The following is a 71,921-nucleotide window of genomic DNA, read 5'->3' on the forward strand; positions in this document are numbered from 1 at the left end:
ATAAGACTTGAAATTCTTCCTGAGGGCATTATCTCTCATCTGTTGGGTTAATCGGTTGGTCCAACGGGTCATGGGTCGGATCTAGTTCATGATCCAGGAGTGTTTGATTGAGTCATGCTGAAATAAAGGGATTATACCCATGTTCTAGAAGGTGCACAACAGAAAATGGTCAAGTTGACCAAGTTTATAGGAGATATGAGATTAGCATGTGCATGTTTGTTTTTTTATTTATAAATAGGTGTTATTTTCCTTTTGTATTTTCACCTTTTTTCCATCAGAATAGTGAAGCTTCTGCATATTCTATTTGTTGTAACTACGTGAGAGTGTGTGTTGTGTGTGTGTTTTCAAGGGCCTGTGCCAACAATTGGTATCAGAGACTGGTTTAAAAAGAGGGCCGGTTTGAGAGTCGACTTTCGAAGGGGAGGAGCCTTCGGGTGCAAGGTTGCCATCACAGCGGAAAGAGGTGTTTGGCAGTGGTTGCTCGACTGGAGGTTCCAGTTGATACAGATGGCAGAATATTGGTTGTTGTGTGTAGCAGGTGGCTGCGGTTTATTGTGGTGATTTTCCTATTGAAACAAGATGCGATGCTGGTGAAGTAAGTCGCAGAGGGTGACTGTAGTTATTCGTATGACAGCAGATGGGTGTTGAGGATGCATTCATAGTAGACGCGTGAATAGGGTCAAGACTGCAAAGGTGAAATCTCCATCCTTGATCAGAATGTTCCAGGTCTAAGAGTGCCTAACCAGAAGCGGAGAAGAGAAGCGGAAAGAAATCAAAAATAGGTGTGTTTTGATTTGGCTTTTTTTTCCAAAGCTGGTAAATGAAAACAGAAGAAGCATGAGCTTGGTTTTCGTAAATGGTGGAAGAGGACTCTAGATAGGAACGGGTTAGATCGGAAAAGGTTGGGACTATCACAAACAAGACAAGGTGATGATTCCGGCGGTAGGTTGTGGGTATGTCACGGAAAATGGAGAGATTTACTGGAGATGCATAAGAAAACGAAAAAAGACTCGTCAAAGCAGGTGGATTTGAGTTTGTTTCGTTTTTACAGGTGAAAGAAGACGGGAAAAGCGGGTTGCTTTGTTTTCTTGATCGGTGGAAGACGGCTCTCGTTTCACAAAAGTGTTAGGAGAAAACGGATTCTGTGTGGTAACAAACAACAGTCGGGTATGGAGGACTTTTGACGTGACCGAGGTGAAGGTCGGGTGTCTGGGAAAAGTCAGGATTGTATTGAGGACTTTGGACGTGACCGAGATGAAGGTCGGGTGTCCGGGAAAAGTTGGGATTGGGTGAAGACTTTGGATGTGGCAGAGGTGAAAGTCGGGTGTCCGGGAAAGGTCTTGAATCGAGATGAAAGGAGGGTGATTAAAGGCTGTTGTGAACAAATTGTGTGAACAACCGATTAAGGGGGTGATTGTTGGGTTAATCGGTTGGTTCAACGGGTCATGGTTCGGATCTAGTTCATGATCCAGGAGTGTTTGATTGAGTCATGCTGAAATAAAGGGATTATACCCATGTTCTAGAAGGTGCACAACAAAAAATGGTCAAGTTGACCAAGTTTATAGGAGATACGAGATTAGCATGTGCATGTTTGTTTTTTTATTTATAAATAGGTGTTATTTTCCTTTTGTATTTTCACCTTTATACCATCAGAATAGTGAAGCTTCTGCATATTCTATTAGTTGTAACTACGTGAGAGTGTGTGTTGTGTGTGTGTGTTTTCAAGGGCCTGTGCCAACATCATCTACCAAAGAAGTCATGTGTGGCTTGTAAAGCTAAAAACAGAAACCACGGTCTTTAAAGGGAAGCAAATATCAAAGAAGGACCATAAAAAAAAAAGTAAAATCTATACGATCACAATAGTAAATCACAACTAAATCAAAGTGGAGAAACCAAAACTCAAAAGAAAATCAAACAGTTGCAGGAGTATAATGTTGAATAAAGCACACAAAAGGAAAATACAAAGAATGAACAAACATTGAACAACAAAAACGGGGCATAATACTGCATCGTTTGCGAATTTCCCAAGACCCATGAAGATGGTGTAGCTTGCAGTCAGCCTTTGAAGCAGAAACACAAAAATTAATAAATAAATAAATAAATCAGATAGCATACAAACATTTCAAAAGATTCATACACTACTAGAAACTTGAGTTTCAGCTATGGATTTTGCTACGGATTTGTTCTCTAGCAAAATTTAGACTTATAGCTAGGGAATTGCGACGGATCTACCATGTTTTTGATAGTTATTTTATTTGTTTAACATGTGGAATATTAGTGAGGATTTACCGAGGGATCAGCTATGGATCTCGCAAGTATTTATCAATGCACCACTATCCCTCGCTAATCAGTCGAAAAATGAAGGGCCTTAGCTAGGGTTCAATGACGGATAAAAAAATTGCACCAGCTGGTACACGTTTAGCAAGAGAACATCGACGGAAACTAGACTGTGGGTACACGCGTTTTGTTTTGTCTATCACCAATCTCTAGCTGAAATTGGCACAACCCAGTTCCATCTTCACGAAATGCATTGGAATTTCTGGTACGCGTTTCCTTCCCTCCAACACTCCTCACCCACTTCCATCTTTGAATGTTCTTTTAAAACACTCTGGACTCTGGACATGAATTTTGAACAGATGACGGCATAGAAGTTCCCTTCAATCTGTTAACCCACTTCCATCTCACAATCTCTGTTTGAACAGATGACGATGACGGCACTACTCACCCGATTCCGACAACCTCCGCATTTTTAAGCTGAAAGTATTCTTTGTTAACTTTCGGATTCAGGTAAATCTCATCCGTATTAGGTTTAGTTTTAGTTCAATTGCACAATATACTTTGTTAGGGTTTAATTTCTCATTTTTTCTTTTTCAATCGATGTCCCTCTTATCTCTCAGCATTATATACATGAATAACCCTGAAAGTTAGAATTAGAACTTGATTTAGGGCTTGATTCATCATAGTTTGTCATCCAATTTATGAGAATTTAAGGATTCAGGAACACCAGTTGTAAGGACTACTAGCAGGGATAAAACACTGCCCAACATGTTGAGTTGTAGGTTAGTTACAATCGCAATACCAACTCCCATGAGAAGAACAGTAAGTGAGAAACGGATCTTCTTGCTGTAAAAAGTGATAAGTCACCTCAAATATGATTCATGAGGGTAAAATTGTCTGAATGGACAAGAAATTTCCGAAAAGTAAATCTTGAAGAGAAAATGGTAAGAAAAAGAAAGGTTAAAAAAGGTTAACCTGAATTGTTTGCTGAAGAAAAATATGAAGCAATAGATGTCAAACAACAACAAATTGATGCAAAATATGAAGCAATGGAGAAGATGTATGCAGCCTTGCAAAATATGATGAGAAATTGAAAATTAGAGGTAATATGATGTTAACCATTAGTATTTGATGTTTTTGAATGACTTGTTAACCTTTTGTATTTGATACTTTTGATTGTTTTGAATAATGTTTTATAGGAATGTGAACCGAAGATGATTGGATGGACATGAAATGAAGAGAGCATCTAAAATGTTATTTTGAAATTATGTTTTGTGAAAACTCATTTCCCGATGCATACTTTGGATTTCTTGGTGTTAAAATGTTATTTTGAAGTTAAACCTTTGGGAGTTTGATGTTATATGGATAGTTTTGGTTTTGGATGTTTTTTAAATGATACTTTGGTAAACTTTGATAGTTTTGGTATTGTAATGTTTGGTTACATTGTTATTTGATGTTTTTTAGTATAAAAATTTGATGATTGTAGTATTTTTTTTCTTTTAGAATGATAATAAAAAAAATGATATTACAAGTTCGCATCGGATTGGTGAGAATAAAAAAAGTATTTTAATGCATCAATTTTGAAAAAATATCATGTCTAAAGTTTGCGACGGATCAGCGGCGGAACAAAAAAAAATTAATGTATAAATTTTGCAAGGGATTAGCTATGGAAAAAAACCATGTCTAAAGTTTGCGACAGATTAGTGACGAAAAAAAAGAGAAATCAATATATGAATTTTGCAAGGGATTTGCTACGGAAAAAAACTGATCACTGAAATTTTGTGACAGAAAAGCGACGGAATGACTTTATCAAATTTTGTCGCTAATGCTCTGAGTAAATGTGTTGAGTGACATTTAGTGACGGATATTCTGTCGCTAAATTTGTCGCAAGGAAAAACCTCTCCGTCGCTAAAACCCTCGCTGAGAAATTAGCCACTTCTTAATTACCTATGGAGCGAGTCCGTCGCTGATCCATTGCAAACAACATTTAGTGACGGAATAGCGACGGATACTTCCGTCTCTAAAACCCATGTTTCTAGTAGTGATACTTCACCATATATTAGAACCTCATGTATCATTTGTAAATAGAAAAATAGAAATCTTATTGACCCATGTTCAAATCCTGGCACCACTCAGCCCTTGTGGCCATGGAGGTTCGTCTGCAGTGACTCCAGGGCATGAAGCAAAGCTTTATGTTTGCAGCGGGGGATTAGTCGGTGCGCGAAAGCTGGCCCGGAAACCCTCATTAGGGAAGATCCCTTTCCAAAAAAAAAAAATAGAAAATAAAAATAATAAAAACATATACCAGGAGAGGGAGGTCATACAAAGCAACGATCGAGCATCCACATGTCAAGCTTGTAGATATGCTTCTTAGATATCTAGTAATGCACCCTATAAATCCACATTTACCCCATCGGTAAAGATTCTTAAATGCCAAACATATGGGTTTCAGATTGTTCCCCTTGCCACATTTTTAAAAGGAAAACGTGCCAAATCAAAAAAAAAATGAGGACTCCAGAATATACACAAACAAAGCCTGTACAATATCCAAAAGTCAGTTTTAGAAATCAACATGAAAGTTCATGAGCAGTTATAACATAATACTAAGCATGGTTCTCTCATTATGTTGGAAAAACCTCATCATAAAATCCATAACAACCTTTAGATGATGATAAATAAAGAAAAAAACGCATACTTTAGGTTAAATCATGAGTTTAGAAACTTATATAACAAATTTTCGAAACCAAACCTTAGGTGACAAAAAGATCTTTCGCAATCGCTTCATCCTCCCGTTCCACCATCCGTTTCCAAGATATGCCTCCTCATCCATCGTTATTATCTCCTTCGATGGTGTTACCGTTGATGAATCGGGTATATGATCAGGCGGGATATGGATATCTTCTTTTGGGGGAGATAATGGACTTTTCCCGCCGATTTTTATGATAGTAGAACGAGAGAAGACAGTGGAAGCAAGTAGATCGAGAGAAGACAGTGGAAGCAATTGTGTAAGCATCATTGGAAAAGAAAGGCGGTGGAAGACGCATTGTAGGTGTAGTAGAACTCGATGAAACCCATTGAACGGCCAAAAAATAAATCATATGAAATTGAAAAGTGTCCAAGACGGACAGAGTAAAAAAACAAAAAAGAAAAAACAATCAACCAATAGGAATAGAAAATTGTTCATTAAGGAACATACTATTAATATAAATATAAGTAACAATAAAATATAAGTGTTGGAAAGTTCGTTTGGTGGTAAAATAGATGTCTAGTTTTTAACTTTTAAATTTTTTTTTTTTAATTTTTAGTGACAATTACATTATTATTTTTCTGTAATGTTTAATTCAAATATACAATGACCATTACTTTTTCCCAACCCGGGCATATAAAAATAGCTAGTGAGTACTAGTGTCCACTCTTTTTGGTCATTAACTCTACAACCACTATAAAATTGGTAAATGACCCTTGTGCTTGCAACATTATCAGCTTCGCGGTTTTGGTCCCAAATAATTTGACTGAACTCCACATGTTTATTTTCTCATTGTCTCACCCCTCCTGTATCCCATGAAATGTAATAGCAATGATGTTCCATTTATTGCTTATTATTGGTCCAATATTATTTGATTTCATGTTCTAAATTATTATCAAATTAGCCTTCTTTGCAAAATTTGGCAATTTACTTATATCATTATATTTTAATTTCATTTTATTAAATTATTGCACGTTTACTGTTTTCATGTCAAAGTATGTTGTTATTTAAGTAATTTCTGTCCCACTATATTTCTAAATAGTAGTGTCCAGATACAAAACAAAAGATAGAAAATATGCATAACTCTACATGTTTATTTGAGTAAATATTAAACAGAATTTATTTATCAGTCAACCCCACCAGATATTTATTACACTAGCTGGTAAATGGGTGAAGTAAGAGGCTAGAGCGAAAGCTTTCCTTTAACAAAGTAATGATCCAATCGAACAGCTTTACACAAGCTTCCTTCAATGCACAGATCACTAATAGATAAAGGGGAATATTATACATCGATTACGAGGGTAATCCTCAAATTTACGCTTATACCATCCTTGTGTTTCCTTTGCTGTATAAACCAGATTTGCCACCTGCAAAATAACAGATCCCGTGAAACATTTTGAACTTCCTGTTGATAAAATAAAAACATACCACAAATACAAAAAGCAACCACAATGAGAGATCCACACCACCACTAGCTATCACAAGACCACCATAAATCACTTTCATCATCAACATCAATTGGTTACGTATATATATATATAGTGTTTTTAAAGCTCCTTTTTTATGTTGAAAAACTGATCAGACTACAGAACACACATGAGATTTAGACTTACAATTTCAGCTGTGTAGTGTGGAGATGACACGTATTCAAACCAATCGCCATACGGAATAACATACTCCTCCGGGTTTTTGGTTTTGTCTCGCAAGGAACCCTAATTATCATAAGGTTAAAACAGCAAGAAGAAGAAAGTATACAACTTTTCATCAAATATAAATAGGAAAAAGCTTACAAGGATTCGATGACAGCAAAGCTGATGTACCCAACCCCATAAGAAAATAACCGCACCTATCCATGCATACCATGGAAGCCTCGAGAAAGGAGTCACAAACATCCATATTTTATCAGATCCAGGCCTTGACATGCCAACTCTTCCGTTGACAGAGTCAAAGACTTGAGGTACAAAATTACAGCATAGGGAGAGTGGAGCCAGTGCATAGTATCTGATTTATTAAAAAAAAAAAAAAAAAAAAAAAAAAAGGTCACTTGAATATATCAGCAAAAAGGATCTTGAGAATCGGGAATAATTAAGATAGTCGCAGATATGAAAAACTTACAATAGACTCAAAAGATAACCAGAGATGTGCATTCGAGCTGAGGGACTGTATTTGAAAACATATATTGTCTCATAGAAACGTCGCAAAAGATGGAGTTCCATTAGCACAAGGAGAAACACAGATATGTTTGCATGGGATTCTCCTCCAGCCACGTGGCTGGTTGTTGCATAAGACCACATTGCAACAAGCAAGAGTGTCGTCCATAAAATGGCCATCGCATAAAAGTGAGAGAAGAATCTTTGAGGCACAGTTAGTTTCTGAAATTAATGTACGCAAAATCAAAAAAGGGGAATTCATTTTCATACCAATTACTATAAACACAAAAACATCGATTAATTACTCACAGAGTTGGATTGCAAAATCTTGCCTCTGTTGCTAAGCGTGAGAATCGTGTGAAGCCAAGCAAGCCCAGGGAATGGGACAAGGCCTACAACAATCGGCAAAGTAATAAGGATCCATGCTGCTCGTAACAATGATACTAAGCTCATCCCCACCTCTTCCATTCAAATTTCCTTTTCAACGGATATATAATTATACAACATTGTTAATTGCTTCCCAAGATTATATATATATATATATACTCATAAAGGAGAGAGGAGGGTATCGAATGGGAGATTTATTGTCACACCCTATTAATACCATTCATCATTATCAATTATGATCCTCATAATTGATTCCCCATAGCATAAGTACTCTGACCCTAATCATTAATTCCCCATAGCACACGTCTTCATGCACGACCGTTTTCATTTGACTCTTTGAGCATATTACTTTTAGTTTATTATTTGTATAAAGTTACTTTTTTTAGAACGCCAGAGATTAAATTAAAAATAAAATAAACCAGCAGAAAAGTGACATGGTTTACAGAATGTAGTTAACCATAGCGAACCGAAACAACCGACAACGATAAATAGTATGACCACATGCACGCTAGGGGAGATAACAGCCGCTGACTTTGAAACAGTTTCATAAAAGGAAAAACATTTAAATTTAAAATCCAGAATAATCTTATACAAATAAATACCACATCCAGTTTTACAAAGTGAATCTCAAAAACTACATACAATAATAAATAAATTAAAAGAAGCATCGTCCTACCATCATTAAATGTACAACTAAATGCAAAATATAACAGCTCGCTACCAGTTTATACTGCATAATTATTATAAAAGACAATGACTTATGTTACCAGATTCACATCAAATTTACTTTGAATCATAGAGATGCTTAGCGTAAAGGTTAGTTGCATCCTAACAATCATTTCCTGCAAAACCTTGATCAACCTCTATCTCCACATAAACCACCCTGAACTCAACTGAAGATCATTTATATTTACAGCACGTCCAAATATCTTTAACCTTTCTCGACATATATAGTAAAAGTGTACCTACATGAAAATCTTTTGACTTTTTCGAGTTCATCATCAAGTATCCTCTTACGAATAAATAAAATATATATATCTAAATCAAATAAGTTGACATAATGAATGTATGAAATAAAAAGGTTCCATCATTGGTAAGATAAATCCTTTGAGTAACCAACAGAACTAATATTAGTTCTGTAATTTGATAAATAGAAACAGTAAACATCAGTTTCACATTAAAATGTGAACCACAATAGGTGTTAGCATTCATGTGAGGAACATCGATAAGCTAACAAATACAATCAATAAACAATTACGAAAAGACATTGCGAAAAGAACCGTTGCATAAAATGTTAGAATTTAACATATTCTAGTAGTGGCCAGAATTTTATATTGTTACGCTAATGATTAGGATTGAGAATTATGAAATGATTGGAAATGTGTTCATTTGATCTATTTCACAAACATGGACGGAAGTAATTAGTTGGTTGCTACCCCTCAATTTTTCCATAGAAATAGTATTTTATATATATAATTACAAAGTTACCAACGGTCATATTACATTTAAAATAGAAGCCTATAGGCCATAGGCCATTAATTTGAATAACTTAGCCCATTTATTAAAAAATATGTCTTTTTGTTTTGTGAGCACCTAAATTACGAAGGATACTACGGAAAAAAAATTGATATATTTTTGTTGTTCATGTGATCGTCCTTTTACTGCCGTTGCCTCCTACTTCACCATAATTTTTCTTGGCAAAGCTTATTCACCCATTTCGCTATTGGCTTACTTACGGAATATGAACCAGTAATATTTAATTTTCCATCTTTAATGTTTTATGATTTAATGTTTAATGATTTAGTTTAATTTATTTGCTTAAATTGAAAACCTAATTAGCCAACTAGTTGCTCACTTGTATTATGTTTAAATATTTAATTGTATTTGTAGGGTTTAATTGGAATTTTTTTTAAAAGGACATTGGATATTGGTAGTAGTAATGAAAGTGGTGGAGGAAAAAGACCTCATCCTCAACCTCAACTACAACATATTCCACCTAGTTTTGATACTAATAATCTTCTTTCGGACCCGACGAATAGACCAAGAATGACATCATATCATCCAAATCAAAGGGATGAAATAAGGAGAGAATATTGGATTAAAGGACCTTCTCAACCAAAAGACTATGATTTTTCATCAATAAAAGTTGGTGGTAAGAACAGACGTTTTGTAAGGGAATGATTTGATGAATTTAATTGGTTAGAGTATAGCACAAAAAAGAACAAAACTTATTGTTTATGTTGTTACTTGTTTGGAGATATTATGGGGAAACAAGGGGGGAGAGATGTATTTGTGACGGGAGGCTTTAACACTTGGAGTAAAAAGAATTCATTGAAAGATCATGAAGGTAAAGTTGATAGTCATCACAACAAAGCAAAACAAAAATGTGAAAATCTAGTAAAGAAAAATCAAATTATTAGTGAAGCTTTTCATAAGAAAATTGAAGTTGAAGCAAGTAACTATCAAATTCGATTACGTGCTACAATTGATACTTGTAGATTTTTATTGAAGAATGTGTTACCATTTCGTGGTCATGACGAGTCGGATGGGTCAATTTCTAAAGGCCTTTTCATTGAAGAATTATCATTCCTTCGGGACCATAATGAAAGTGTTTATAAGGTTACTTTAGAAAATGCTCCAAAAAATGAAAAATTGACGTCTCCAAAGATTTAAAAAGAGATTGTTCAATGCTTTTCCAAAGAGATAATAAAGGCCATTTGTGAAGAAATTGGTAATGATGTGTTATATAAGTAGACGAGTCTAGTGATGTATCCAAAATGGAACAAATGACTATGGTTTTGCGATATGTTAATAGCCTTGGATTAGTGAAAGAAAGATTTGTTGGCATTGTTCACATGAATGATACAAGTTTTTTAACTCTAAAAGAAGTCATTGATTCGGTATTTACCAACAATAACTTGAGTATATCTCAGGTAAGAAATTATGAATTCTTTTTTTTTTATGTATTTTAATCTTTATCTATTTTATTTCTTTTATATATATATATATATATATATATATATATATATATATATATATATATATATATAGGTAAGAGCGCAAGGATACGATGGAGCAAGTAATATGCGGGGTGCATTTAATGGTTTGAAAGCATTGATATTGAAAGATAATCCTTCGGCATATTATATACATTGTTTTGCACACCAACTTCAATTAATGGTTGTGGTTGTAGCAAAAAACCACGATGGTGCTGATGATTTCTTTGAGCAATTAGCTTTGGTGGTTAATGTGGTGTGTGCTTCTTGTAAAAGAAAAGATATAATACGAGATAGCTACAAGGAAAAGGGTTCAAAAAGAAATTGGTAATGGTGAAATTGAGACCGGAAGAGGATTAAATCAGGAGACTTCTCTTGTTCGAGTTGGGGATACAAAATGGAGCTCACATTATAAAACAATAATAAGTTTGAAGAATTTGTTTCCGGAGGTTATCAAGGTTCTTAAATATGTTGAAGATGAGGGGTCTAGTGTAAATAACCAAAATCAAGCATACGGTATTTTGTCGTATTTCAAGAAAGTTAATTTTGTGTTTTATGTACACTTGATGTTGGAGATTTTTGGTCTCACGAATACCTTGTCAAAACATCTTCAAAGAACAGATCAGAATATTTTTGAAGCGGTTTCTTTGGTAAAAGTGATGATGAAAACATTCAAAGCTTTTAGAAATAATAGGTTTCCTTCAATGTTGGAGAAGGTATTTTCCTTTTGTCATAAACGTAAAATTAAAATTGTGGAAATGTCTGAATTTTATGTTACTCCAAGAAACCGTAGGACCAAGGTTACTAATCAACATCACTTTGAAGTTGATATTTTCAACACGGTTTTGGATATGCAAATTCAAGAATTTGGGAACCGTTTTAGTGAAGTTAGCACCGATTTGCTTGAATACATGGCGGCTTTGAGTCTTTGTAATGCTTTTTCTATGTTTGACAAATCAAAGTTGGTGAAGTTAAGCGAGTTCCACAAAACTGATTTTAATGATTCGGAAAGGGTATATCTTGATGGTCAACTTGAAACCTATTATCACTCTTTGATTGATGATGAGAGATTTTCTAATTTGGAGGGAATTGCGGACCTTTCTCGTTTGATGGTGGAAACCGGGAAACATCTTTCTTTTCCTTTAGTTTATCGGTTATTAAAGTTGACTTTGATTTTTTCTGTCGCAACCGCAACCTTTGAAAGATGTTTTTCCGCAATGAAGCTTTTGAAGACCGACTTACGTAACAAAATGGATGATGATTTTTTGAATGATGCTTTAATTTGTAGTGTAGAAAAAGAAGCACTTATGGATGTTAAGATCGAACGAGTGATAGAGCGCTTTCGGAAAATGGGTAATCGTAGAGGACAACTTTAAAAATGTAATTATGTAAGACTTTTGCGCTAGTTTGTTATTTCTAATGAAACCATAATTAAAAAAATATCTTACTATCTTTTATCGGGATTTTTTGTGCTACCCCTTGCAAAATTTTCTGGTTCCGCCACTGTTTCACAAAGTAAGGATCATAGGTAAACATAGTGTGCATGCTTGATGCATGGGACAATTGTTGTTATAATTCAAGTAAAAAGTTGATTACCCAAAACAATAAATAATGAGTAATCAATATGGTGATTAAATAAAATGTTTTATTTATACTCAAAGGTTTGGGGCCATATACGATTAGTATTATTCTTGTGTTTCACTTTGCATGTTTTGACTTCCCGAGTAATAAGATTATTCAAATCCTCCACAGTCGCTCATACTTTGGAAGTAGGTATGAAAGAAGACTGTCATAAATCCGTCTGTAGATTGTCTAAAGTGTTTAGACATAGCACAAGTTTGCTGCAAAGTTCAGGAGTGATGCTATAAGATTAGAGTATTGGATTAAACCCACGCTCACTTGGATCGTTTCATGGATTTTATCACGAGTGATTGGTGAGACGATAATATCTTATATTCTTAAAATTGATATGTGTGAGTTGTATTCTACAAGTCGGTTGCACATTGATAATATGTAAACGTACCAGTAACTTGGTGTTATAAAACATGTTGTTGTGTGTGATTTGATGAGTAGATACAAGCGAGCATTGGAGTCGAAGTTTATCCGTTCCTTTTACCCAAAATGGGATAAAAACGATATATGTGGGCCCCTAGATAATTTAGTGCTGACACCCTAATCGCTTGGCCAAGTCAGGACTAAGTTGATGTGTTCAATTGTAGTCTATTTTCAGTCGTCATAAATTAGAAATCGGGAAACAATAGATGAACAGAGAGTATGATTAAAATCCATGTCTCATTTCATACGATATCTAGAATGGAGGAATATATGATCTCTTATCTGAAGGACAAGTTGTTGATAAGATTAGAGTTTGACAGCGTCTTTGAGAGTTATGTTTGCTAATCGGATTGTACTTGCATTTATAGTTACTAGACTTATCCAAGTGGGAGACTGTTGGATTAGTGTCTAAGTTCGTAACTATATTTGGTAAGCATTTGACCCGGTTGTGCATGGTTATTTTGGGTTGCCTTCACCAAAGCAAATTGATAAGATGATTTATGAGGAAAGAGGACTAATTATGATTTATTAATATATTATATGAATAATATATTAAAGGAGAAATCATATTGTTTAATTAATATTAGTCAAGAATTAGTTTTATGGTTAAAAGAGATTAATATATTAAAGGAGAAATCATATTCTTCAAAATTCCTTTCAATCTTTCAACAATGGCTGATAATCAAAACACCACTACTGAAGAAGTTATTTCCCAACTGATTATGAAGATTCAAAGTACTAACTATCAGGTTGAAGGAGATGTGTCATTGTATCCTGAAGAACTCAAGATGGTGATTGTTGCTCTTCAACATTCAGGTCTTGCAACTGCAATGTTCAATGCTTTTGAGGTTCCGATGTCCTGGTTATCAATTGTTGGTTCTAATGCTTCTTAAAACAAAGGTACAGATGTCATCACATTTAATATGGTGAATGACAAGAGAGTGAGACTCACGAAGAAGTTGTTTACTCAAATCTTGGTGATTCCAAATTCATCACCATTCTTTCAATTTACCAGTGCTCAGATAATGTACATGTTCAACGAGATGGGTCATTAGCCACTACTTGTCAAAATCAGTACATTCAAGAAGTCTGGTCTTCCTTGCATATGGAATTTCTTGTTTGGGATATATATTCGTTGCTTAACTGGGCGAAGTGTAGGGCTTGACAAGGGGCGAATAGAAGTTTATGCAATGGTAGCAGGCTTTTACTATGATCTAAATGTTGATTATGCCACTCAAACTTGGAAAGATTTCATCAAGAGCCTAGAAAAAATGAATGTGGTTAAAGGAATTTCACGTGCACGTTACTAGAGTCTGATTCTTCAATCCGTTTATCAGAAAGAGGGTATTCTGATTGCAGGTGATGAGGCTAAGGCAAAATTCATGAAGTATCATTTTCCAAAGACAGTTGAAGATGATTCAGATATATTTCCCAATGTTGCTCGAATTCCTGATGGAATGCTGAAGAAAGTTGATCCCACAAATTCAATACTGGCGGAATACTTGAAGCATGTTAATCCTTCAGTTGAAACTGGGATTTTGTTGCAAAAGAGTGATGTTGGTTCTTCTAATAAAGTTAAGAAGATGCCAAAGGAAACTGATGATGTTGTACATGAAAGCCCAAAGAAACAAGTTAATTCAAAGTCTCCTAAGAAGATTAGAACTGAAATTGAGAAGACTAAGGAGAAGGTTGTTGATGACTCTTCAAAGGAAGTAATCTCTTCAAAATCGGGTTTGTTAAAAAGGATGAGGAAATTGTCTCATAAGAAGCGAACTTCATCCGAAGATCAATCTCCAATTATTCACAAATCTCAGTTGAATAGGCAAGGAGTGAAAGTTCGTGAGCTTCTTGATCCCGTTTCACCTTCCACAAAGAAGCGAAGGGCTAAGGATTTGGCGAAGAAAATCATCAAGAAGAGCAAGAAAGGAAAACCGGTGGTTCGTGATGAGTCATCAGACAGTGAGATTATTCTAGAGATACCTTTAGGTTCGCATTCTCCAACACACTCATCCCCACTAATCATTACATTTGTTTCAATGCCAACTACCATAATTCCACTCGAAATTGTTGTAACTAAATCAGTTTCTCAGGAGGTTCCAATTTCAAACATTCTTGCAAACATATCTGATATTGGTGTACATGTTTATATGAGTGGTGTTCAATCATCTCAAAGTATTCCTATTACAGTTTCTTCTGAACCTATTTTAAGTACTCTTGTTTCTTTAGCACCGTTTATAATTCCTACACCTCAAATCTCATCTTCACCAACATTTACACAAATTCTCAATCAACCTATCATTTCTTTGTTTTCTTCCCAATCTACTGATCTACCAAAATCTCTTGATGATTCTGAATATGATGATGGAGGGTTTGGAGGCACTTTTGATGAGCTTAAGTTTGATCCAGAAGAAGAATATATTCCTGATCACATGTTGATGTCAGGAAAACAATGTAAGATTTTGAACAAAAAGCTCAATTCTATCATTCAATCTCAAACCAGTGTAGGGGGAAATAGTTCTTTATCCAGTATTGAAGTGGATATCATGCTAAAAGCCCAGGAAGCTCATTTGTTAAATAAGTGTTCTACTCTGTTTGGTGCTTCTGAATCTCGAATCCTTCAGAAGGTGGATAGTAATGACAAGAACAACGAGCTTTGAATCAAATCTCAATCTTCAACATTTAATGAAGAAGTTAGAGATTTAAGGAGTGTTGCTAAAGAAAGACACGTTTTGTTTGTGCAAGATGTGAAGAACATAAGGGAAGATGTTAATTCGAAACTTCAAGAATTGAGAGATGACATGTCCAAGGAGATTGTTGTTGCACAACAAGACTATGTGTCTCTTAATCAGAAGATAAATATTATAGCAGATGTGGTTACGAAGTTTGTCAAATTGTATGAAGCTTTAAGTCCTTAAATCACTTAACTATCTTCTGATGATAGTAAAAGCTTCATGGAGGTCACCACTTTGCTAAATGAATTAAAAGCCTTAATCTCGAAGCCAAGCTCCTCTCCTCTAATCACACCATAATTTCTTTCTCAAAATTTTTTGTTGTTTGAATCAGTCCTTCATAAGCAGTTGGCACCCTTGTCTTGTATTGTCAATATTTTACCTTCAAATGCCCCTCCTGTTGTCACAGGGGTGGAAGGGGGAGAAAAGAAAACTCAAGGTGTTGATAAGAAGGAAAAAGATTGAGAAGTTTGTAACCACTGCTAAAGTAATGAAGGTTATAACCACTGCTGAAGTAACTAAAGTGGTGTGTACTCAAATTCCAACACCAATTGTTTCGAAAGTGAATACAATAGAAGCTATCAAGACAACAACAAGACCCATTCTAAAGGGAATTGCTATTGGTGCTTTTACTGAAGGAAGAAGTTTAAGCTCTTCGAAACCAAAACCTGCAGAAGATGATGGAAAATGAAAGGGGATTTTAGTTTAAAAGTCAAAAAAAGAATTAAAGGTTGAAGTTAAAGCTGAAATGGATAAGCAAAGGAAAATACAAAGCATATTAAGACTTTGGAAAAGTGATCCATCTGGTATAAATAAGGGAGATCCAAAGAAGCTATATAGTTATGAGAGTATTAAAGCAAGAGTTGTTTTTAATCATATGTATGCATTTGAGAAAAAGCCGAAGAAAAGCCATTCTATCACTAACACTAATATGAATCAGCTTGATTTTCCAATAAATGAAATGATGTTTATCATGGCTCAATACAAGATAATCGAGAAGTTAGACAATGAAGATGATTATATTCATATGAAACTTAGGTTTCATGCAGTCGTTGGAAAAGAACCATAGGAAATATGGTTGTTGGTGAAGATTAAGAAGGCTGTCAGCATAACGAAAGATGTCCTGTTCGAAAATATGATACAAAATTTTCGGTATCATGTTGTAAGGGCGAACAATCAAATTTGTGATTTCTCAATTGCTGATTTTCCACTAATGAACTTGAATGACCTAATTCAAGTTGCATTAATTTTGAAAGATATAAAGGTTTTGCAACTTCAAGGAACTGATAAGGACGTTTTGAGGCTTGGTATGGGTCATATTAAAATCTTCATAGATAATTACTATGATTGTCTAGCCTTGACAGATGTGGAATTAGCATTAGCTTTGGGTAAAGAAGTGAATGTTGCAATGGAAGTCACGAAGACCCAAGCTGAACTTAAGAAATATGTTGATGGAGAGATTTGCTTAAAACCTTTTGGTTTGGTATTTTCTGGAAAAGACAAGAATAGGAAAGCTAAGAGATTTATATTTCAAGCTTGTGAAGTGGAAAGATATACTACTTTCCAATATACGAACTTCATTGTTCGTATGAATAACTACTTGAAGAATAATCATGGAGATCAAAAGGAGTTGAAGAAGATTGTGACATGGTACTCAGAGATACGAAGGATGATGAAATTTGTTGCACAGATTCTCACAAATTGAGAAGTTTGACATTATTATAAAGGGGGAGATTGTAGAGTCGAAATATCTTGTAATATGTTGAAGTCTATATTTGTCTATTTCGTATGTTTCATTATATATTTGATAAGGCATTTTATTATCGAAGCTTAAGTGTTTAGCCTTAGTATTTTTTGAACTTTCAGTCTCCTATAAATAGGAGATGAACGTAGAGTTGATAGTAGAGAGTCTTTACAAATTTTACTATCAGTTTTGTACTTGTGTTCTTGAAAGTAATATGAAATGAATCCAAATCTTATTTACTTCGTGTGTTTATATTACATTTGTTTACTCTGATTTGTTGTTGGTACTCGATTAAACGCTTCTACATACACGCAATTTAAATGAAAAACTCGATGAGTTTTTCCCAAAAACTCATCTAGTTGGCTCTGTTTTCAGAATTTATATATAGGATCGCTTTAATTCGAAATCCTAACTAATTTTGGAAGCTTTGGAAGATTTTTGGAGGCCATAATGGTTCTTAGAGCTGTGGTTTTCGAGAATTCAACCTAGAAGTCAATTTTGAAGAGATCAAAGGCAAACAAAGATTGCTTTTATCTTAATCTTTTGTGTGAACCATGTTTGAAACATTAGATTTCAATTTTAGAATGCTATTTGTTGTAGTTATGAACTAAAAGCTTCATACTTATGTTTAGACTAGATGATATTATGAATATGGTTTGATTGAGTGGCTTGGATTGATTTGATTTGGTTATTTATCTTGTTAGACTTGTTAAAGACCCTTATGTGTTAATTATAATTATTTTCTATTAATAATCAAGTTTATTGAGTTGTATGAACATCTTCTTAATTGCTTGAATCATATAGTATTGTGAAAACGAGATTGTATGCCTAGTATTAGTGACCATGAACCTAGGGTTAACTAGAAAATAAGTAAGTTGATGTGTGAGCATGTGTGATGAACAACCACATATGAATTTATTGAATTGAAAATTTTAGTTAACTAATATTACAAGTCATACTTGATTCGAACTTAACACTAGGAAACTTGTTAGTTTAATCACTTGATCACTGTTTGAATTAAATTGTTTGCTAAAGGATTAGTAATGGTGAACATGAACCTAGTCACATTAGAAATCGGTAACCATTGATATATTAATCCATTGCACTTGCCATGAAATCAGCCATATGAATAAGTGAATCAAATCTGAACAGAAGTCTCTTTATCATATAGAATCTAGTTGTCTTTTGTTCCCTTAGTTGTTATTTGTCTTTTGTTTGAGTGTTATTTCATTACTAAGTTTCTAGTCTTGAAAATCTAGAGAAAACCTCCTTTATATTACTTGTTTTATTTAGATAATATTAGCATTTATTTTAATTGTTTACCATTCCATGTGTTCGATACCCTACTTACCTAAACTAAACGGTTAATCGATAGGTGCACTGCCTTTCGTGTGTTTGTCTTTGTGTTTAAGTTAGTAGGATTAAAACTAGTACAATCACACGTATCAAGATTCATTAAACCAAGCTTCTCACCCTGGGGAGCTACAATCTTATTCGTGAAGAAGAAAGATGGATCCTTTGGGATGTGTACTGACTATCGAGAATTGAACAAGCTGGCTGTCAAGAATCGGTATCCGCTTACCAGGATCGATGATTTGTTCGACCATTTACAAGAATCCGATTAGTTCTCAAAGATCGATTTGTGATCAGGCTACCATCAACATAGAGCTCAGGAAGAAGATGTCCATATAACTACTTTCAGAACCCGATATGGCCACTACAAGTTTGTAAGTTATGCCATTCAGATTGACCAATGCTCCAACAATATTCATAGGCCTAATGAATCGCAAATGTAGAGCGTACCTAGACAAATTCATGATCGTATTCATTGATAATATATTGATGTGCTCACGAAGTGAGGAGGAGAATAGGCAACACTTGCGATCAAACTAGAATTACTACGAAAAGAGAAATTTTACGCAAAGTTCTTGAAGTGAGAGTTCTGGTTACGGAAGGTAGACATCCTAGGACATTTAGTCGGCAAAGAAGGAAGTACTAGGGGGAATGGATAAGAACTATAAACTCAGAGATGATGGAATATAGTATTTCATGAATCGAATCTGGACACCAAAGCTCGGCAATCTTAGGGATTTGATCATGAACGAGGCACACAACACAAAATACACCATTCACCTTGGGGCAAACAATATGTACCAGGACCTGAAAGGGGTGTATCGGTGGCCAAACATGAAACAAGAGATTGCCACTTACGTAGGTAAGTACCTAACATGTGCAAATGTCAAAGTAGAATACCAAATCCCTATAGGCTGTTACAACAACCAGAAACACCTGAATAGAAGTGGAAGTGGATTACCACAGACTTCATGACAAAGTAGCCTAAGACTACGGGTGGAAAAGATACCATTTGGGTGATCGTAGACAAACTAAACAAATCCGCACACTTCCTACCAAACAAAGCCACTAATAAGATGGAAACACAGACAAGAACGTATCTCAAGGAGATTATGAGACTGCATAGTGTGCCAGTGTCCATCATCTCAGATGGGGATAGTCGATTCGCCTCGTGTTTTTGGCATTCGTTATAGAAGTCTTTGGGAACCTAACACGACATGAGTACAACTCACCATCCCTAAACAGACAGTTAGAGTGAGTGAAACATTAAAACATTGGAAGATATGTTGTGTGCCTGTGTGATGGACTTTGGCAAAGCATGGGATGCTCACCTACCATTGATTAAGTTCTCTTATAACAGTAACTACCATGCCGACATCAAAGCCACTTCGTTTGAGGCACTATACGAACGTAAGTGCATATCACCATTATGTTGGGATGAAGTTGGGGACTCCCAATTGGCTAAGGGGTCAAACGGCAAAAAGCACCCTCACCGACTCTGAGATCATACAAGAAATGATAGAGAAGATCGTTTAGATCCGTGAGTGACTAAAGGCATCTCGGGATCGACAAAAGAGCTATACGGATAAACAACGCAAACCCTTGGAATTCCAGGTTGGTGATCGCGTGTTGTTTAAGGTCTCACCCTCGAAGGGAATGATACATTTCTGAAAATGCGGGAAACTAAATCCAAGGTATATATGGCCATTTGAGATCCGTGCCAGGATCGGCCCGGTAGCTTACAAACTTCGACTACCGCAGGAACTCAGCAACCTGCACCCCACTTTTCATGATTCTAACTTAAAGAAGTGCTTATCTGATGAGACCCTCGTCATTCCACTTGACGAGATGGAAGTAAATGAGAGTCTCCACTTCGTAGAGGAACCTGTGTAAATCATGGACAGGGAAGTCAAAAGAACAAAGCAAAGTCACATAACAATACTAAAGGTCCGTTGGAATGCCAAGAGATGACCTGAATTTACTTGAGAACACGAGGACCAGATGAAACAGAAATACTCACATCTTTTCCACAACCCTTGAGTACCCACTTGGAATGCTAATTTCGGGACGAAATTCCTTCTAACAGGGGATGATGTGACATCCGTCAATTTTTGGTCAAACAAAGTCAACAAATTTATTGGTGATTTGGAAGAAAATAATGCTAATTTCGGGACGAAATTCCTTCTAACGGGAGGATGATATCATTTATTGTAATATTTAGATACTCTTTGTTACCATCATTAGTTGTTTCAACATGATATCAGTTAGACCGCATACCCTTAAAACTTAATAAATTTCTTGGTGATTTGGAAGAAAATAATGCATCACCGGTTGTAATTATTATCCCTTGTGATAATAATATATTCGCTCTTCCAGAGCCTTTAATCATTTTTGTATTACCCGTTATTGTATAAACATTTGCTTATCTAATTGATAAGTAAGCAAAAAACTTTTCATTAGTAAAAATCTTATGTGTTGTTGCACTGTCTGCAAGACATATATCTTTCTTATTTCTTTTGTGAATACCCATATTTCTCTTAAAAAATAATAATAGTAAGAAATAAGAAATATTAAACTTAGCTCTTTCAATATATATATATATATATATATATATATATATATATATATATATATATATATATATATATATTAAACTTCAAGAAATAAAGTCGTATTTTTATTACTTTTGGGAAGACTATGAAGACATCATTTCTCATGAAACAAAAATACATATTATTCTTCCATCACCTTTATAATTAGTGAGTATTATAACACTTTTCAAGTAATAAGGCCTTAAGTTAATTCCTATGTTTTTTTAAAAACAATCAGACCGGGAACCGAGGACAAGAGCGATTCAACAACAATCGATTTTATGTCACTCTTTACATCGGTTTAAACCGGATGGTTTCTTCAAAAACTGGGTTGAACTGGTGCGATAGAACCGGTAAAAAAACCGTTTGAACCAGTTTATTGGACTTAAATAGTTGAATTTCACTTAGCCAATTCAATAAACAACCCGTTTCTAAAACAAATTGAACAACTTGATTGATCATGTTAACCGAAAACTCAAAGGCCAATACACATCACTGCTAGATGTAGGAAAATTCTTTGTGTGTGTGTGTGTGTATATATATATATATATATATATATATATATATATATATATGTATGTATGTATATCTGTGTGTGTGTGTTTAGGTTATTTTATTCTAACTAATTATTGTGCGGATATCGTATGTTATGAGAATTACTAAGAGAATAAGTTGTTTAGTAATACGAATAAGTTCAACCTTACAAAAATATCGTGATTTTCATGCATTCTCGTTAATTATTATTTATTTTTGTTCTCACACATCGTTTTTCACTCATTTTCATTCTGATAGAATAAGACCCAATAAAATATTCTGACAACATTCTGACATAAATGAGAATAATAATAATAAGTGTATAATAACCTTATAGACAATTTAATTAGTGGGGATATGTGTTAATGAAAATAGTTATGTTAGATTGAACGTATTTATATTATCAAATAACATATTTTTTTTACCATACTCATAACATATGATATCCGCACAATAATTAGGTAGAATACTTATATATATATATATATATATATATATATATATATATATATATATATATATATATATATATATATATATATATATATATATATATATAGAGAGAGAGAGAGAGGAAAATATAAAATATATAAAAAAATTATGAAAGTCGGGATGAAGCGATGGTCAAAGCCGAAAGAGATTCAACATAAAACATTGATTAATTCCACCTTTTTATTGTTACCGAGAATTCCTTCTCTAATATTTCTATTGCCAACCGACATATTTACTATACTAATTCAATTTACCTTAAGTTTATGAAAAATCTATAGTAAACAACTATAAAAGTTATAAAAATAAGTTCTATTGATATAAAACTTTGTCAAAAATATCATTACAAATTATTAGAAAAAGTGAAGAAATTGTCAGAAAAATCCATATATATTTTAGAAAAGTTTCACTTTAATTCTAAATTTTTTTTTAACATAAAGATTCCGATCATTTCATTTTGGCTCAAATTAACAAAAACATCATTCTTTGTTTTAATAGGAAATGACATATTATCATGTAAAATCAAATAATCGGGATTTTTTTGTTAAAAAAAATACTAAAGTGAAACTTTTCCAAAAATATTAAGACATTTCTAACAAATTTCCAAAAAAGTGCTATCGTGTAAAAAGTAAATAAATAATATGGAAGGATGCCTTTATATCTCCATTTCTAATGAATAAATAGGGTTAATCTCATTCTATCATGTATCGTGCCATGTGTCAAACTATTAAATCAATATGATGTCACGTGTTGTGTTCCTTCTTCAATTTGAATTTCAATTACTGCTCCAATTTGAATTTCAATTGCTGTCTATCCCATAAAATCAGCCATATCTTCATCACAACCCCAATAAATCAGGGGAATGATGAAAATCGATTGAGATATACCTCCAATTTCTTTCTCTGAAAACCCTAAAATTCATTCAACACTCTTTGCAATTGTTGCTTTTGATGGTTTCTACCTTCTCCTCCACAACCACCATCGGCTATTTCCTCACCCTTCTCTCTACCTCCAGGTTTCTATCTTTCTCATTCCAAAGATCTCAGGCAGTCATAACTTCTTTTTCATATTTTTTGCAAGTTTACACAACGAGTGAAGGTTCGTCTGGATATTTAACTCCCACATGAACTGATTGGATTCAAGTTTGTTTTTTCCATGTTAATGGTTATATGTAATCAAATTAAAGGTTTCGATTTTTGTATTTAGAGGTTCATCTTTTGTATGATTATCTATCAACTAATTTCTCTACTTTGTATATATAACTTACACAAATAAATCGCAGGTTGAAAAATGATATAAAACGCTTTCTTGGCTAAGACCTTTATATCATCGACACTGTATTTGTCTATTTTGCCGTAATTTTACACCTTGAGTCTCTTTTCTTGACCAGACATTCATTCCTATCAATAAGCCTTTTCTATGAGAAAAAGATGTACGTTTTTTATTTATTTCAATATAGTATGAAGAGGGTATTTTGGTCTTTCTTAAAGAAATTAATAATAGTAATTGAATTCCTTCTATGAGTTCCATTCACCCTAAGAATGGTGAAATTCATAAAACATGGAATTTGATGGAATCATATAATTTTGAATTCCAATTCCGATTTGTCTTATTTCAGAGGATCTATATGTTTATTTGTAATGTTTTTACATTTTTGGTAGTAATGTGGTATAATTTCAGTGGATCTATATGTTAATTTGTAATTCTTAACTATGTGATAATTTTAAAATAGTTGCTCCTTATTTGCTTTTTATCTTACATTTTAGCTTTTTTGAAAGCATGTGATATTTTGGGTTTTAGATGAATATGGAACTACAAATGGTATATATTCTACTTTCTATATTATTAGCAATCGATCTGACACCGCAGAAGTAAAATCTCAGTGATGATATAGTTAATGACCGGAATGGATAAAAAGAATAAAATGATCCATTCCAAGATTATGCATCTAAGTTCATATATATGGTATATGTCTCATTTTGACGTTCTTTCATATCGTTGACAAGCAGGTTTAACTTTTTTTTTCTCAGTCGTCTATATATTCGTGAGTGATTTTGATGACGTCCTAAAAATACTATGTGAGACTACGAAACAACATATAGCATCAAAGGGCCAAATTATTTTTTTACTTACGGAAAATATCTTAATATTTATTTGAATTGTTGAAATATTTTTTAATATTGTTATTAAGTATGAAGATAGTGGTGGTTGTGGCTTATCTTTTTTAGAACACAAAAAATATTGTGACATTTCAATGTGAGCCCTCTAAGGTGTAAAAGGTGTGCCGTCTTTTTGTACATTCAATTTTTTTGCAAAGGATTTGTTAATATAAGGGCCATTTATGTAAAATTTTAAATAGAGATGTTTAAAACATGGATCATTTATCTAATACTTCACCAAGGAACTATTCCTGTTATATTATTTTTAAGAAAGGGACCATTCATATAATATTTTAGACATGAACCATCCATGTAATATTTTTTTAAAGATTGTAATACGATAACTTACATTGCATTACATAATTATAAATTGGCACTGCAATATAGCATTGTACTTTCAAAGTAAGATGCTATTTTAGGCTTGATGAAATAAACTTAGAAATTCATTTACTTTCATGCTTATGCTCCAGAAATAGCAATACAGTTTCCAAATATTTCTATAAATACCAACGTATGTTCTAAATTTTATTGGATATCCGAATGCAATTTCTATAAATTTAGGAGAAATAACAACATACATTCTAAACTCTTCTCAAAATAGTTATGTACTTTTTATAATAGTTTTGGAAATATCCATGTACTTAATTCTTATATCTATTTTGAACATTAACCATTTCTATAAACGTAATTACACGGTAATTTTATATTTTACTATAACACAGACCATTCCAGTAAATTTACTTGACCATGGACCATTCTATAAATCCAATTACACAGTAAGTTTATATTTACAATAACACAGACCATTCCTATAAATTTACTAGATCATTGATCATTCTTGTAAAACTACTGTAACAGAGATCATTCTTATAAGTTTACTGTAACAAGGACCATCCCTATAAATTTACATGTAAAGGTACCATTCATTATATCAACTAGGACCATCCGCATAAATTTACATGTAAAGGTACCATTCATTGTATTAAGTGTTTAATAACCTTCTAATGTTTGAGTTTTTTTCATTAAAATTGGTTTTATAAAACCTCATCTGCATAACATAATGATTTTTTTGTCTTGGATTGAAATGAATCTTTTTTTATGGAGTTTGATTTTTTTTTTTTTTTTTTTTTTTGTTAATAAAAGACATCAACCGTGGTGTCCACGGGTTATAAACTAATATATATATATATATATATAAATCACAAAAATATATAAAAAATATATATATTGAGTATTCACAAATCTTTTTTTTTTTTTTTTGAATTTATATACCAAAAAATCGCAGGTCTTTTTAGAAATTCGCAGAAAAAAAAAAAAAAACAAAAAATCGATTTTTTATTTTTTAGTTTTGTTTCAAAAAAAAAAACTTCAGCGAAAATTCATAATATAAAATCAAAAAAAATTATGATGTTTATTTATTTTTTATGCATTTTTATGATATTTTTATGATTTTTAGGGTTTCTTGTTTTCCATAGAATATATATATATATATATATATATATATATATATATATATATATATATATATATATATATATATATATATATATATATATATATATATATATATATATATATATATATATATATATATATATAACAGCTTATCAACTTATTTTTTTATATTATAGAAGTTAACATAAATCTTTTCTTAAAATCCGTTTTGATACCATATAAACTAATAAACATGTTAAAAAAAAATACAAACAGTTTCAAATAAATAATCCCAACCACCCCCTACATTATAATTTGTAACCAAGATTTTTATCACAAGAATATTTGCTTCATTATGTTCTAATTTATATCTTTAGAAAATTTTGACAAAATTGCAAAAATGATCCGTGTGGTTTGCCGATTTCTATGGGTAAGGTCCAAAAAAAAAAAGTTTGCTAGCAAAAAACGTCCTTATTTGATGTTTGAGCTGTGGATTTGGTCCCTGCCTCTAACTGCCGTTAGAGGCATTCCGTTTTCTTCCCCGCGTGTCATGCACACGAGGGTATTTTTGTCCTTTCATTTATGGGACCAAAATTGCAATCTAATTTCTCTATTTAACCTCGAATTAAACCCATCTTCCCCAACGGCTGTCTCTGTGAAAATGGTAACAATCATATGCTTTTGTAGCAACAATTCTGTGTTGCACACATTGTGGACTCTACTCAATCCAGGACGACGGTTCTACGCATACCCTCTACCAGTAAAGTAGCGTTATAATTTTTTCCATCAAACACTTTATTGTTGCCCTAATTTTGTGTGCTTCATCTTTTCTTTGAAAGGACTCAAAATGTCGATTCCTTGGATGGTTTGATCCTCCAATGTGTGATCGTGCTAAGGCTATCATTCCTGGTCTACTGAAGAGCATGAACAATTTGAAGCTTTCAGTGAAAGAGTTAGAAGATGAAATTCAGAATTTGAGGTTTTACCTGAAGATGACAGTGAAAGAATTAGAAGATGAAGTTTGTAAATTGAAGTTCTACTTGTGGTGCAGTTGGATTTTTTTTCTTGTTTTCTGGATGTGGAATTAGGGATTAGGGTTAAGTTCCACCTATGGTGCTAAGGTTTTTTTAGGATCTTATTGTTTTGATGAATACGCCTTTGTATACTATAATGGTCATTTCATGAACCTTGTACCTCGAATTATAATGTATGGAATATTATCTTATTTAATTATTGTTATTATGGAGACTATAATTGTAATACAATACAGGAAATGATATTAAGAAAAGTACAATACCATTTAGGAACTTACTAAGTGCTATTGAATCATAAGATATAATCCAAATAAGTTAATGCAAATTACAATACCATTGCACATAACCAAAAGTAATTGTCATTACAATATCCAAGTGTAACAAAAAAGAAGCAACCACATGAGTTTTGGAATTGCAAAATAACTTAACATACTAATAACTGTTACAACAACCAACATATGGGAGTTTCTTAAACAAATTAGACCAAAAGATGATTTAACAACTTAACATTACACTTGACCATACAAACTACTCTTGATCATGACCCTCATTAGCTCCTCCACCCTCTTGTTGACCTGTACCTTGACCTTTACATGTCCTTTTGTTGTGTCCTTTTTGTTTGCATTTACCACAAGTGACACTCCTAAATTTCCTACTAAGCTTCTCCACTTCGTTGGATCCTTGAGTTTGACTTTGACTTGCTATCACACTTTCAATTTAACTGGACTTTTCCTTTTGGCTCATTCTCTCCTCCATGGACTGTCTTCATTTCTTCTTTGGCCTGCCAGGCATTTTGTGGTATGGTGGTGGGATAATTCTAGTAGGACAATCACTTTTAGGCCACATTGTCCTACCTTTTATTGGTTCAACTTTAAAGTCATACACAGCCTTCCAAGTATCCAGTAAATAAACTTTATGTACCCAAGTGTACAGCTCCCCTACCATTTCCCCATTGTTTGTCATCTCACTCCAAGTGGCTATGGCATGCCTGCAAGGTATTCCTGTCAACTCCCACTTCCTACATGTGCATGTCGTCTGGTTAATGTCCACAACATGTTGATCATTTCATGGTCCAGCTACCTGATACTTTCCACCACCATTCCACCTTGCAATATACTCAGCTACTTGTTGCTCATTCTTCTTTAACAACTTGGTTGCAGTAGGTGTGAGAGGACCTTGGCATTTCCTTTGCTCTTTTACCACATTGCAGATCCTCTTCATTAGATATTCCCTTATAAATTCCAAGCATGTAATGATTGGCTTGTCCATTCCTTTCTCCAACTTACCATTCAGAACTTCACACATGTTATTTAGAAGCACATCTGAGATGGCCCTACCTGTATAATCCATAATTAAAATCATTGGCCAATAAAAAATAGTTGCATATCAGTTAATAAGATCAGTTTTATTTACCTGTAAAATGGCTTCTTGCCCAATGCATTGGTGGTATTTGATTCAACCAATCATGTATAGCCCTGTCATATTCGGCTAACTCCCTCATTGTAGATTGAAACTCTTGAATTGTGGTTGCTGTTGCACACCTCCAAATAAACTCCTTGAACTCCCTAGCTCTCCATTGTTTCCTCATGTTTTCATGGATGTGTCTTAAACAATACCTATGCTCTGCATTTGGAAATAATTGTGCTGTAGCAGGTATCACACCGTAAAAAGTAAATATAAGATTGAATCAATACATGTTAATTATAATATTGTAAATGCATTATGCATAAATAAAGAATTACCTTTTACCTATCACTGATAAATGTGAAGTTAGAATTAGACCCCATCTCCAAATCATCCCCTAGACATTCCAAGAACCATTTCCAACTTGCAGTATGTTCAGATTCTACTATGGCATATGCAAGTGGATAGATACCATTGTTGGAGTCTAAGCTTACAGCTGTCAATATTTTCCCATGACAATGGCCTTATATAAAGGCACCATCTAGACCAAGAAGGTCCCTCATACCAGCTTTAAACCCCAACTTCAGTGGGCCTAAACATATGTAAATTCTCTTAAAGTTCCTAGTGGCCAAGTACGGGTTAGGCTCACTTACAACATCTATCTTCACTGTGGTTTTTGGATTGGTGAACTATAATTCGAGTGCATAATCTCTAAGCAAGTCATACTGCTTTGAGTAGTCCCCAACAACATTCTTTGTATCCCTTGCCTTAGCCCTAAACATCTTATGTTTTGAAATCCCTACTGAGTATGTCTGCTGAAAGTCTTCTTGTAAGGATCGAATCGGAACTGTGGGGTTTGATTGAACTTGTCTGGTAATATGTTTTGCAAGAAAAGTGGTTGTGCAAGCTCGAATTTTCCTTGATTGAAGGCAAGTGTGCTTCAGACTGTACGTTTTCACATACCAATTCCCATCTTTCGAAGACCTAGATGCATATAAGTGCCCAGTACAAGTGGTTGCTTTTGAATTTACTGCTTTGCCCTTGCCTTTATTTACTTTATCTGCCCCACCTAACACATGGGACCCACTTGCACCACTTGTCCTGCCATCTACATATGGCCCGCTAACATTGGTACCAGGAACAACACCTTTGCAATATGCCCTTAGTCTTGTTGCATCATTCTTTTTAAAAGCAAGATTCCTCCTTGTTTTAAGTGCATGCTCATCCACTTTATTCTTAAGATCTTTCTTTGACTTCCACATCTGTGCCACATAAAAACTAGATTTATGCACCTCACCATGTGAACATACTTTCTCCTTACCCAATCGTTTTAATAGAACCATCATGTTCTTCTCAGTATCAGAGTCTTCTCCTAATGACTCCCATCCATCACAATCAATTACTTCAAGGTCTTCTTCTTCATATGTTTCTTGTTCGTCTTCTACATCATTCTTAAACCCAAATCCTGAATACTCCACACCTTCATCAATGTTCATTCTAAAGTCACTCATGTTAACATCAATGTCATCAACTTCATTGTCTATGTCTACTATAACATCACTATCATCATCACTATAATCATCTTCACCCTTTTCTGAATTGAACTCTTCTGCTTGACCATCAAATAAACCCCTATTATCTTGATCAAAGTCTTGATATTCACTACCAAGGTAGATTGTTGTAGGGTCTGTTCTGTTGTTGTTTTCACTATCATGCAACCCTTCAAATGGATCAAAGTCTACATTTAACATTTCAGATAAACCAATTGGTACATGCACAGTTGTTACATCAAGCTCATGTTTTTGTTGTACTTCCTTGTCTTGATTATCTCTTGTCACACTTGATGGTGCTTCCTTATCTTGCTTATCCCTGATTTCACTTGATGGTGCTTCCTTGTCTTGATTATCTCTTGTCACACTTGATGGTGCTTCCTTGTCTTGCTTATCCTTGATTTCACTTGATGGTGCTTCCTTGTCTTGATTATCCCCTGTTTCAGTTTCCATGTATAACCTCTTAAAACATAACCTAGTACCCTCTCTTGGCTTCTAATTTCTTGTTCTCCTCATTTCTGGCAAAAGTGATTTTGATTCACCTCCATAAACCACAAGTGGTAATGATGAACTACAACTTTCATGTTGGGGATCATGAACTAATTTTTGTTTTCTTTGTTTTGGTTCAATTTGCCACTTCATCTTCTTCATTTAGTTCTTCAATGACAACACCATTTCTCTTATTTGGTGACATGAAGTATGTAACCAAGTTGGTTGTGCCATGCTCAGTATACACCTGGATCACCTTGTTAGCTCCAGTATATTTAGCTAGGTTACACATATCTTGATCATTACCTAGAGCTCTAAGGCCAAAAATCAAGTATTCATTAAGAATCCTGAAGTGATAATATATTACTGGGGGAACCACGTATCCTAGTTCTAGCATCATAGCGTCGAGTTCATGCACTGAAAACTCATCTATATCAACTAAATCAATATACGTAAGTTTCCCCTTAACATATCTTACATTTGGAAAAGGTGTGAACTTCCCACCATGGCGAAGTTCACTCGTGAACAAATAGGGATGATCAACTATCCCAAACAACAAAAAATACAAAATGTAGTTAGCATATTGTGTGAAATTTCAAAAAATTTAAGTTTAAAAAGTTATAATAACACTCACCATACAAATCCAGTGCATCAAACCCCATCATCGAAGGACGTATAGTCCACAGTGAATGCACCATTTTTTCCTTCTATCTACAAGACTGCAGTTCAGCTAAAGAAAAGATTTGGGGTGGAAATCATTGACTTAGGGTTCGAATGTCAATGGAAATTGAACGAGGAAGAAGTTGGAGTGTCTGATGTTTTTCGGCATCGTTAAATGCGTGGTAATAGATGAGAATTCCCCACATAAATGAAAGGACAAAAATACCCTCACGTGCATGGCACGTGGGGAAGAAAACGGAATGCCTCTAACGGCAGTTAGAAGCAGGGACCAAATCCACAGCTCAAACATCAAATAAGGATGTTTTTTGCTAGCAAACTTTTTTTTGGACCTACCCATAGAAATCGGCAAACCACATGGACCATTTTTGCAATTTTGTCGAAAATTTTAGAAGGTTTGTGAAATTCGTTCAGACCAAAAGAAAAATAAAGAATAAAATCAAAGTGGATTGACCATGTTGCTCCGGTCTAACCCCGACTAAACCTAACGGGCTAGCTTAAAAAATAAATTTCAAAAAGGAAAAGACATTTATATTTGTATTTTCCAAAATTAAACTACTATGAATTTGCATTTCACAATTTACCTTAAGAATATACCGGTCTGAATTAATATGAATTTGAACCAAACAGTTTTAACCAAGGTTCTAAAAAGTTCGTCATGGCTCCGCCATGGCACGCCCCGACTCCAAGGCTTGCACCTGCCGCCAAACTTTGCCAAAACGCCGCCTTAACTCATATATTTGTATAAAAATGAATAATAGTTGAAAATACATATAAAAATATTAATTATATAGAAAATTGTCGCCTTAAGTCACGCCTTACAAACGCCGTGACTCGCCAAGACTCAGAAAAAATTGAAGCTTAACATTGCCGCCAAGTTACCTTTATGTAGAACCTTAGTTTTAACCTGTAAACACGAATACTTTTCTAATATTAAAATTGCTTGGATCACATGCTTGAATATTATACTGTGAACAATCGTCGTCAAGATCGGCTAATGATGATTATTTGGTATAAATAATTCATACTAAAGATAGACCCAGATTCTAATACCACATGTTTCAAACTTGGGTGGTCTAGCATCAAAAAATGAATAAAAATAATAAATAATAAACTGAAGAATAATGAAAGAAAATGGTAATTGAGAAATAGAAAAAGTACGAGGCCAGTGGCGGACTTAGGATGTGCGAGTGGTGCTGTTGTATGGAGCCTCTGAATTTATGAACAAATACATAGTTATTTCGTTATGGTGTTTGCATTTTCATAAAATGTTTTTTATGTGGTATTATTAAAAGAATTAGCAATGTCAGGTACCTATACAAACAATGTGATACTTGGTTACAATCCTGGAGTAATTTTAATTGAGCAAAAGTTGAACGAAAATCAAAATATCAAAATCTTATCATAAATTATATAATTTATCAACAATTTATGGAAAGTGTCTATATAAAAAAAATATACATATGTTTCAAATATAAGTTCTAGAAACGTTTTAATTGTTTAATTTTTTTAATAAAAATGACTAAAAAGATCAAACCCTAACAAACCTAATAACAATGTAGCAGATCATCAATGTTGTTGAACTTTCTCGTCAAAAACTATCATTTTGTTGTTTTGCATCGTGATATCTCTCACTGAGTTGTTGGTCTCCTCTTTGTCCTCTTCTAAGTCCTCTACCTTAGTCTTTGACTATATGTTAATATATGTTATATTTTTAAACTTCTCAAAAAGTCCTAACCGTACTTGGTAAATGCTAATTTTTATTTGGATGATTTATATGTGAATTCATAATAAAGTTAATGAATAATGAAGTAGAGAAAATCAAAAACAATATTCTTGGCATGACCGGTCCATTCGATTTTTATGCCTAGGGTGAGATGAGTTAATTATCCCCTATGTTGGAACCATTACAACATTATTCATAATAAAAGTTTTGTATTTAATATTTTACTACAAACAAAACACTTGCAAAAACCACTTAAAAACAATTTTTCAAATAATTATTCCATATATTTACACTTTAATCATTCACTTCAAACAAATGTTCTTAGCTTCCTATATAAGTATATTCAACAAAGACAACCATAGCGCTATTAATTATAACTATTTGCAACATAAGCCTCATTTTTTATTCTGACAGAGGTTTATCAAAATACATATTCACATTTACGCTTTTCAAATTTAATCAGTTTCAAACTTTGAAACATAATCCCCATTTTTTTTTACCAAAAATAACAATGTGCATTAGAAATGAGACCTACAATAGCATTGAACTTCTAAGTTTTTACTTTTCAATGTTTATTCTACCCCAAAACGGACCGTCTTTCAAGATTTAATGAGTTTCAAATTTGAAACTTTAATTCTTCATTCTATTTCCACTCTCTTTACCTATGAAATGACAAAAAAAATCCTTACAATAAGATATAAGAAGCTGAGAATAGGTAGTGGATAGAAAGTATTGCTTACAAAAAAAAAGAGCACATACATGCTATTCAAAAATCAAACCAGACAAAATCTTAACCCAAAATCGAAATAAGAAAAACTTACATGACCTTTGAGGCTCGACAATTTAACCCAGTAATTTGAAATTGTACACACAATTATTTCATAATCAAAAATTTAGATAGAAATATATATCTCTTGGATCAAATATATGAATTCTGATTAATAAGATAGAGAATCAAAATGTTAAAAAAAAAATGGATTATGGTCACAAAAACAATAAAATAAGCATAACCAACAAATTAGTTATCAATAAATCCGAACTCAGGTTAACCAAATCGAAAATCATACCTCTAAACGGCTGAAGTGTACACAAGTAAACAAAATTAGTCTTCACTTTTCAGAATTAGATATTCAAGTAAATATAAGAAATCTTCAAATCGGGATAAAGGGTGAGAGGGTATTTAGAAATCGATTAATTTGAGAAAGAAATTGATAGGAGAGATTCGACTCCTAGTATTCTACATCTTGATTCTCGATTCTTAGTCATGATGCTTCGTAGGTATTGAGTACAATCAAAACATTTCAATTATTGTGTTTTGCCTCCTTGCATTGATTGAATTTACCGCCTTACCGTCGAGAACCGATCGAATGGACAACTTTAGCAAAATTACTGGGCCATACCTATAACATACTTGACTAAAATGATGCCCTTATCTTTTTAATGCCTTGGGCTACTATCCAATTCGCCCATGTATTGGGTCGGCACTGATTCTTGGTTTGTCTTTTTGTGTAGTATCACCGTAATGAAGAATCAGTTGTGGAAGAACATAAAGAAGAAGAACTCGAATTATGCATGCTAGAAAATATGGATGAAATTCATGAAGTTGTGGAAGAATCTATAGAATAAGAAGTTGAACTGCAAGTGCTAGAAGATATGTCTTTTGTAGACCAAGACATAGCCACCTTGAATTAGCTATACAAACAATGCAATACTTGGTTACAATCCTGGAGTAATTTTAATTTTGCAAAAGTTGAACGAAAATCAAAATATCAAATTCTTATCATAAATTATATAATTTATCAACAATTTAAGGAAAATATCTATATAAAAAAAAATACACATATGTTTCTAATATAAGTTCTAGAAACGTTTTAGTTTTTTTTTTACAAAACTGACCAAAAAGATCAAAACCTAACAAACCTAATAACGATGTAGTAGATCGTCGGTGTTGTTCACCTCTCTAGCCGAAAACTATCATTTTGTTGTCTTGAATCGTGATATCTCTCGCTGAGTTTTTGGTCTCCTCTTTGTCCTCTTCTAAGTCCTCTACCTTAGTCTTTGACTATACATTAGTATATGTTATCTTTTTAAATTTCTCAAGAAGTCCTAACCGTACTTGGTAAATGCTAATTTTTATTTGAATAATTTATATGTGAATTCATAATGAAGTTAATGAATAATGAAGTAGAGAAAGTCAAAAACAATATTCTTGGTTTGTCTTTTTGTGTAGTATCACCGTAATTAAAAATCAGTTGTGGAAGAACATAAAGAACTCAAATTATGCATGCTAGAAAATATGGATGAAGTTCATAAAGCTGTGGAAGAATCTATGGAATAAGAAGTTGAACTACAAGTGGTAGAAGATATGTCTTGTGTAGACCAAGACATAACCACCTTGAATAGTAACGATGATGAGAAACGGTTGCAGAGATAGTACCCCCCCCCCCCCCCTCTTCCTTCAATCTCTCTTAATATATGTATTACACCTACTTTACATGATATAACCACCTTAACTACTAGAGATTAATTTCATTGAAAATACTAAAAGGTAATCCATAAAATAAAACATTGAGCATTTCTTTGGGATTGCTTGGAAGTTTTAGTTTTACCCGCTAGAACTCTAGCGTCTTTGATTATATTGTAAACTCTTTTATTTTAAAATTCTAACACCGCCTCAGATGATAAAGAAAATATTTCAGTGAATATCTATGATCTTAGACACTTGAACATTTAATGAGTGAAGACATAATGTTATGGTAGTAAATTTACAAAATGTTTGTTAGCAACTTCAAGTTTTGAATTTAACATTAACAAATTTATTTAATAATATTTTACAAGAAAAGTTTTATGGGCCTTACTTTGACTTTTACATAAAGCCTCCTAAATATCACCATAGGACCTATGAGGCTAGAATAAAAGCTTTTCTTTGAGGGAAAATGACTAATAATCCAACGAAATTTTCAAACCGTTTAAAAAACTTCAATTATATTGTTTGTTAATGAAAACTAACGAACTTAATATTTTGTCTAAAAAAAACCCAACTAAGTTACACTTTTGTTCAATTCTATGGAAGTCAAAGAAGAGAAACGGATGATGTGGCTTATTACCATATCGGAAAAATGACTTGTATGACCAACGAAGTTTTCAAACCGTTCAAAAAAACTAAACAAACTTACCCTTTTGATCAGACAAGATTGAGGTTTTTTGAACGGTTTGCAAACTTCGTTGAGCTTTTTTGTAAGGTTTTTTTAAACAGACAAAACATGATTTAGATTTTTTGAATGGTTTCGAAATTTCGTTGGATTTTTAAGTCTCCCTTTCTTTAACAAAGTAAGGGTCCAATCGAACAACTTTACTACACCATCCTATTTCAATGCACAAATCACTAATAGACAAACGGCAATATTATATATCGATTACAAGGGTAATGCTCAAATTTACGCCTGTACCATCCTTGTGTTTCCTTTGCTGTATAAACCAGATTTGCCACCTACAAGATAACAGATCCAGTGAAACCTTAATTGAACTTGTTGTTGGATTCCGGGATCAAAGCAAATTCAAAGGGAGCATAAAAACATACCACAAATGCAAAAAGCAACCACAATGATAGATCGACACCACCACTAGCCATCACAAGACCACCATAGATGACCTTCATCAACATCAATCGGTTATATATAAAGTTTTTCTGAAGCTCCTTTTTATGTTGAAAAAAGGATCAGATCATGAGAGACTTACAATTTCAGCCGTGTAGTGTGGAGATGACACGTATTCAAACCAATCGCCATACGGAATAACATACTCCTCCAGCTTTTTGGTTTTGTCTCGCAAGGAACCCTAATTATCACAAGGTTAAAACAACAAGAAGAAAGTCTACAACTTTTCTTCAAAATGGCAAAAACTTACAAGGATATGATGACAACGAAGCTGATGTACCCAACCCCAAAAGAAAATAGCAGCACCTATCCACGCATACCATGGAAGCCTCAAGAAAGGAGTCACAAACATCCATATATTATCAAATCCAGGCCTCGACATGTGACCCTTTCCCTTCACGAAATCAAACACTTGAGATGCAAAATTACAGCATAGAGACAGTGGAGCCATTACATAGAAACTGATTCAACAAAGATCACTTGATCAGAAAGAATATAAGCAATTAATGAACCTTGACAACCGAGAATAAGATAGTTGCTTAAAACTTACAAGAGGCCCAGAAGATAAGTAAAAATGTGCATTCGAGCTGAGGGACTGTAGTTGAAAACATAGAATGTCTCATACAAACGTCGTAAAAGATGGAGCTCCATTAGCACAAGGAGAAACACAGATAGCCAAACATTGTTTGCATGGGATTCTCCTCCAGCCACGTGGCTGGTTGTTGCATAAGACCACATTGCAACAAGCAAGAGTGTCGTCCATAGAATGGCCATCGTATAAAAGTGAGAGAAGAATCTTTGAGGAACAGTTAGTTTCTGAAATTAATGTACACAATCAAAAAAGGGGAATTCATTTTCATACCAATTACTATAAACACAAAAACATGGATCCATCACAAGGCTAGTCTTAATCAATTACTCACAGAGTTGGATTGCAAAATCTTGCCTCTGTTGCCAAGCATGAGAATTGTGTGAAGCCAAGCAAGCCCAGGGAATGGGACAAGGCCTACAACAATCGGCAAAGTAATAAGGATCCATGCTGCTTGTAGCAATGATACAAGCCTCATTCCCACCTCTTCTTCCATTCTTTAGACTCATAAACAAATTTCTTTTTATCGACAATTGCTTCACAATATTATAAATACTACATAAAAGATAGAGAAGAAGAAGGAGAGTATCATGGGAGATTTTATTGCCGCACCCTATTCATACATATCTTTGATTATTCTGATCCTACTATATAATTGATTCCATATCACATGCACGACCCCTATATATTTGACTTTTTGAGTTTATTATTTGTCTAATACTTTAATTGTATAAACTAATGTTACTCTTTAAATTTACAATACTTTAATTTTCCCCATCTTGATCCACCAAACCAAAAGAGCTGAAAAAGAAACGTGGCTTTTTGGCCAAAGCCCAGTCCAAACCAATTAAGAGTCCAAATCGAGTGTTGTATTTTTTTTTATTTTTTTTTATATCAATTACGTACTATTTTTTCCATGTATATGATTAGTTGTTTCTTTAACCAGATTGCAAAATAGAAGACAGAAACTAGAGGATAATCATAATATGTTATATGACACCTCTTTGAGCGAGATTAGAATCAAACAAAATTATTTTAAAAAGAATAGGAAAGCAGTTAACTTTAATTGGCAGCCATCCAGATATAACATGTGTAAAGTAAAGTACAACTCAAGGAAGGCTGATCAGCAAATCCCCATTTTTTTCATTTACGAAAATAATGTTAAATTGTTAATGTTTACACAAGCATCTCATCCTTCACTAATAAACAAAAGGGAAAATAATATATCGATTACGAGGATAATCATCAAATTTATGTCGATACCATCTTTGTGTTTCGGTTGCTGCAAAAACAAGATTCGCCACCTGCACAATAATAATAATAGATCCCGTGAATCTGATATATTTATTGTTGAAATTCAAGACCAAAAGGAACATAAAAACATACCACAAATGCAAAAAGTAACCACAAAGAAAGATCCCCACCACCACTAGCCACCACAAGACCACCATAGATCACCTTCATCATCAACATCAATCACCAATTAAGATTTTCAAAGAAAATTTACCTTTTGGTCTCAAAAAGTTTGCTTTTGTAATTTTAGTCCTTATGTTTTGTAACATTTTTGGTCCTTGTTCCAAATACACTCGACTATTTTCAAGACCAAAATTTAAAAAAAATAAAAAACATCAGCTCTAGCCAAGGACCAAAAATACTCATTTTACTTGGGAGAGGAAGCAAAAAATGTTACAAGAACCTCAAATAAGGACCAAAATTGCAAAAAGAAAACTTTCTAGGACCAAAATTGCAAAAAAGCAGCTTTAATCATAAAAGACTTACAATTTCAGCTGAATAATGTGGAGATGAGATGTATTCAAACCAATCACCATAAGGAATGACATAATCCTCAAGCTTTTCAGTTTTCTCTCGCAAGGAACCCTATTTAAATAAATAAATAAACATCTTAGTTTCTTCACCACAATGTTTTTTCACATTGACATCCGCATCAGTAAAAAAAAAATTGGTTTGTAGAGAAACGATGCATGTCAAACACAGTACAACTATATATATATATATATATATATATATATATATATATATATATATATATATATATATATATATATATATATATAAACTTACAAGAATTTCATGGCAACGAAGTTGATGTACCCAACCCCATAAGAAAATGGCTCCACCAATCCATGAATACCACCGAAGTGTCAAGAAAGGAGTGACAAAAATCCATATGTTAAATTCAGGCCTTGACATGCGATCTTTTCCTCTCACAATAAACTCAGCCACCAGATTCTTCACAAAATTAAACACTTCAGGAGCAAAAGTGCAACATAGAGAAAGTGGAGCTGCTGTATAGAAACTGATTTAACAATCATCACTTCAATCAACAAAGAATAACTTAATACAAGTGGTTTAAAGTTTAAACATCATTTATCTGTGAAACACTTAATGAAGCCATAAAATATTGGCTAATGCAAGACAAGAAATAGCAACCACTTTCAGAAAGAACACATAAAACGGACACAACATAGCAAGGAGAAGTGGAAATAAATAGTTGCAAACATAAAAAACTTACAATAAGCCAGCAAGATAACCAAAGATGTGCATGCGAGCTGATGGACTGTAGTTAAAAACATAGAATGTCTCATAGAAGCGTCGCAAAACTTGAGCTTCCATTAGCAAAAGGAGAAACACAGATAGCCAAACATTGTATACATGTTCTTTAGTTGACAAAGATTTATTCAAGGGGAAAGCATGTGAACCTCCAGTCAAGTGACTGGTTATGGTAGAAAAGAGGTCTTGCTCGATTAGTGATGGAAGCATCTTGATTGCATAAAACCACACTGCAATAAGCAAGAATGTTGTCCAGAAAATGGCCACCACATAGAAGTGAGAGAAGAATCTCTGAGGCACAGTTAGTTTCTGAAATGCACACAAAAACAAAAAGGTGAATCGATTTTGAAGATAATTATAATAAAAGATAAGACAGCATCACAAAGATAGTGTCACTTACAGAGTTCGATTGCAAAATCTTTCCTCTTTTAGCAAACCCTAACAGAGTTCTTCGAAACCAACCAAGCCCTGGCAATGGCAAACAAGCTACAAGAATCGGTAAAGTAGCAATGATCCATGCTGCTCGTAGCAGTGATACGAGCCCTAGCCCCAGCTCTTCCATTCTTTAGACGCAAAACAGATTGTTAGCATTGACTTAGATGAACAAATTACTTCCGAAATTGATAAATACTACTTGAAAAGAAGCACCACAGTGAAGTTTGAGACTTCAATTCGTATCATGAGTCTGCTTATTCCCGTGTGTACACGGAGACGTGAATTGAGAGTAATTCGAAGCGTGCAAGCTCGAGATTCAAGGAAGCGTGAAATTTATGTTACGAAAATTCTGGTATATTTACAACGCAGTAAAAGTTTGTGTTATTCTGAAAACAAATCGTGTGTATGACGTAAGGAAAAAAGAAAATAACGAACACAGCTTTTGAACACATTTGTGACCTCAATTCCGAAATCAAACGAGGAAAGAAAGATAAGTATAAAGGATCGAGAGATTACCTAAGAAACAGAATTTCTGACATTATTATTGCTGATCAGAAAGGTAGAACTTCATTCGATTTTTAGAAAGGAATGAAAAGCTGCTTCTTCTTCTTTACCACTAAACGAATCCCTAATCCGAAACCCGAAATCAAAATTCGTTTTCGGCTAATTAACTATAATCTTGATGATTAATAACTCAAACTAAAATCTAGACTGCTTAGGGATCAGGGATGTCTAATGCAAAAAAATATTGTTGTTTATCGAGGCCACAGAGGACGGTAGCCAGTGCCGCAACCACACTCCGCCAGAAACACGGCGTTCTCCACCGTTTCATGCAGTAGTAGCCGACTGATTCATTCCACAGATTGGGGAACCCCCTTTTCAAGTTTATACAGTTTCCTCTAGTTATGAAGTTCTACTACTTGACAAAACTAACCCATTATTTAAATTTCTGTACACATATACAGGTAAAGGGACTATGTTTGACATTTCTATATTCTTGCCTACTTAATTTTAAGAGGTTTCACAACTTATTCATGTTTTATGTTAAGTTTTGGGTTAAGGGGCTGTTTGGCAGGATCTGAATTTTTAAGATCTGAATTTTTAAGAGGTTTGAATTTCTAAGAGGGTCTGAATCTTTAAGATCTGAATTTTTAACATGTTGTTTGGCTGGAACCTCTGAATTGCTGTGCTGAATTATAATATGACCATTTTACCCTTCAGTGTAATTTTTTGTTGAATTCAAAGTTTATGTTTATAAAATAACCAAACCAATTTTTTACATAATTATAAAAAAAGTATAAACAGAATACAAAATCCAAATTAAATAAAAATCAAATCAAATATAAATATTTGACAAAAATCAAATCAAACAATGCTTTAATATAAAGAGGTGAAAGTATGATGTTATAATAAATAAATCAATAAAAGTAAAGCGCATTTTTAGTTTTTTTTTTTTTTTTTAATTTAACTTCGTTCATGGATTTGTTTTTTCTTGCACGCTTGTTCTATCCGGACATAAAACCATTATTTTGTCCTTAACGTTTTCTTTTTTAATTTTTTTATTCATGCAATATTTTTAGATTAAAAACAAAAGAAAACAAATATATTTTCATTCTCCCTCTCTCTTTTCTTTCCCCGGTCTACATTCCTTCTCCAACGAGACCAATTAGTTAGCTTCAACACCACCAGTCACATTCGTCTAAATAATAACTGAAATCCAACCCCACCAGTGACAAAGATCACATACCCACAAAGGACACCAACATCTTAAATCTAATCCAAATGAAGCCAACCCAAAAAAGCATTTCAAAAATCAAAATAAATAAATCAAACAACCTGAAACTCAAATGGTTTTGGGAATCGAAAATGGTGGTGGGTATGAGACAATCAAGTGGGGTAGGAGACAACAGTGATGACAAATAAAATCTTCTCCACAAAACCCTAGAATTATTTTGGAGGTGAAGTTGGTAGATAAGAGGCAATGACGATGGTTACTTGTAGGGGATGACATCAGTGGTTTGAAGGGGACGGCGAATGAAGGGGAAGACAACTACAACTACACCATCTTGCTATTCCTTCTCTCTTTACTATCCCATTTCTAACTGATTGCAAGATCAAGAAATACTGGAACACCCATAGAAGAAAGAATTGCTCCAAATGGGAATCAATCCCGTCACACACCATCCTTTCAAAACCCTAGATCTTAGGTAGTGTTTGGAGGAAGGGTGAAGAACAGATTTGCAAATTTTCGAACATGATGGAGAGAAACCGGGTGAAGAACATATCTAGTACCTTCTCCGGTGTGTGGGTTTTCTATTTCTTTGCTCCGATGGTGAAATTTGGTGTTGGTTCAGAGATATTTGACGGTGGTAGTGAATTCTGATAATGGTATCTAGAGAAAAAAGAGTGGTAGAGAGAAAGAGATAATCACATTATGAGTTTTAAATGGCTTGGCAGGTGAGAGCATATTTATTTTTCCTTTTCTTTTTTAAATTAAAAAAATATTAATAATAACATTAAATTAATTGGAAAAGAAATACACAAATGACATTACTAATACCATGAAGTTTTTAGCGAGATGACAAGACATTGATTTCTAAAGAATAAAAACTTATCGAGGATGCGGTGCTCGTGTAACGTCACCAAATCAATTAAAACATTTTTCTTCAAATCAATAAGTAACAATCATTGGTTTGAAAATCATAAAGTTAACAAAGTCAAATTACAAAACAGTATAAATCAATATCTTTGATGTGTGTCTACAGTATCACGAGCTCTTCTCACGAACAATCTACAAAGCATTTAGTTCACAACTGTAAGTATAAAGCTTAGTGAGATCCCTGATATACCACATATTCCACCATACATACAATGCATACAACATACATAACAACCATGTGTCATCTACCAACATTTTGCTATCGTCTCTCGGTCGCCATGCAATAATCGGCCTCTCGTTGCAACAATATCCATGTCAGGGCCAATAGTAATATTGATAACCACCTCATGAATACATAGTCATATAAAGTCGAGAGTTAGAAAGACAGTCAAACAGATGATCCCTTTCAAAAGCAATAAATCAAACAAGAACCATGCAATAAGGCTTTATGCCAAGAGTTCTCAGGCTACTAACTTAAAATACATACGACCCCTAGAGTATCCATTCAACGATCAACCAATACCATAATATGTTGTGCAACTACAATCTTTCATACTAGAGATGTGATCCAACCACAGTCTTTCATATAGGCTATGTGATCCGATCATAGATTTTCATACAAGTGATGAGATCCAACCATAGTCTTTCATACATAAGTCAAAAAGACAGTTTATCCTAACAAGACACTAAGTATATGATAGTTCACATACATAACAAGGAGTTATTCTTGTCAACTAGCATACTCGTACTTTAACAATACTTTACCCTATCAAACAAAGGATATATAGTGTCACACGTGTTATGGTGAGAAGACTCACATGAATCGCAAAATTAGAGAAACAAAGTCACACACTCAACTCCTTGCACTGATCAAACCTGTGAAATGACTATTAGAAAATAAAGGTCAAGCCGCATTTAACAATCCAAATCCTTTAAGTTTAACCTAAAGTCAAATTGATCAAAAGTCAATGGTCAACCAGGTTAACGGCCACCACAGTGTGGTGTATCCTTGGTTGCACCGTGGCGAAGTCCAGAAAAAAAATTTCCGTGTTGTAGTGCGCAACCAAGTTGCGGGCCTTCCTTGTCTGAGACATAGTTTCGGTCCAAAAATGTCTTTCTTCATTAAGAACTTAAATTTGTTAAGTCCACAACTCATATCTTCCATAAAGCTTCTTTGTACCTAAATGGTTCATAAAAAAATCCTAACATTATGGACATGCAAGCCCCATGCATGTGCTTCACCATTTTAGGTTAAAATAGCAAAATATGACCTTTAACTCATGCATGACAACAAAAAACCCTCAAGTTTTAGATCTACAAGATGAAACACTCTAGGGACATCAAAGGTAGATAAAGTTGCAAACTTTATTTGGAGTTATTCTATGAACTCCAACCAACATGAAAGGGACATACAAAACCATAAAATTCTAGATCTAGGAAGCTTAAGCCACAAAGTTGGGAACTTGAACACTTACAGAGGTCCAAGTGATGCACAAGGTGTTGATTGTTTCTAAAATACACACCCAAGCTCTAAGGGATGATGAACTTCCTTCAAAACACCCAAAATGACACACTTTGTTGGGTCTAAAATTATAGTTTAGACTTTGCTTTTCTAGGAAAATATATTTTTCAGTCTAGGACCGTAAACAGCTTGGTATTTACGGCTGTATGTATGTTTAAGGTTGTGTTTACGGCTGTAAACCCATTTACGATCCATATTCCCGAAGTGTATATATATATATATGTGTGTGTGTGTGTGTGTGTTAGGTGGGCGAGGAGTGGTTGATGAATAGAAGAGAGTGTACGGCCCAAAGAAAGAAGAGAAAAGAGAGGAGCATAAGTGTGTGTAAGTTGTGTGTGAATTTTGTATTTGGATCTACATTCTAATCAAATCATAAAAGATTCATTAGCTTCTTATTCTACTTCTTCTTCATTAGATCTGGCATCATCCGTTTGATTGAGATTTCACACCATCAAACGGATCTGATTGATACACAAGCAGATTTGGGACTTACAAATGGTATCAGAGCAAGGATTGTATCAATCATTTTTGCCAGATCTGGAGCATATTTGATCTTATTTTGAAAGATTTTTGTGTTTTTGGATAGATCTTGGCAAAATAAGGGCGGGTTTTTTCTTTGCATTTTTCCTAAAAATGAGTTTTGGAGCAAAAATCTGGCATCATCCGTTTTATTGGGATTACGCACCATCAAACGGATCTGATTGATACACAAGCAGATTTGGGACTTACAAGTGGTATCAGAGCAAGGATTGTATCAATCATTTTTGCTAGATCTGGAGCATATTTGATCTTATTTTAAAAGATTTTTGCGTTTTTGGATAGATCTTGGCAAAATAAGGGCGGGTTTTTTCTTTGCATTTTTCCTAAAAACGAGTTTTGGAGCAAAAAATAGAAGGGGATTTTAGGGGTGCCTGGATTCGAACCCAGATCCCCTCCCTCATCCTTCCCTCCACCTTACCAGCTCATCTAGTTTGATAGATGATTTAACCTTCCCGAATTTAATTCAAAACAACTCCCATTCGAACCTAATTTCGCATTTTTAACAAATTATGCCCAAAAATCAATTTCTTTTATTTTTAAATTTCATTTTCAACCCAAAAAATTTAGTTTTTAATTTTTTACTTTTATTTTTGACTTTTGATCTTAAAATTTGACTTTGACTACCAAGTTTGACCTTTGACTTTCTCGTTTAACTTTCAAAATTTCAAATTTAGCTTTTCGGTTTGACTTTTAAGTTTGACTTTTAAGGTTGACTTTTGAGGGTTTAAGTCAAATGGCATATTTTTAGAACAATGAGTTCCTCAAACATTCTGGTCAATGAATTTTCATGCTCTCAAACTTGCATTAAAACTATTAAAATTTTACATGAACACATCGATTTATTAAAAAAAGAAAATGAGGAACTTAAATATGAGGAGTACCAACTTAGGAAAGGCCTAAAACCATTAAAAGAACAATTAGAGGAAAAGAGTAATGACTTTAAGAAATTACAGTCAGAGTACAGTGAAAAATGCTTTCATTATAGATATCTTAAGAAAGATTTTGATGTTGTGACTGCCGAACTTGATGCATTAAAAGCAAAATATAAAGATGCGGAATTCAACTTTAAGAAATTTGATGTGTCAAGTGAGGTAGTTGCATCGATGATTGAAAAACACTTAACATTCAAAGATAAGCAAACTAAGGGGTTAGGGTATCACAGTGTACCACATCCCTTCAATGACAACTATAACCCACCCTTGAGATAAATGAGGAAGAAATTAAAAATGAAGCACACCTTAAGTATGGCCAACCCGCTGTTAAGACTAAATAATCTGGGCCAACTGAGGGTGTGGAGATGAAAGATACTAATGTTCCTACTTCATGTGCAGGTAAAGTAGTAGAGTATGAGAACAAGGAGAACACTATTGAACAAACCAATATCTCATTGAACTCTGAATCTGTTGCTTCTAACTCAGTTACTTCTGATAAACTTGTTGTTGGTAAATACATGCCACCAAAACAAGTAAATCAGAGTGCCTGCTGCAAGTGTGATTGTAGGAACAACTAGAAACGTGGCAAGGGCACGCCACCAGGACAGGAAGAAACAACTTCTGAGTGAAGAAAAAGACATGTTTTCACTGTGGAACACCTAGACACATTGCCAGAAACTGTCCAAACTGCGCATACGTTCCCTACTACGCACAAGGCTGGCAGAACGTGCCAAGATGGAGATTTTCCAAAAGAAACCCTTCGAGGCCATGTTCAAACAATGGCAACTGGAATGACACGAAGGGCAAGAGTTCAACTCCCAAGGCCAAGAAATCAACTCCCAACAACAAGAAGGGAATGTCGGCCCAGAAGTCAAGTTCAAGAGATGCTCCTGTAAAGCCAAGACCGGTTAGGTCAAAGTCATATCAGCAGTCGGCTTCCAGTTCCAAAGCATGTACTAAGGAAACTATCCGCTCAAACAAGAAATGGGTTAAACCCGACTACAAATGGGTTCCGAAGGTTCAATCTCCCAAATCACCTAATGATTCTAACGTTTCTACATCTTCTATTTATGATAAGTAGGATATGTCATGGGAGAGAGTATCATGCAAGGATGAAAAAGGTCAACCCAATTTCAAAAGGGATTGGGTTCCAAAGACCAACTGATCCCGTTCTGTGTCGGAGCAGCTATAGAGGCATATCATCAGACTTCGTTTTGTTGGTAGTGGTTGTTCCAGGTACATGATAGGGGACATCTCTCAACTGTACAACACTCAGAACTTTAAGTGAGAATATGTGTCCTTTGTGGGAAAGGAAGAAAAGAAGGGATCACACATGGGGTTAGTGCTTTACGACATGAAGAATTTTCAGATCTGTTATGAGATTACGTGTGTTATTCTTAGACCTTCTGGATGCAAATTCAATCGGTGAATTACTGTTTGAGTTCTCTTCTTGATACTCCCGAGTTTCTCTTTCATTGATTCATTTTAAAGACAATTTTCTTTATTTTCTTATAGTTTTTCGTTAGCTTTGTTAATTGGGAAGTGATATCAAGAAAGTGATAATGGGCAGTCTAAAACATGTGTAAGGGACTGAATCTGAATTGTCTAGACTCTATGTTCAATGTGTTGGTAGGCACAAAGGATTTAACAATGTGGATTTAGATAGGATTGTTTGGACTGACCATTCGATGCTCGGGTAGATTGAGCAGTGAGATAAACACTGGAACTCATGGGATACACTAAAATAATACGCATCTAGAACTGTGGCTTAACTTTTCCTTGATGCACAGACTTATGTCCTTAATTCTGGTTCTGAAAGGGAAGTTGGGGGTTCTGATAAAGTAGGTCTGTAGAAATTATTTTCTTGCTTTCTATCTGTCAGTCATATGTTGCTTCCTCTGCGTGATTGGAAAAGATCCGACCTAGATGGCAACATATGCAACTCTAATTCTACACACCTCATTATTTATGAGATTCTTTCTATCTGTTAGACATATGTTGTCCCCTCTGTATGATCGGAAGATCCGACATGGGACACAACATATGCAACATTCTACCTCTTAATCCCTCTATCTATGTTAGTCATATGTTGTCCCCTCTGCGTGATTAAAAGAGATTCGACCTGGGACATAACATATGCATCTATCTCTAAATCTATTTTCCTCCTCAATAATTGCTTACTCACCTAAAACAAGGAGTTCTTTAGAAGTTCTTGATAACCAGGGTATATTGGGAGGTGGGGAACACGTTCTGGTGTAACTAAAATTTAACGATTAAGAGGTTGTCTGTAGATCTCGCTGCTTAATTTAAGTGGACAATAATACTCGTGGTCGTAGTAAGCTAAATGGTTTATTTAGAAAATTTTGTCGATATCCTTCGTGTTTAAGTGGACCAGAATACTGGCAATTGACCAAATCTATTCATGAACGTGAAGGTACTCATAAACAAAGTTAAGACTGTCTCACAACTTTGATCCCAATTATTTTTGTTTTTATTAAATTGTTCATAGTTTTCCTCCATGCACAAATTTAAGGGGAGAATTAAAAAAAAAATAGAAATTTAAAAATCCAAAAATATGTTTGTTTCTGTTTTATTTTTCAGAAAATTTGAAAAATCCAAAAATATTTTTGTTTCTATTTTATTTTTCAGAAAATATGAAAAATCCAAATATATTGTGTGCTAAGTTCTCTTTTAGTTTTGTTTTGTTTTGAAAAGTTAATTCAAATGTAGATGAGACTCATGGAGACTGTATCGAGATTTATGAGCCAATGTTTCATCTGTGATCATCAAAAAATTCTCATTCCAAGAAGCAAGAAATGAAGATTATTCTTTCAACATTCAATCTTTCAACCCCAAAAGCAAGGTGGAATTGTTCTTGGAGATTATGTGACGGATTGCATTGAAGCCTCCTCAATCAGTATGATGCTATCTGTGAACCTGCTGAAGTGATCCAAAAGATTCATTCTCTCTGATATTTTCAAGCTGAATGCGCTATCTTTCAATAATCAATATAAGAAGCCTCCTCACTCAATGTGCGTTCAATGTCAAATTCTAAAGAAAAGCTCAACTGCTCGAGATGAAGTCATTTATTGAAAATTCATATGTTCATCTTGAAGTCGTGAAGATATCGAAGATTTAAACTGAAGCCAAACTCCAAATGGAGATTGACAAGAAAAGCCGACTACCTTTTTAGGGGGAGTTTGTTAGGTCAATTAGAAAAGAAAACTATAAACCAATGAGGAGATTGTTGGGTCTAAAATTATGGTTTATACTTTGCTTTTCTAGGAAAATATATTTTTTTAGTCTAGGACCGTAAATAGCTTGGTGTTTACGGTTGTATGTATGTTTACGGTTGTGTTTACGGTCGTAAACCCATTTACGGCCCATGTTCCCCAAGTATATATATATATATATATATATATATATATATATATATATATATATATATATATATATAGGTGTTAGGTGGGTGAGGAGTGGTTGATGAACATAAGAGAGTGTACGACCCAAAGAGAGAAGAGAGAAGAGAGGAGCATAAGTGTGTGTAAATTGTATGTGAATCTTGTATTTGAATCTACATTCTAATCAAATCATACAAGATTCATTATCTTCTTCTTCTACTACTTCTTCATTAGATTTGGCATCATCCGTTTGATTGAAAATCCGCACCATCAAACGGATCTGATTGATACACAAGCAGATTTGGGGCTTACACACTTCAACAAGATAAGTTAAGGAGGAAAAGGAAAAGATAGAAGGGAGGCTAGGATTTCGAGATGGGAGGATGGAGGCTAAATGGAATGACCTAATCTTGGATTTAATGCCTTTAAATATGGAAGAAACCTTAGAAACTCGTAGTCGCTAGTTTGTCGTGTCGTGGCAGACATGGTCTAGCAAGCAAATCTGATTTAATCTCAACTTCACTTTAAGCTTACAGTCTTAGTACATAACCCAATAACCTTATTCCTTAAGGTCCAAACTAATTAAGTTTTGAAATTAGTTATAAAATTTGTTATTTTGAAAATATATTTATTTATTAGCAAATGGATAACTGGTTAACATATAATCAAACCGAAAAAACCGTGTAATTGAAAGTCGATTAACCAGATTTTTCGATTGTGCTTTAGGTTTAAAATATTATTATATTGATTGTTTCGGTTAACCTTCTGAAATGAAATTTCGGTTCGGTTAACCATATATGACCATGAACACCCCTAATCATAATAGACATACAAAAAAGGATGAAAATTTTATTTGAAAAACCGAATTGGAACCGGAACCGAACCGGAATCGGAATCATTTGTTACCGGTTAGTGGTATTTGGTTTGGTTCCGAACTAGTTTACATGATGGACATGGCCACATGGGGCAAGTTCGTTATACGTTGTGTAAATGGTGCGTTTTACCATTTTTTTTATAACAAATTCAACATGATTTATTTATCTTTTCAGTGTTATTTATATTTTAGGCACAACAAGAAGTTCAAGATGATGTTTGCAACTTACAAAGGTTAATTGATTCAAATAAAGCTAATGAAATTTAAAACGTGCTCAAAATGTAAAATACTAAAGTCTTTATAAAATTTCACTTGAAATAGCGACCAAAATGAATAATTTTTATAAAATTTCATTTGAAATGGCTTGAAACATATAAACCCTAAATCTATTAGGTTTGCCCGGTAAACAAAATCGATTAACCCAAAATTGGTTAAATCGAGTAAAATTAACGGAACAGATTAAACCGGCCGAATCCAAGAGTTGAGCTTGATTCCCCATGCAATAGGCTTAATGAAACTACATAATACACCAGTTTAAAGAATCATTAACAAACCAATAAATAAAACTGAAATTAAGATGCATTATTATGTTATTTTATATTGAGATTTATACCATAAAATAATCTGTTTCAAACTTTCAATTCATCAGTATTTATATAACATATTTTATGTGATTTAATAAAAAAACCAATGACTTAAATAACCAAAAAGGGTTTGCATTGTTTTGGGGAAAGATATTATTGAAATTGTCTTGAAATTGCTAACAAACTGGAAAATATTATAGAAATATAATAAACTGTAAGTTTTAGTTTTTTCACTTGTGATACCAGGTAGGTCACATTTCAATTTTACAATTTTTATTCAGATTTTAAATTTTGTTATAATTGGTTTGTGAATGTTGTCCACTTTTTGACCCATATTTTAGAAAAGGTTCTTAAAAATGTTTTATTATTATTATTTTTTTTAATGTAAATTTTTTCATAAAAAGTATAAAAAAAAGGTCTTAAAGGTTCTAAAGAATGTCTAAAAAGTTGTAAAAAGTATATTTGTATAATAAAAGAAAAACTAAATTCGGAACGAACTTATATAAAAAACATTTAGAACTTAGTTAAAAATATAGACGTAACATGAAACTTATTAACTGATGAAAAACACAAATTCATATTACATAATTTTTCTTTGGGATAATAACTTGAAAGGGTAACGAACTTTCGATTTTGTTCACATTTAATCACTAAACTTTTTTTTTTTCGTTATATATTTGTCATTAAACTATTGAAATTGTTCACATTTTACCCTTATGACCGGCTGTTACCGGTCATAAGGGTAAAATGTGAACAGTTTCAATAGTTTAGTGGTAAATAGATAACGAAAAAAAGTTTAGTGACTAAGTGTGAACAAAATCGAAAGTTCATTTCCCTCTAAAAAGTTCAATGGCTAAATGTGAACAAACTTCCTATTGTATTGCGTTTTAGCAAATTATTTATTTTTGTTTAATTGTAACAACATTTGTTGATGAAGAATTATATGAAATAAAAAAACAAAATGTAACATCCGAATTTCCAGGTATCATAATTTAAGTATTTTTCTTTTGAGTTAAGAAGAGAGACTCGACGAGTTGACGTCTCAACTCGTCGAGTAAGGTCGCGACTGATGACTCGAATTAATGAATGGACTCGACGAGTCCGCGCTGTTGGCAGAAACCCTAAATCTTTGGGCTCGAGCCATATTTAAAGGCACTTATGGCCTTCAATTGCGACTACCTTTCCCATAAGTGAGAGCCCTAGCTACCTTGGGTGTGTAGAGTGAGAGGAAGAGCTACCTTTCCCATAAACGATATATTTATTTTATATCTACAAATATGTTGCGGATGAAAGATGGGTAGATGAAATAGTTGGTGTGTGATGAAATAAAATGATGAGAGATAGGTGATGATAGAAAGGTGATGATAATTAGGTAAATAGATGATGATGAATAGGTGATGTAGGATGAAAGGAGATATCATAACCTTAGCCGGCAATGTGACGATGTAGTCATCTACCAGAGTATAGATGGCGACTACGGATTATTTTAGACAACCTAGTGGAAACACCAGCAGGCTTATAACCTGTAGGTGATGAATTACGAGTTCATGCAATGTTGGAACTACGTATTCATGCGATGATACTCTAGCCCCTTACTATGAATTATGAGTTCAGACGATGTTGTAACTACGTATTCATGGGTTGTCACAAATTCCGCATGCCAAACCAATAGTCATAATTCACATCAGTGAGAATGATTCATTTTTTTATAAAAACAAAATCAGATTGAAAATTTTGATTTTTTATTTTGGAAAATATCAAACAATTGGTTTTTTATTTCGGTTTTGGTTTTTTGTTTTTTTAAATATGTTTTCAGGTTTTGTTTTTGTTTTTTTTTTTTTTTTATTTCATAGATTTCTTTATTAACAAATGTTGCTAGAATTTAACAAAAATAAATAATTTGCTAAAACATAATACAAGATGAAGTTTGTTCACATTTAGTCATTGAACTTTTTTGAGGGAAACGAACTTTCGATTTTGTTCATATTTAGTCACTAAACTTTTTTCCGTTATCTATATGCCACTAAACTATTGAAACTGTTCACATTTTACCCTTATGACCGGTAACAGCCGGTCATAAGGGTAAAATATGAACAGTTTCAATAGTTCAATGACAAATAGATAACGAAAAAAAAATTAGTGACTAAATGTGAAAAAAATCGAAAGTTCGTTACCCTTTCAAGTTATTATCCCTTTTTCTTTATAACAAAAAGTTTATACTCTATAATTTTGTTTATAATTATAATATTTTTTTTAGTTTGCTGACAATTTAAAAACAATTTTCATAATGTCTTTCTCAAGAAAGCTTAACCCCTAACAAAAAATATTACTTTAAATAGAAAATGTAACGTTAACCTACTGATATTCAAACAATGATCAATGTATAGTGTTCGATATCTCAGTAGTGACGAAGAAATCCGTGCAGTAGTGCATCATCCTCGATATCTAGAGAGAGAAAGTTAATACTGTTAGAGAGAGAGAGAGGGAGAGAAACACACAGTGAGAGACTTGCCGGCTATCCATCTTCGTCCATTCCGTCACCATTTGGCGGAGAAACCCTAGCTATCTTGTGCTGATCGGCTGTCATTTCGTCTCTGTTCTAGTCATTCGGTAAACTATTTATACTTGTGTTTTCTGTTTCTTCTATCATTCAAAAAAGTTGTATGCGAGTTGTTGATATTAACGACTCATTTGCGTAAATTAGGTTTTTTAATTCAGTCACTGGTTTTAGCCTCGATCGTCAGTAGTTAGTAGTGCTCTTAGGGTTTGTTGACTTGTTCATCCCATTTTTACATTTATATAAGCCATTTTGTCATCTGTTCAACTCGGCTGATTGATAGCATTGAAGATTTTGGGGGAAGTGAAAAGCAATGAGTGAATCTGAGGAAGGCAACCAAAGGCTACAATCGTCATTTGGTGCTTCATCATCATCAGTCCCTAAACTGCAATCGCATATTCCTTTCAATCATCCCGATATTCGTGCCCAAATTACACAATTTCCCCCAAGTATTAACATTGAAAACACCATTAAAAGAGTGGGAATACCTCAGTCTCATCCACAAATGCCTCCCCTTTCACCTTCCTCACAGAATCTAACACTTGCTACTGGTTCTTCCCACTCAAGAACTTTATCACAGCCCTCGTATTTCTCACTTGACTCTTTACCCCCTTTGAGCCCTTATCGGGACCCCACTTCTGCTCTCACATCTGATCAAATGGCAGGCGATCATGAGAGCCTTCCACTTCCACCTCGTAAGACACACAGGAGATCAAACAGTGATATTCCATTCGGGTTTTCAACTATCTTACAATCATCACCACCATTGATCCCATCATCAAGAGGTTTAAAGGGACTGGAAGTGAAACGTGAATCAAACTGGGAGAGAAATGGTAGTGAAAGCAAAGTTGGAGAGAAGAATTCAGAAGGTGAAGTTGCAGATGATTTCTTTTCAACTTACATGAACTTAAACAATCTTGGTAGACTAAACTCGTTTAGAGGTGAAAACTGTGAAGATTTGGATAGTGGTACAAAAACTAATGGAGGTGATAACAGTGATAATGAAGCTACAAGCAGTACCAATATGCAGCAGAGGTTAGGAGTCAGTTTAGTTACTGATAAAAAAGAAGGTGTTAAAAGGAGTGCAGGTGGAGAAGTTGCTCCAACTACAAGACACTATAGAAGTGTCTCCATGGATAGCATTATGGGAAAGATGAACTTTGCAGATGAATCAGTTAAGCTGTTGCCTTCTTCTGGAGGGCAAATCGGTAAATTATCACCAAGTGATTCTATCAATCCAAATTCAGAAACTTTTAGGTTAGAGTTTGGAAATGGTATGTTTAGTGGCAGTGAGCTCAAGAAAATCATGACTAATGAGAATCTTGCAGAGATTGCTTTGACTGATCCAAAGAGAGTCAAAAGGTATATTATAACTCTCTTCAGTATTTTTTAAGCCAAGATAATTATACAACTTATATAGATTTTCAAAGATACCTTTTATATTTATTGTCTTGTATCCTTTTTGTTACAATAACTTTGTGAATTATATTATTAAACAGTTATAACTAAATAAATTATTCACAATCTGAATTAATTATTATATTATTAAAACATACATTTTTTATCTAATAAAAGGTTACATGTATAACACGTTACATCACAGAATTTTAGCAAACCGCCAGTCAGCTGCTCGATCTAAAGAAAGAAAAACACGTTACATCACAGAATTGGAAAATAAGGTTCAAACCTTGCAGACAGAAACAACAACGTTGTCTGCCCAGCTTACATTATTTCAGGTGGGATTTTATATTTAAAAAAAAAAAAAAAAGAAAAGAAAAATCAGTGTTGGTTTTTATTGATTTTATTTACTTTATTACCAGAGAGATTCGGCGAGTTTGACAAGTCAAAATAACGAGTTAAAGTTCCGTCTACAAGCAATGGAACAGCAAGCCCACCTCCGGGACGGTATGTCTAGAATCCCATCTTTGACTTTGACGCATAATAATATATATATATGTAGAGGGGTATTTTGGGTATTTGACATTTTAGTTTTCTTGCTGAATGTTGGCAGCCTTAAATGAGGCGTTGACTGCTGAAGTTCAACGTTTGAAGATTATGAGTATGGAGCAAAGTGGAGATGCTGCTAAGTTTTCTCAGCTATCACTTGATACTCGACTTTATCAGTTACATCAAGATAATTAGTTAACTTTATATTCATCTCAATAATCAGTTTTCTTTGTAAAACTAATGCCGGGTCCGGGTCCGGGTCTGGGTCTGGGTCCAGACCGTTAGGCTTCTAATGAGGTGCAAATTTTCAGATGGGGACCAGTTGGATTTTTTTATTTAAGATTCTTTTTTTGTTGTAAGTCTATCTATAGACAATTTCATTTGTTTTTTTTAATATAATTATTTACATTGTTTGTAAATTTATAAAAATAAATAAAGATGACGTCTTTTTTTTTTTTTTTTTTTTTTTAATAGTGCAATAATTAATGTAACTTTTGTTTCGTGTCCGTTTTATTAGTACTTGGTGGATGATGTTTGGGAAATGAAATATTAGGGTAACGATCCTTAGTCACAAAAGCTACTATATATACAACATTGTTTTGTTCTAGTCTCAACTTTATTTTTTTGTTTCTGATTCGCCGTTATAAGTTTGACCGGTTACCGATAGTTTATGATGACATGTCGGTTTTGCATTTTTTCCGGTTTGCATTTAGTCTTAAAATTTACGCATGGGTTTGCATTTAACTCAAATATTTTTTTTTGTTTCCCATTTGCCATTACTTTTTAGAAAAAATTACATTTTAGCCCTTGGCTGGTTACGAATATGTATTTTAAAACGTAATAACTTAAAATGAAAAAGGGAAAAACAAATGCAAGCCTCGAAATTGTGACTTCTCATTGAGGATGGGGCGTTTTAGCTAGTAAGCCAATAACTTTTTTTTTTTTTTTTTTTTTTTTTTGTATTATCGGTGTTTGTTGTATTTAATATATACATGTATTTTAAAATCAAGGAAAAAAGACCTAATGTAAGTCTTAAATCCGAGACATCTAATAAACAATATGACATGCTAATTTTTAAAAGCCAATCAAATGGTTATTTCTAACAAACGATGTGACATGCCTCGTCAGTTAAAGAGAAATATTTGTTAATTCATCCGTAACTCATCTAAGGAAAAACTAATTATTTTCTAATGATAGATTTTTTGAAAAACCAAATATTTCTAAAAAGTTGAAATTGAGATTTCTCCTTGAGAGGTAGAACATGTTAGCTAGTAAGTCAACGACTCTATTTTTTGTAATATCGGTGTTAATTATATTTAATGTATACATGTATTTTAATATGAAGGAAAAGCCACATATCGTAAGTCTTGAGTATGTGACACTAATAAACAATATGACATTCTAATTTTTAAGTCAATCAAAATTGTTCATTTATTTGTAACTCATCTAAAAAACAATTGGTTATTTCTAATGACATTTGTTGATAAATCAAATATTTAAAATACCTATTTCTGACTGGCTAAGGGCTAAAATGATTTTTTTTTTTTTTCTAAAAAGTGATGGAAATTGGGAAAAAATATTGGGGCTAAATGTAAAACTCATACGTAAATGTTGGGGCTAAATGCAAGCTCATACATAAATGTTGGGGAAAAATACAAACCGAGAAAAAATGCAAAACCGACACGTCATTATAACTTGTTGGTGACTAGTCAAATGCCCGAAAATGAAACGTTTTCTAAAATATAATGGCAAATGAGGAACAAAAATAATGTTAGGGCTAAAACAAAACAAGGTTGTATATATAGTGACTTTCGTGGCATAAACCCTTTTTTGTACAACATTTATCATTTAACTTGTTTTAGGTGTTCACAAAATACTATTGCAACTTGCTATGAAGGTTTTCGATGACTTTGTCATCTCCGAAGATTCTCTAGTCATCTTCTCGGACGAGTCTCCGATCAACATGAGTTTTTCTGTCAAACATGAATTTTTTGGTCACCTTCTTCGGCTAAGTATGATTTTTTTGGGAAGCACACACATAAAAACCTTCTTCGATGACTTTGGTTCCAAATTCGTGGGTTTAAAGTCGAATGAAGATGAAGGGTTCCAAAACCGTTCATCAGTATCGTAAGCATACTTCAAAAACGAAATCAATCCTAGATGCCTGTTTGAAGGCTTTAAAATCGATGAAGATGAATGATTCAAACTCGAAATGAGTTCGATTCTTGTTAGGGTTTCTTCATGAGAAACAAAATCGATCTCAAATGTGTGTTTAAAATAGTTTATCAGAACCGAACCCTAACTTCATAAACAAAATCGATTCCAAACGTGTGTTTGAAGGATTTAAACTCAATGAAGATGAAGGGTTCAAGAAACAAGATATGAAAAATCTACCATGGATGAACTTGAAATCTGCCATGTATGAACTTGATTTCACATGTGCATCAGATGTGTGTTCCAAAACCATGGATGAAATTGATTTTACATGTGTTTAAAATGTGCGTGTTCCAAGAATCCGCCAATGATGAACTTGAAATCTTCCATGAATGACTCATGTTTGGCCGGAGACTCGTCGAAGAAGATGACCAGAGAGTCATCGGAGATGATAAAGTCGTCGGAAACCTTAATAGCATGTTGCAATGGTATTTTGTGAACACCTAAAACACGTTAAATGGTAAATGATATACAAAAAAAGTGACTAAACATGAACAAAAGTAAACGTTTGTTACCCTAATAGGTCATTTGTGAATAATGTTTCTAAGTTATAGTGTTTATAGATTAATCTACATTATTCTACTCTTACAAAATGTCATTGATTTTTGTTATCCTTGTTTTTTTAGAATGTCACATTAGAATGTGATGTTCTTCACAATATGGTATGGTGGTTTGCTAACCATGGTATTTACACTATAAAGGTGTTTTGGTTGTTAAAAAACCCTATCATGTTATTACAATGGTAATTTTCAAACTGATGTTGAATTTGAGGCTATGATTATGCACTTTTGGTTTATGATAAAAATGATGCGATAAAATTGTTAATTAGGCGTGGCAAGAATCTATTATAGAAAGTTGTATGTTTGTCACAAATGTCGAAAATAGGGATATTAATTGACTTGTTACAGTGGATTAATGGGTGGCCTTGGGATGTAAAATATATGTGGACTTATCATAACATCTTAGGCTAAACATAGTGGGCTCAAAAGGAGCTCGACATGTGTCACACATATTTGGCACACACCGTGCCACCAACTTGACATGTCAAGTATGGTGGATGAACTTGGCAGTGTGCTATGGATGATATATATATATATATATATATATATATATATATATATATATATATATATATATATATATATATATATATATAAAGAGAGAGGGGAGAGAGAGAGAGAGTAGTCGAGTTTTTTTTGTCACTTTAAAAAACTACCAAATTTTTCAAAAAAAAAATACCCCAATTTTCAAAATATAACTATTTTATTTTTCAAAATTTCAATTTTTAAACCATTCAACAACCACTATAAATACCAACATTAGTCCTTATTTTCCATCACACTCAAGCTTCTTAATTAATCTCCCCCAACCTTCTTTATATTCCACCACCTTCAAACCATCCCCATCTCTCAAAATGGCTCGTATTTAGAGCACGAATGAAGATATCATTTTGGATCGTGTATGCGTCGATATAAATGAAGATCACCACTAGGAATTTTTTCTTGTAACATTCCATTTGGAATTAAATGAATAATACTAAATAAAATAAATGAAAAAATAAACCCCGAGATGTAAATGATATATATATATATATATATATATATATATATATATATATATATATATATATATATATATATATATATATATATATATATATATATAATCGAAGCCTTGAATCCATAATAATTTATTAATGTTAGTCTTCGGAGCTAAATGTTATAAGTTCGGAAATTTACAATCTAAATTATATGAGTTGGACAGATTATTGGTAGCAGGGGCTAAAGGGGTAAAATCTGGAGCTTGATTGTAAAGATTTCAGAAGACAGGTGTTGTTTGGTAAGTTTGAGAGTTGAGATGAAAAAGATTTTATGGGGAGGGGCTAAAATTGGAAAAGAGCATAAGTTTGAAAGGAGGCACGAGATTTAGATCCGACATTCCTTCCCTCTCATCAATCCTAAACCTAATCCGCTATATCTCCAGCCACCACCATCATGGAACCTCTCAACCGCCGCCTTGTTGGGACCGATCGACTGCCTATTCGCCATCGAAACGCCACCACCACTGTCGGACGTCGTTAACAGTCAGTTACTCGCTTCCGATCAACCTAAGCTTCCAAGCAACTATCGCTTCTTAGCTAACCGCCACCTCCCCCTCTGTAATGTTACATTCTAAATTTTCAAACAAAAATTTTCATTTTTAAACCACATAAAACTCAATATCACATTTCTCAAAAACCACAAATGTATCAGTTGTTAAAAACACAAATCAACAAAATGACTGATAATATCCTAGAATCCTCAAACATAATCTCAAACAGGTGTGTAAAATCAAGTCGTCGCCATCTCGCGATCCTGAGAAGTACATGAAACACATATCACACAACACGGTAAACACGAAGCTTAGTGAGTTCCCCAAAATACCACATACATAAATAATAAGTCTCTCATGGCTATAGCTCGATATGGACCCCCGATCATGCGTCTCGGTGAGGACCCTCCGGTCTCATGGCTCGGTGTGGACCTTCTGGTCATGTGTCTCAATGAAGACCCTCCTGTCTCACAGCTCGGGTTGGATCCTCCAGTCTTGTATCTCAGTGAAGACCCTTCGGTCTCACAGCTCGAGTTGAACCCTCCAGTTCTGTATCTCATTGAAGACCCTCCAATCTCACAGCTCGTGTCGGACCCTCCAGTCTTGTATCTCGTTGAAGGCCCTCCGGTCTCATAACTCGGGTTAGACCCTCCAGTCCTATTCAGTAAGGCACATAATAATATAGTACATATCACAAAGACAAAATTCATAATATCACATAACTCAGTATAATCACATAGGACCATCCGGTCGATAACTCAAATAAGACCCTCCGATCACACTGTATTACCGCTTAAGTAAGTATAGTGAGAAGAGTCACCTCCTAAGTAAAGCAGATATGTCTCGTACTCAAACTGCGGGTCTAGACTCTGCCTACATATATCACAATCACCTCTAATTAGCAATTTATCAATAACTTTAAATTGTTAAGCTAACTCCATTGCTAAATCTCCAAAAAGGGTGAAGGACCATTTTACCTCTCCTTGATCTCTAAACTTCATATTTTGGTCAAACCCTAAAAGTCCACGGGAGTCAACACTCAAGTCAATATTCCGTGTTGACTCAACTCGTCGAGTGCATCTATGCGACTCATCGAGTTCCCTCTATTCCCAGGAAAAAAATCGGGAAAACTCGGGTCAACCCGCTGAGTTGTCTCACCAACTCCTCGAATCAACATGGTGTCCAGAAGACCGGGAAAATCACATCTACTCGTCGATTGTCCCAATAACTCGTCGAGTTCACTCTAAATCCACAAATGGGTAAAATCGTCTAAAATCGTCAAGTTGGATGCCCAACTCGTTGAGTTCTCTAGCCAATTCTCATTTCAGTCGATTCCAGTGCTCCAAACTCCAGAGCTAACCTCCTAGCATGGAGTTACCATGTAAAGTTGCTAACTTTACGATCATGCAAGGCTCACAAGGCTAGAATACCCAAAATTATGCTCAAGAAGGGGTTTAGGACATGAAGAAGGGTCAAAGTTTCATAAAGCTTGAGACTTCATGTCCATGAGGGTTTAGAGCAGGGACGGTTCCACTATGGTGCCCATAGTGGCACTGGCAACCCCTTATTTTTTTTGCATACAGTGTAAAATTTTCCGAAATTTTCGTTTCTTCTACATTTATGCCACTGCGTAAAAGGAAAAATGTGCCATCGGCAACACCTACTACGAAATCCTGGGTTCGTCGCCTTAGAGGAGTCCAGATCTGTAACTACTCCCCCTGGACAAGCTCAACCGGAAAATGGCCCTCCTTTTGCACCAAAATACCCATAAACTCACACAAGAAGAGATATAAGAAATGTCAAGCCAAGGTATGGACTTTTTTCCTCCAAATAGATACTACAACTGTATGAATGCTAGATCTAAAAACTCTTTCTTGTTCCAAGCTCTTCACTCTTCAAGCTTCCTCCAAGAATGCACACTTTTGGCTTCACACTCAAAATATGGGCTCGCTCACCAGGGTTTCTCTCTAGACGTGATAAGGTGATGAGGGAAGCAGGGTAAAGGAGTTAAAGTCCTTTAAATATGGTGCAAACCTAAATAATTAGGGTTTTCTCTAAACGGCCTCACTTGTCGAGTACAGCTCTCCAACTCGGCGAGTAGGCTTCATAACTCGCACATCCAGATCAATTCCTACACGACGAGTTGGGCCAACTAACTAGCCGAGTAGGCCCTTTAACTTGCACAAAATCCTCAAGCCCCACATCCAGGAATCAGGGTGTTACACGGAATGGGCCGAAGGCACCAATGCCGACCCGTTTATGTATGGTAGCATATTCTGGACAAGGGTACAATGACGGGTAGTGCCCGATGTAGTTGTGTATGTGTTTCTGGACCTTGGTTTGATTCCTGGGAAAGCTCGAGGAATGTTTGTATGCCTGGTGTCTTCGTGATTCTTGCATGTTCATGTATTATGTGTTCCAGAATTCAGTCCGATGCCGGGGAAATCTCGAGGAATGTTTATATGTTTCTGGATTTCGATCCGATGCTGGATTTCGGTCTGATGTCGGGTGGGCCCGAGGAATGTTTATATGTTTATGTTATGTGATTATTGATGTGTATTTGTTGATATGTTTAATGTATACCGAACTTTGCTTGATGCCAGTCGGGGCCCGATGTCGGACTTTGGTCTGATGCCGGGCGGGGCCTGATGTAGCAGGCAAGGCCCAATGTATGTCATTATGTGATTATATGTATGATACACTACTAGAAAAACATCCTTTTACGATGCTCATTGCGCGTCGTAAAAGGCTCAGACGACGCGCAAATGCGCGTCAAGGAAGGCCCTGTCATAAAGAGAGACGACGCGCTTTTGCACGTCGTCTATAGACGACGTGCATTTACGACGCTCATTTACGACGCACAATTACGTCGCGCATTTACGACACGCAATACGTATCAAGGAAGGCCCTGTCATAAATGAAGACGACACGCATTCGCGTGTCGTAACCTTACGACGCGCGTGTTAATGACACGCAATGCGTATCTAGAAAGCCCCTATCAAGAAAGGCCATGTCATAAAGGAAGATGACACACATTTTTGCGTATCATAATTTTAAATGTTTTAAAAAAATATATTATTTTATTGATTTACTAATTTTCAAATTAAATAATACATTAAAAATATCATAATACAAAATAAAATACCATAAATAACAAAGATAATTCATTTCACTAATATGTCAAATACAAATAATTATTCCAATATTGAGTAATTGTAATAAAAGAAATGAACTTAAGAGAAGTAGAATTTATATACAATCGCATTATCTAGCTTACTATGTGCCAACAACTCTCTGTGTGTTTGCTTTTGCTTGAGTCTTGTTTCCTCCAAAGCTTCTAGCCATGCCAAAGTATGAGTCTTGCTTTTGCTTGAGTCTTGTTCACGTCCAAATCAAGTAAAACATTGCTAACTTATATTCATCAAGTCCTTGCCGTGAAGTCTTAGATAGATGCTTAACTGCAATATCCAATCCTTCTAGCAGGCCCTAGAGATCAACCTGCCAAAATAGTACACCAAATTAATCAGAAGCTGAGATGCTACCTATAGGACAATCCAAAAACACAGTAAATCCATGGAATTACTGTGGATTAATAATTACATACACCAAAGTAATGAAAACAGATGTTTGTTGGCCACACAACACACATAACAAATGTAGCAGAAATGACACATACCTTCCTGGAACTGAATTGAAGTCACCACAGACGAACATTGGAATATCTGCACTTGCAATTATCTTTTCCAATCCTTTTAACAGTGTGTGAACCTTCAATTTTCACATTTATATAGTTTTTAAGTTATTAAACAAGAAGAAAAAGTGTATATATACAAACAACAAGAGATACTTATCTTCTTTGTTGTCATTTCTCTTTTACAAAATCTACACTAAAAGAAATGTGCGCATGTATGTTAATATCAAAATTGCTATGAGGGCAAAATGGTCATAATAATTCGGAATAATCCGGAAGAGTATTTTTGTCCGAGTGGAAAGTGAATCTTGATTTTACACACACACACACACACACACATATATATATATATATATATACACACACACATACATACACACACGACACAACACAATAACAATGTATGTCAGTGTGTGTGCTAATAACTGAGAAGCTAAAGAGCTTCCTAACATGGAAGATAACATGAAAGTAGCAAAAATGAAACCATGTGGAATGTCTTCACCACTTGGGCTTAAAGCAGGTGTCCATAGAAACACAAAAGTGTACATTGAACCCTCAAATAAAGATTGTATTGCACCCAATAATGCTATCCTTTTATTTGTTTTTACACAAAAAAAGAAACTATTAGGTCCAAATTTAGAAGGCAGAATGATATGTATGCATAATTACAAGATTGCCACTTTGGATTCTTCATGCTTCTCCTGTATATGTATGAGAGAGAGAGAGAGAGACCTGATGCAATTGCAACAACAGCACCCCTGAATTGGGTCATTAGATCTTTTCTTTCTGATGAGTCACCATAATTTTTAGTCCATGATGATATGATGATGGCCATTCCATTGGCAAGAAAGATTGAAGCTGCATCAAATGGAGCAATAGGTCCCATGGCCAATGAACCAACTAAAAGATTTCCAAATAAACCAACTAAAATGGAAACCAGTCCATTCCCAAGAAATATTGCCTTGGAGAATGTAATTGATAGCCATTGTTGCTCAAAACCTCTCTACAGATGCATCAAAACAAGAGCATTAGAACCATACACAATATAAAGGGTGTATTTAGAAATGTAATATTATATCTCACCTTGTTGTGTTCAGCAACAAGCCATGATTCGAAGGCTGAAAAGAGGAGAGAGGTGGCAATCCCTCCCAATATACGCCCCACCATTAGAATTCTGTACTGAGGTGAATGCTTGGTGATGCAACTCAAAATGTAGGTTATGCAGTAAGTAATTGAAGCTCTTTTTTCCTTCTCCTTCTCCTTTACAACCCCATTTTTAACAAATTCTTGCTCTTCTAAGGTTGTTTTCTTTGAAATTTGATCCTTAATTTCCACCTTTGATTCAGGTTCCTTTCGTGACAGATATGGTAAACTTTTCCTCACTACATATTACATAACAAGATCTGTAAGCATCTATCTCACTAACAGTTGAGTAAGGAAAACCGAAATTTGCTTTGTACTTTATTTTTTACCCATAGCAGCAACCTACTTACATACGTACGTCTCTTTACCAATAATAGCAATGTTTTTTATTATTTTTTTTTACTTATAATAACACTTATAAGTTATACCTACCATAATAGCAATGTACTTTATTTTTACCCAAAATGGCAATGTTGCATTTTCTACATATATATACGAGCATTTTAAGTTATCTACTACATAATACTACTATCTGTAAAGAAAATATAAGTTTGTTGCTACTAAAAACAAGCTATCAAGATTAAAATCCAACATTGCTATATTGTTATTATGGGTAAAAATACAATACAATGCCTATATTGGTAGAAAGAGTATAGTATGTTGTTATTTCCTGCAATATGCCCTTAAAAAGAAGGGGAAAAAGTACAGCAGAAGTACTTGGAGGTCTATTTCTGGCCTTTGCAACACGTCAATTTGCTTTTCCATCATCAGAACTACTACTTCCACTTTCTGTTTCTCTTGAACTCCCAGAGCTCCTAAAGTAAGTCCACTTTTACAAGTTACAAATACAATATTAATATATATATATATATATATATATATATATATATATATATATATATATATATATATATATATATATATATCAAAAGCAACTATTTGGACCTTCTTTTTGATCTTTTGCCAGACAACCGTCTCTTTTCTTTTCGTTTGTTCTTACGTTGTTTGACTTCTTTCTTTGTTGATCTCTTCTTCCTCCTGTTACCACTAGCAAATGAACTTGAAGAATCGGAATCAGCTTCTGATTCGGACTCCGAATCGGAATCGGAATCACTCTCCGAAGAATAAGAGTCGGAATTTGAATCAGATGGTGAGGACTTCCTTCATTTCCTCAATTTCTCCCTGATAGTTGATCCACGGCGTTTTTTTACTCGCCTATCGGAACTGTCATCAGAAGAAGTATCTTTCTTCACAGTTTTTTTCTTTTTACCTATAAAGAAAATGTAACAATAAATTATATAATCAAATAAATGTTATTCATGGTTAATAAATAACAACAACAATACCTTTTACGGATTCCACCACATTGTTCTTCTTATCTTCAATAACTTCGCCACAATCCACAATTTTTACCACACCAGAAGGTTTTCCATCACTTGTTCCCAACAACTCAATCTTCTTAACTGTCTCCATTCCCTTTGTTACCTTACCAAAAACAACATGTTTCCTGCCATATGATATAACCAGTGAACAAAGCTAGGGTAAATAAAAAGATTATAAAATCAAATACTTTCCCTGCACCATCAAACACTAGATTGCTTTAATATATTGTTCCCAATCATAGGCAATAACAGCAAAGCAAATAAATTGATTTTTGTTTTTTAAATAATAAATTAAATTAGCCTTAATATGAATTGATACATTTAGGGGGGTTTATTTTTTTTAATAATAATGATAATACAACAACACTTACAATAATAATAATGCAACAACAAGACAAGACTAGATTCACTGATGTGAAAGACATTCCTCTCCCCAACAATTGCTCCATTTACAAACTTGGTGTTGTCCCTTGTGATATTTGCTTGTGCAAATACCATTTGGTCAATACCCTAACAATTATTTTCTCCATTTAACTCACTTTATCAAGATTTTAAGAAGAGGCAGGCAGAAATACGACTAAAATTACAACATTGGCTATCTATGGAGGGTGAAGGATTAACAAGAAATTACTCGACTAAATCTTCAAAAGCTTCCAAGTTTTGTATGAAATTCATGATTGAAACTTGGAGATCCCGAATTTTGATAGCTTTGTTCCAGAGGATTAAGAGAGATACAAGACAAAGAAAACCCTAAAAGAAATTGTAGAAGATTTCAATTCAATATTGATATGGCGATGTTGGGATGAGAGAGGAGAAAAGAGAGCACAATCGAGATTTATATAGGTAAATGGAAATAATCTCACTTGAACATCGGGAATCACTCTAACTTCAGCATTCGCATTGTTGGTTCCTATTTCAACTTGCTTCAGAAGATGGTGATGGACTTACGAATAACGATGAGTGGTTGTCGTGTGGCTGCAAATGTAATGGTGGTAAAGGGGGATTTATGGAGAACAAATGAGAAATCTGTTGGAGAATTGGATGGAACTGAATTCGAAGCCATAATCGCCAAAATCAATGAGTCGTTCAGTAGATGGTGATGAAGAAGAAGACCAATCGGAAGGAACGATGAAAGAAACAACAACTAGGTAAAAGGATGACCAGAAAAAGGCGTGCGAGCATCTTCATGTTTCTTCTCTTTTCGTCTCTGTCTCAGAGGGAGACTCGGGCTTGAAATTTCTTGATCTTAGAGTGACACTAGAGCAGAGATCTGATGAGATGATTAACAAGTAAGGTCAGGAGAAAGAAAATGTGTGATGAGAGGGGAAACCGGGTAGCGCAAAGAATAAATCCGACGATGACAAGCATGTTGTTGCCTTTATGGATGCCGATAACTGGAAAGAGAAGGTGGTGGCGGTCGGAATACGAGCGAAAGAAGCAGCGGTAGTCGTCGCCGATTACGGAGTTGATCCAACTGTCGATTTCATCAGATGCACTCTGAACTCTTAGAGATGATGGGGTTCGATGGTGGTGGTCGCGGTTAGGCTTCCAAATGGAAAGGGATAGAGAGTGCAGAGGTAGAGGAAGACGGGCTGCTTCAAAAGGATTAATAGCATCACAATTCTATTAGGGTTCATTGGAGAAGAAGGAGATAAATGGCGGGGTGTTAAATTTTTTGGGATTTCATTTCCCGGCTATTAAAAAAATGGAGAACGCGCCCTTCCTAAAAAAATATAAAACGACACCCTTAGAAGACGCCCTTTTTTCGTTAGGTGCCCTCCGTGTTTTTCTTTTCTTTTTTTTAGACACTAATTTAAGGGCACGCAAAAATGCGTGACCTCTATCCTTCAGTTTTTGGAAACCTAACATTATTTTTATGGACACACAAAAATGCGTATTGTAAATCTGCGAGTGTCATTGTTTGCGCGTCATTAAAGGGTATTTTTCTTGTAGTGATATGTGGTAGTTTGTGGAGACTCACTAAGCTTTGTGCTTACAATTTTCAGCTTTGGTTTCAGGTATTTTCGGTAGCAATGGGAAGAGCTCAGGATGACTACAATGCACACACCATTTGTTTAGCCTGAGATGTATTTACTCTAATATATTTGATAGATGATTATTATGTTTTGAGATATAAAGACTTATTATTTTATGTGATGATTTGATAACTATGCTTGTATTGATAATTAAAAATGAAATTTATGGTCATGATTTTTGGGATGTTTCATTTCTGGAGAAGAATCACCCAACACTACAATCGCAGAGTAGGTAAAGTGCACCACCAAAGTAAACTCTTTGCTAAATGGAGAAAAACAAACGCAGTGTGAGTATAGTTTCACATTGTGTTTCACAGGGTGAGGTGTGATGTAGTAAATTGTGAAAATGATGGAATGATGTTAGCCAATGTTCTTCAAACTCTCCATGTAGAAAGCGACATACCTTTTTGATTTGTTGAGTTTTTGAAAAGTGTGAAGAGGTCAGATAAATGGCGTCAATATGTCGAATGAAATTGTCTTGTGTTTTATTTTTATTTTAAACTTGTTTTAATGTTTCCTTTGATTTAAGTTCAAGTGTCTTGTGTTTTATTTTAATTTCAAGTTTGTTGTGTTTTATTAAATTTCAAGTGTACATGTCTTTTTTATTTTAATAAAAGTTTCAGTTTCATATAAACTTTTATGTGTGTGTGTGTGTGTGTGTATATATATATATATATATATATATATATTGTAACGTCTCGTTCCTGGTATGCATTTAATCTATTTAAGTATTTAATTTTTTTGAGCTACTCGACAAGTTGGTAGCCCTAACTCGTTGAGTAGATGCCAGATTGGATGCGGGTCTTAAGTGGTCTACTCAACGAGTCGTAAGCCTTGACTCGACGAGTAGGTACGTCAGGAGGAAACCCTAATATTTAGGGCTTGAACCCTATTTAAGCATCATAACAGGTCTCCACCCCAACCTCCATCACCTCCACAACCCAATCTCGAAACCCTAATCTACCTTGAGTGATATTGAACTGTATCTTACCATTTTGAGTGTGATTTGTGCGTTTTGAAGATTGTGCAAGAAGAAGAAGAAAGAATCCTCAAGGGGGAGGAGTAGATCCAAGTACTACACTCCATTAGCTGTATTTTCTAGTAATCAAGTCTCTAACTTGATCCTTCTCCTCTTAGATCTTTTTGTTCCCATTTTATGAAGGTTTTGGTTCAAGAACCTTGATCCTTGGGATTAGAATGTCCCAAGTGACTTATATCTTAGATCTGGAGTCCTGGAAGGGTTCCATGGCATAAAGGTGCAAACTTTATGACCATGGTAGCCCCATGCAAGCTTATATGCAAGAACATCGTATTTTAGCCCTAAAAGACCATGCATGCAAGAACATCGTACTCATGTGCAAACTTTATACCTTAAAGAAGCTAGTGTTTGGGTTAAACCCTATTAAGAAGGACTAAGGACGGGTAATGTTGGAAATTTTACCCTTAAGAGTGGATTTCCAGTATATAGAAGAAGTTTGGAACATAGATCTGAAAGGTAGGAGCTTAATCCTTTTGGATGGCTCATTCAGACAGGGGAAGTCAGCAAGTCCAGAGAAGGACTTGACGAATTGAAGCAGGTTGTACCGATGATTATGATAGGAAGAAATCGACGAGTCTGTAAGGGACTTGGCAAGTTGACTTAGTCAACCACAAGTTTAGCAGTACAGGGACTCGCCGAGTTAGGAGATAACTCGACGAGTTGGGTTGATTGGGAGTTGACCTTGACTTTGACTTTAGCTAGGATGTTGACTTTTACTTTGACCATGGATAAAATGGTCATTTTATCCTAAAAAGGACTATTAGATTTTGATTAAGTGTTATTATAGAATTGATAGCCGGAGAGTCGTCGGAGCAGCAAACAAGGATTCCTCACTCAAGTTTTCAGCAGTCAGTCTTGCAAGGTGAGTTTTCCTCTAGTAGAACGGGTCGAAGGCAGTAAGCCCGACCCGTATATGTTATGTGTATGACCAGTAGCTGAGTGTGGGCAGGGCCCGTATCTCCTAGTTAGTAGAGTGTAGGCTGGGCTCGTATCTCATAACATCATGTATGTATGTTAGTAACTGAGTGTGGGCGGAGCCCGTATCTCATAGTAGCCGAGTGTGGGCGAGGCTCGTATCTCACAATAGCCGAGTGTGGGCAGGGCCCATATCTCATAGTAGCCGAGTGTGGGCGGGCCCGTATCTCATAGTCAGCGGAGTGTGGGCGGGGCCCGTATCTCCCAGTTAGCGGAGTGTGGGCGGGTCCTGTATCTCCTAGTTGCATGTATATATGTATGGTATGGGGTAGTTTGGAGAGACTCACTAAGCTTCATGCTTACAGTTTTTAGTTTGCTTTCAGGTACTTCAACTAGCAAAGGGAAGGGCTCGGGATGATCGGATGACACACACCATAGTTTCAGCCTGGGATTGTTTTAGACTCTAATATTTTCTCATATGATTTCGATACAATATTTGATATGATGTTTTGAGATACATGGTTTTTGATTTTCTTTATGATGATGGATGTGACATCCCCATTTTTACGGTCAGAAAAGACTGATTTTTGTTTATGCTTTATAAAAATCAGAGTACCTCTTTTAACAAAAATGTTGCTGAATTTCCAAAAAAAAAGTATTTTTATTCATTTTAAAACATTTGGGATGTCATCGTCAATATAAAAACATAAGCAAAAAAAGAACTTACATTCATTATCACTAGTGATTTATATCTCCTAATCTCTCAGTGTAATGTGACTTCATATCAACATATGTGATATAAATAAACTGAGTGGGTCAGGTTGGGGAACCTTGTGAGTACATAGGGTTTTCAACCCACAATAATATAATTATTATGTTTAACCATCAAACAATTAACCCAATTACCCATCCCCATTATCTTCTTTACTCTTAAGGATTTACCCTAAGAATTAGCTATTCCTCGTTCATTCTTTCCTAAGGATTATCCTAAGGAATAGGCACGAAATCCATCGTTGTCTGGGTTTGCTCAATAGGAACTAAATCCATAGCTGCCAGGTTATCTCGTTTATCGACAATATCGTTTCCGAGAATCCACTCGCAATACATGTCAATGGGTTTTTAGAGTACACCTGGTGAATACATAGTTTAAATAACACCTACAGGTTGCGAGTCTGCTAGTGTTCCACTGGACTGCCTAGAATAGTCTGTGGTTGTCATCCATATTCTGCTAGATGACGGGGCCAACACTTGGGTAAAAGGCTTCTCTCATGGTTCACCTCTCACCCTTATCTCATGGTCTATATCACCTCTCAACATTTTGTTTTTGTCACACAACAACTATTTCATCTACCTATGTTTTACCCAACACATTTTGTAGATATAAAATACATATATTGTTTAAATCATTTAAAATATGTATAAAAATCTTTCACCCAGCATAGACGGCAAGTATACAGACAATATGCACACATAACATATAATTTATATTAAATACTTCATATCTATGTGTAAGATGAAAGAGACCATGCACTCACTTGAAAAGGTGGTGACTCGACACTCGGACAATACTTCGTTACTCTTAACACAATTTTCTTTTGACAAAACCTAGTATCATATTACCACTAGAGTTTAGTCTAATATTCACCGAGACTAATTAATAGTCTTGCTATTAGTACTATTATATAAGCATGAAATAATATTTCTCAACCACTATATACAGATAAGGGTCAGACAAAAAACACCGGATGGCGGGACCATTTTGATATATAGCACTTCTGACATACTCATTATTTCTTGTTTTTGCTTTTACACTTAAAGAACACTTGCATTTTGCTCTCTTTGATTTCATACTTTGGTTATAAAATTAAAACTTAAGCTCTTAAGAATTTAAAGACAAACATCATCATTAATTTGAATTATTGTTGGTGTCTCAAAAATTCATCTATTCTCCATCAACTTTCTCCATCAATGACTACAAATGTTGTTATGTTTTTCTTCTTCTTTGGTAGTTATTTTATTTCCAAACTTTGTAATAAGATTTTTGGTAGGTTATAAACTTGTTTTATATTGTTCAAAATATTAAAGTCTTCCGTCGGCTCCATGTTTCTAGGGTTTTAGGTTTTTTAAACATCTGATACCATGAAACCCCATGAAACCGGTACGAATTGCTTATCTTATTCACATTGATTGCTAGTGTATTTATAGTTACAATCACATAGTGAAAAAACTTGTTAACCATTGTCAATACGAGTATCTCGCTCTTTTATATTATAGAATTGGAAGTATTTTTGTGTGGTAGAGTGATCGATATTTCTAAGTTAAGTGGTTGTGAAGTAGTTATAAAGTGGCATTTTAAAATAAAATCTAAGAACATATAGCACTACGTGTCATTTTCCCTGTAAATAAATGTATGAATGCATGAGACTTTGGCAAAAATCGAAGGCCATTACCACTTTGATTTCATTCTCAACAAGAAAACGTGTGACATAAATCTAACTTTTTCATCATGTAAAGCTTTTTTAATAGTTTTAATTTGTTAAAAAACCATTCTATAAAGCAAACAGATCCTAAGTTGAATTAATAAAACTTTGCATGTCTAAAAGAACAAAATTGAAGGT

The 71,921-nt window shown here is 34.3% G+C and overlaps 6 protein-coding genes across 10 annotated transcripts; 2 read left to right on the plus strand and 4 right to left on the minus strand.

Annotated features, from left to right (window-relative positions):
• Nucleotides 1-6,154: 6,154 nt before the first annotated feature.
• Nucleotides 6,155-7,721, minus strand: LOC145033595 (polyprenal reductase 2-like). 3 transcript variants are annotated; one of them, XM_078982180.1, is made up of 6 exons: nt 7,483-7,721; nt 7,139-7,395; nt 6,814-7,024; nt 6,637-6,735; nt 6,452-6,498; nt 6,155-6,390 (listed from the first exon to the last, which is right to left on the minus strand). In XM_078982180.1, exons 1-6 carry the CDS (start codon nt 7,639-7,641, stop codon nt 6,306-6,308), a joined length of 858 nt encoding a protein of 285 aa, XP_078838306.1. In that variant the 5' UTR covers nt 7,642-7,721; the 3' UTR covers nt 6,155-6,305. The 3 variants fall into 3 exon arrangements, with proteins under 3 accessions (XP_078838306.1, XP_078838308.1, XP_078838307.1); XM_078982182.1 differs by having other exon boundaries at nt 6,452-6,522; nt 6,633-6,735; XM_078982181.1 differs by lacking the exon at nt 6,452-6,498.
• Nucleotides 7,722-10,644: 2,923 nt separating this feature from the next.
• LOC145035403 (uncharacterized) lies at nt 10,645-11,932 on the plus strand. The gene is made up of 2 exons (XM_078983947.1): nt 10,645-10,883; nt 10,984-11,932. The coding sequence occupies exons 1-2, from the start codon at nt 10,645-10,647 to the stop codon at nt 11,930-11,932; spliced, it is 1,188 nt and encodes a 395-aa protein (XP_078840073.1).
• A 23,386-nt stretch (nt 11,933-35,318) lies between these two features.
• On the minus strand, nt 35,319-37,345 carry LOC145035832 (polyprenal reductase 2-like). The gene is made up of 6 exons (XM_078984341.1): nt 37,105-37,345; nt 36,732-36,997; nt 36,432-36,642; nt 36,264-36,362; nt 36,106-36,177; nt 35,319-36,015 (listed from the first exon to the last, which is right to left on the minus strand). The coding sequence occupies exons 1-6, from the start codon at nt 37,264-37,266 to the stop codon at nt 35,911-35,913; spliced, it is 915 nt and encodes a 304-aa protein (XP_078840467.1). The 5' UTR covers nt 37,267-37,345; the 3' UTR covers nt 35,319-35,910.
• A 545-nt stretch (nt 37,346-37,890) lies between these two features.
• LOC145035833 (polyprenal reductase 2-like) lies at nt 37,891-40,651 on the minus strand. 2 transcript variants are annotated; one of them, XM_078984342.1, is made up of 8 exons: nt 40,293-40,651; nt 39,976-40,162; nt 39,742-39,904; nt 39,304-39,650; nt 38,853-39,087; nt 38,550-38,648; nt 38,157-38,228; nt 37,891-38,074 (listed from the first exon to the last, which is right to left on the minus strand). In XM_078984342.1, the coding sequence occupies exons 2-8, from the start codon at nt 40,020-40,022 to the stop codon at nt 37,970-37,972; spliced, it is 1,068 nt and encodes a 355-aa protein (XP_078840468.1). In that variant the 5' UTR covers nt 40,023-40,162; nt 40,293-40,651; the 3' UTR covers nt 37,891-37,969. The 2 variants fall into 2 exon arrangements, with proteins under 2 accessions (XP_078840468.1, XP_078840469.1); XM_078984343.1 differs by lacking the exon at nt 39,976-40,162.
• Nucleotides 40,652-52,646: 11,995 nt separating this feature from the next.
• Nucleotides 52,647-55,247, plus strand: LOC145035835 (bZIP transcription factor 29-like). Of its 2 annotated transcripts, none has more exons than XM_078984344.1 (5): nt 52,647-52,898; nt 52,993-54,207; nt 54,449-54,581; nt 54,666-54,750; nt 54,857-55,247. In XM_078984344.1, the coding sequence occupies exons 2-5, from the start codon at nt 53,159-53,161 to the stop codon at nt 54,985-54,987; spliced, it is 1,398 nt and encodes a 465-aa protein (XP_078840470.1). In that variant the 5' UTR covers nt 52,647-52,898; nt 52,993-53,158; the 3' UTR covers nt 54,988-55,247. The 2 variants fall into 2 exon arrangements, with proteins under 2 accessions (XP_078840470.1, XP_078840471.1); XM_078984345.1 differs by having other exon boundaries at nt 53,129-54,207.
• Nucleotides 55,248-62,635: 7,388 nt separating this feature from the next.
• On the minus strand, nt 62,636-64,264 carry LOC145035405 (uncharacterized). The gene is made up of 6 exons (XM_078983950.1): nt 64,261-64,264; nt 63,872-64,170; nt 63,521-63,791; nt 63,187-63,386; nt 62,774-62,865; nt 62,636-62,639 (listed from the first exon to the last, which is right to left on the minus strand). The coding sequence occupies exons 1-6, from the start codon at nt 64,262-64,264 to the stop codon at nt 62,636-62,638; spliced, it is 870 nt and encodes a 289-aa protein (XP_078840076.1).
• Nucleotides 64,265-71,921: the final 7,657 nt, after the last annotated feature.

Source organism: Lactuca saligna, chromosome 3, assembly GCF_052625555.1.
Source record: "Lactuca saligna cultivar CGN05327 chromosome 3, ASM5262555v1, whole genome shotgun sequence".
Lineage (NCBI taxonomy): Eukaryota > Viridiplantae > Streptophyta > Magnoliopsida > Asterales > Asteraceae > Lactuca > Lactuca saligna.

Excerpts from the sequence above, each read along its gene's own strand:
- LOC145035835 (XM_078984344.1), top strand. The coding sequence starts at position 53,159 with ATGAGTGAATCTGAGGAAGGCAACCAAAGGCTACAATCGTCATTTGGT. Across the intron at positions 54,582-54,665 it reads CCCAGCTTACATTATTTCAG|AGAGATTCGGCGAGTTTGAC; the intron begins GTGGGATTTTAT and ends CTTTATTACCAG. Across the intron at positions 54,751-54,856 it reads GCAAGCCCACCTCCGGGACG|CCTTAAATGAGGCGTTGACT; the intron begins GTATGTCTAGAA and ends GAATGTTGGCAG.
- LOC145035403 (XM_078983947.1), top strand. The coding sequence starts at position 10,645 with ATGCGGGGTGCATTTAATGGTTTGAAAGCATTGATATTGAAAGATAAT. Across the intron at positions 10,884-10,983 it reads AAGGGTTCAAAAAGAAATTG|TTTGAAGAATTTGTTTCCGG; the intron begins GTAATGGTGAAA and ends AACAATAATAAG.
- LOC145035405 (XM_078983950.1), bottom strand. Across the intron at positions 63,792-63,871 it reads TTGTTGCTGAACACAACAAG|AGAGGTTTTGAGCAACAATG; the intron begins GTGAGATATAAT and ends ATGCATCTGTAG. Across the intron at positions 62,866-63,186 it reads CACACACACTGACATACATT|GTTCACACACTGTTAAAAGG; the intron begins GTTATTGTGTTG and ends TGAAAATTGAAG.
- LOC145033595 (XM_078982182.1), bottom strand. The coding sequence starts at position 7,641 with ATGGAAGAGGTGGGGATGAGCTTAGTATCATTGTTACGAGCAGCATGG. Across the intron at positions 7,025-7,138 it reads GGTTATCTTTTGAGTCTATT|ATACTATGCACTGGCTCCAC; the intron begins GTAAGTTTTTCA and ends TTAATAAATCAG. Across the intron at positions 6,523-6,632 it reads CTACACAGCTGAAATTGTAA|TGATTTATGGTGGTCTTGTG; the intron begins GTCTAAATCTCA and ends TGATGATGAAAG.
- LOC145035833 (XM_078984342.1), bottom strand. The coding sequence starts at position 40,022 with ATGATACGAATTGAAGTCTCAAACTTCACTGTGGTGCTTCTTTTCAA. Across the intron at positions 39,905-39,975 it reads ACTGTGGTGCTTCTTTTCAA|AATGGAAGAGCTGGGGCTAG; the intron begins GTAGTATTTATC and ends TTGCGTCTAAAG. Across the intron at positions 38,649-38,852 it reads TTCGTTGCCATGAAATTCTT|GGTTCCTTGCGAGAGAAAAC; the intron begins GTAAGTTTATAT and ends TTATTTAAATAG.
- LOC145035832 (XM_078984341.1), bottom strand. The coding sequence starts at position 37,266 with ATGGAAGAAGAGGTGGGAATGAGGCTTGTATCATTGCTACAAGCAGCA. Across the intron at positions 36,363-36,431 it reads TTCGTTGTCATCATATCCTT|GGTTCCTTGCGAGACAAAAC; the intron begins GTAAGTTTTTGC and ends TGTGATAATTAG. Across the intron at positions 36,016-36,105 it reads GGTTGCTTTTTGCATTTGTG|GTGGCAAATCTGGTTTATAC; the intron begins GTATGTTTTTAT and ends GTTATCTTGTAG.